Here is a 50,477-nt window from a genome sequence, read left to right as displayed (position 1 = left end):
GGATGTTGTTAATAGAAGAGCAACATGTGTAAGTTGTGTATTTAAATTTCGAAATAATATTAGCTATTGTCAACTGTTGTGCATAAGTTGTATTATAGTGATCGAAGGTTGTCATTAACAAACCCTTGACCTGTTCTGTTATGTAGGATGGAAGACTTGTTCGGAGGTTCAGATACATTGTCCATGTCTCCACCTAATGTGGTTAGTGAAGACCCACTATTGTTGCCATGTGTGGTTCAGAAATGAGCCAACCCCAATTCCGGAAATGAATTCAACAAAGTGGAGGGTTGCTTATCGGAGAAGGACAGATTTTTCCTAATGCAGTGGCTCTTAGGCAAGCACTGTATAGGTACAGTATTGCTATGAAGTTTTCATACAAGTTTGTGAAGAACAATCAACAAAAGATCATTGTGAAGTGTATGGCGAAGGGATGCCCGTGGTATATGGGTGCATACTCAATGGGACAAAGACAAGATTCTGAGTTGTTAATAATTAGAACCTTAAGAAGTGAGCATGTGCATTATGCACAGGACAGCTTGGTTGTATCTCACTCTAGAGGGTCAAACTTAACATCATCAATCATGATAGATTCTTTGAGGTGTAATATAGACAAGAATGCTAATGAACTTAGAAGAGATCTGTATAGAGAATATGGGGTGCGACAGAATTATAGTCAAGCATACAGGGGTAGAGAAAGAGCGTTGAGGGAAATACATGGTCGTGCACAGGATTCATACATGGCGATTCCCTGGATTTGTGAAAGGCTCATTGAAACTGATCCAAACACAAGTGCTCGATGGGAAGGGTTGGATAGTAACAGATTTCAGAGGGTGTTCATTGCTTATGGATGCTCAATTAATGGATTTTTAGAAGGGTGTCGACATATACTTTATATAGACGGCTGTCATCTAAGTGGTCCTTACAGAGGGACATTGATTTCAGCTAATGCATATGATGCAGACAATGAACTATTTCCATTAGCATATGCTATAGTTAGTGGGGAGACATATGATGATTGGGCTTGGTTTCTCCAGAACATCAAAGACATCACAAGATCAGTGGAGACAATGATAGTTTCAGATCGGAATAATGCCATTATAGGTGCTGTGCGAACAATATTTGGTGGCGAGAGACATGCTTTTTGTTATAGGCATGTGAAAGAAAATTTTAGTGCACATTATTTAAAAATTAACCGAGGCAGGGGACGAGTTTCAGGTACTTCAAAGGACGTTGCATTGAAAATACTGGATGGAATCGCCTATGCAAGGATTGAGGATGAATATGTTGCTGCAATGGGGAAACTTAGATCATTCTGTCCACAATTAGCTGATTGGGTTGACACTCAAGGAGATGTAGATCGGTGGGCTTTAAGCAAATTCCCGTTTAAGCGATGAGGATAACATCACCACTAATGTTGCGGAGTCGTTTAATGCCTGGATTTTGAAGGAGAGGAAGCACAATGTGTCAGTTCTCATACATGAGCATATGGAGAAATTAGCCAAGAAGATGGTTGCAAGCAAAATGGCAATGGAAAATTGGACAAATGGCGTTGGGCCAAATATTGAGTCCAAGTTGCAAGAAAAAGTAGTAAGAGCGGAGAATATGCATACTGTATATTATGGAGATAACCGAGTTCAAGTTGATACTACATCTCCTACTGGAATAATTTGTGTCACTGTTGATCTCACAGCTCAGAAATGCACTTGTTTAGCATGGCAAATGAGCGGAGTACCTTGTGTTCATGCCTGTGCAGCGATAAAGCTACTTCATGGTAGTGTTTATGAATTTGTAGATGATTGCTATAAGCTGTCAGCCCAAGAGAAGATATATGCAAGTAGTATGAGGCCAATTGCGACACATGATTGTCCTCGTCCCGAAACTCTCACCGTTACGCAGATGATGACGGGAACATTTTTACAGCCACCAATCACTAAAAGACCCTCAGGGAGGCCAAAGAAAAGAAGGATTGAATCTCAATTTCAAAGTAAAAAACTTTACCACTGTGGAAGATGCCATGAGCCAGGCCACACTGTGAAGACTTGCCAGAACCCCAATCCAAGTTGAGCTTTGCTGGTGGCTTGCTGATATTTCGTTTTGTGAATGCTTGTGACAGCATTTTTTTTGTAAATGTCATAACCAACACCTCAAGTTGTCCGTCATTATCCACACATGCAACACGTATGCTTTTTTGAATAGGTTGTAAATTTGGTGTAGTTATGTTGTACATATATATATCAAGTGGTAAATGACACCTGGTTGTAATCTGATATAACATCATTTCTGTATTTTTGATGTACTGGTAAATAGGTTGTAATGGACTTGTTATCAAACGCCATGCAGGTTGTCATTAGCAGTCTCAATTATGTTACTGATATAAAGTGACAATTTCTCCTACTTCCAGTGTTCAGTGATTTCTTAAGACATTCGAGCTGTGTTAAAGTCATAATATGATATGATTTGGTTAGAATTAGATCTCATGTGGAGGTTGTGGTATCCCCAGCGTCAATTGTCAGGGGCAATGCGAAGGTTGTTAACCAATTCTGTTCGGGTTGTCAACAATCCCTGTTGAGGTTGTAAATAAATTGCTGGAATAAAAATCTGCTGTAATATGATTTGGTTCTTTTAAAGCTGTTAATGACTTTAAAATGCTCTCAATTTTTGCTATTAAGGTCGTTATATGTGCTCATAATATAATTAAGTTAACAGCTGTGTTATACCCCGAGTGAGTTGTTAACCAATTCTGTTCGGGTTGTCAACAATCCCTTTTGAGGTTGTGAACAACCCCTGTTGAGGTTGTAAACAGATGTGGCAGAGAGGACTCTGATATATGCCTATCATGTCACCGTGGTTACCATTTGTTTATCCAGTCTTATTCAGTCTGCATTTGTGGCCATGATGAAAACACATGAATGCCTTTACAAAAACTTGATAACTAGTAAAGGATATCAAAACACATTAACATATCTTAACATCCAGGATTCATACATGCTCAAAGAAAAGAATAAAATGTGAACTTGACGTTCAGATGTCACTATGCTGTCAAATAAATAAATGTAAATACAATATATGCTTGTCATTTATTTCTTCCTCTTGCTTTGGGGGTTTCCTCGCAGCAAAGACAGCACTTCATCGCCATGCAGGTTGTTCCGATGAGTCACGAGCCACCACAAGCATCCAACCTTCAAGTCATGGATTTCTTCAGGGGAGTACTTAGGCATTGTGTAGCCGTCATCACCATACTCAGTGCCGTCCCATGTTTGTAACCAGCTCAACACATGCACCCCACAAGAGTCCCTACAAAGGAAAAACAAGTACTTTAGTGAATGAACATTAGCTCCCAAAGTTGAGACACAAGTACTTGTTGTGCTGAAAAATAACTCACGTGTCAGATTGCACATGAACTTTTACCCATGTGACTTCCTCGTCAATCTTGTCCTCCTCCGCAAACAGTGATGGCTTCAGCACACGAAGCACTTGGCAGAAACAATCTCTCTGCAATAAAGGGACAAACAGAAGAAACAAGTTTGACAGTTGTGAATGACAAGTTATCAGGAAGCATTAACAACCTTCGCTGTAGCCAATGACAAGTAATCAGCAGGCATTAACAATCAGGACAGTTAAGCAGACAAGCAACCATAACGCATTAACAAGTTATAGAATGAATGTAAAGTTGTGCATACAATCCCTCTCGCCATGAATTGCTTAGGATCTATCTGTCCTCTCTTCTTCCCTTGCTTCCTTTGTGGTTTCTTCCCTGTTTTCATTGCTTCTTCTTCCTCTCTTTGTAATCTCAACATCGTCAAATTGTCCACCAACGAGTCAAGGGCATAGAAACGCATGGTTCTTACATCCATCACGTAGCAGAACCAATGGTAATTGAAAAGGGTGGGGCCAAATATGAAGTCACAGTCTCCAATGTTATATCCTATGTGCTCCGGTAAGATTTCATGTTCATGTTTTTCCAGGCTCCACCTAAGAGGATTAGCGGCCATTGTTTGCATTAACTCGGGTGAAAAATGTGCCTACTGACACGACTGTGGTTCTCTTTTTCATCTCCCACCAAGGTTCTCGCCACCATAGACATGAACTATATCACACATACAAACAGTTAGTCATGATCATAATGACATTCGCAGTTCTCTATCTATATAAACAACTGTCTTACCCTGTCGTTCATCCATTTCCTGTCTTGTAGGCAGCAAAGCTCAGCACGTGTCAAGAAGTACCCATACATCTCTACAATGTACCTGCAGCAAAAGGAACAATGAGCACAAGGGTTGTATGTGTAAAATTGTTGTCAATCAGTTGTCCCAATTACAATCAGTCCCAACACTTACTTGGCACCTTCATCTTGATCACATCTTCTCGTGCACATCTGGAATAATTCCTCTTTCTCGTCAGCTTTTCTCTTGCCACGGCCTTTTTTCACCTCCTCTAACCAGGGAGATTTGATTGCACGGCTTCTCACCCGTGTTGATCTTCTTACATCCATTTGCCCTTGTGCTTGCTGGTCCATTTCATCCTTTTCCTCCATTTCATCGCCTACACCCTTATCCTCTTCTGCTGCTGCATCACTAGACTTGTCTTGTGTTTTTTCTTCTCCATCATCCTCTGATCTAGAGTGACTCCCTTCTCCTTTCTCCTCAGGTTGAGATTGACTCTCTTCTTCACGCGAAGCACTTTTGCCCTCTTCTTTATCATCTCCTTCTGGTTCACTCTGTTGTTCCTCTTGTGACAGAATTGAATCTTTTGGGCTTCCTTTACCTTCTTCACCGGTTTCTTCATCTTCAGTTGCCTTCTCTTTGTCATCTTCGCTACTTACTGCTTCCACCACATCTTCCTTGTCAACCTCATCCATCAACCTCAACTGCAGGGAAACCAACTCTTCTCCAATTGTCGACACCAACCCTTCAACCATGGTCATCAACCTTTCATACGTTCTCTTGATTTCCTGCAAAACAACAGTAATGAAAGTTATCATTACTCCAAATTCTACACAGCACCAAAATAAGCTTCACATGATTTACTTACAGGGTGGGTTAGCTTTATTCCTGTGTTGGATGCACTTGTTGAAGCCCCACCGACACTCGGAACGCCATGCAGTATGCCTCTGTCGCTATTCTTTTCTGATTTCACTCTTGCCTTCACTTTTTCCTCATCCCAATAAGTAATGGCATTTTCATTTTTTGCCGCCTTTTCTTTTCCGAGAGGAAAGTGTTGTAGGCAATAAATCTGCATGTGAAGTTAATGATAACTTAGATATACAACAACATCATCCAAACAGGCCACTGACAACATAAACAGCGAAAAATCACAACCTATACACTGCCCAATAACAACATACACAGTGACCAATCACAACCTACACACTGCCCAATAACAACATACACAGTGACCAATCACAACTTACACATAAGCCTGTCACAACATACATTTGCGCCATTCACAACATGTACAGCATCCAGTGACAACCCATACTCAACAGAATGACAACACGAACAGACTGCAATTACAACCTATACATAACCAGGTGACAAACCAACACAGCCCAATGACAACCTGCACACAGGTCAATAACAACCTCCACACCATCCACTCACAACATATACATAACCAGTTCACAGCGTACATTTTCCCAACTCGACGACATAGAGTAGTAAATAACAACATACACACTGTCCAATCACAACCTACACATAAGCCTGTCACAACATACATTTGCGCCATTCACAACATGTACAGCATCCAGTGACAACCCATACTCAACAGAATGACAACACGAACAGACTGCAATTACAACCTATACATAACCAGGTGACAAACCAACACAGCCCAATGACAACCTGAACACAGGAAAATAACAACCTCCACACCAGCCAGTCACAACATATCCATAACCAGTTCACAGCGTACATTTCTCCAACTGACGACATGGAGTAGTAAATAACAACATACACAGTGTCCAATCACAACCTACACATACCCTGTCACAACATACATTTGCGCCATTCACAACATGTACAGCATCCAGTGACAACCCATACTCAACAGAATGACAACACGAACAGACTGCAATTACAACCTATACATAACCAGGTGACAAACCAACACAGCCCAATGACAACCTGCACACAGGAAAATAACAACCTCCACACCATCCACTCACAACATATATAACCAGTTCACAGCGTACATTTCTCCAACTGACGACATAGAGTAGTAAATAACAACATACACAGTGACCAATCACAACCTACACATAACCCTGTCACAACATACATTTGCGCCATTCACAACATGTACAGCATCCAGTGACAACCCATACTCAACAGAATGACAACACGAACAGACTGCAATTACAACCTATACATAACCAGGTGACAAACCAACACAGCCCAATGACAACCTGCACACAGGTCAATAACAACCTCCACACCATCCACTCACAACATATATAACCAGTTCACAGCGTACATTTCCCCAACTGACGACATAGAGTAGTAAATAACAACATACACACTGTCCAATCACAACCTACACATAAGCCTGTCACAACATACATTTGCGCCATTCACAACATGTACAGCATCCAGTGACAACCCATACTCAACAGAATGACAACACGAACAGACTGTAATTACAACCTATACATAACCAGGTGACAAACCAACACAGCCCAATGACAACCTGCACACAGGTCAATAACAACCTCCACACCATCCACTCACAACATATACATAACCAGTTCACAGCGTACATTTCCCCAACTCGACGACATAAGTAGTAAATAACAACATACACACTGTCCAATCACAACCTACACATAAGCCTGTCACAACATACATTTGCGCCATTCACAACATGTACAGCATCCAGTGACAACCCATACTCACAGAATGACAACACAACAGACTGCAATTACAACCTATACATAACCAGGTGACAAACCAACACAGGCCATTGACCTGAGTAGCAGCCACTAACAACCCACGCTAAACCAAATGACAACATGCACACCATACAGTCACAACCTACACATCAGCTAATCACAACCTACATTTGTGTCATTCACAACATGCACAGCAGCCATTGACAACCCACGATAAACCGAATGACAACACGAACAGAAGGCAATTACAACCTATACATAACCAGGTGACAAACCAACACAATCCATTAACAACCTACACACAGTACTATAACAACCTTGACACCAGCAAATCACAACCTATACATAAGCAGTTGACAGCGTACATTTCTCCAATTGACAACAGAGTAGTAAATAACAACATATAGAGCAACCAATCACAACCTACACAGCACATTGACAATAAACTAACATCAAAGTAAATGAATCATACCCACACTTACCATTAGGAAGTACATGCAACCTCCCACATTTTTTGTCCCATCAGCTTTTCCTTTCTTCTTTCCTTTCTTGAACTCTGCAATTGAGTTGCAGAATTCTTTCAAAACTAAGCTGCTCCAATCATAGAGTCCTAAACTATCCTTTGTCACCACCATGACTTTCAACACTTTATTACTCACCCATACACTAGAGCCAGGACACAAGAGGACTCCTAGTGCATACATAACAAAAAGGAATTCAAACTTTTCTTCCTCTTTTCCTTCAATCAACCATGTTCCTATTGTTTTGTATGGCACTTTCCCGTAGTCACTCCTTAATTTCTTGAACGTTTCATCTTCATTCTCCACATTTATTTTAATATCTTCCCCCTTAAATGGTAGACCCATCAATTCATTTACATCTTCGGGCCCCACTAAATGCGTCTTCCCTCGAATTGAAATTTGCCTACTTACAGGGTCAAACACACGGATCAATTCACCACAAAAATCTCTATAGATCTGTGAGCAGCATATGTCAACCAATTTATCAAAACCAATTCTTTTCAGTCTTTCCATCTTATCTTTACTTTTCTTTAATTGCTTGCAGACTTCCATAAATTGTCCCGGAGCACAGTGTGTGTGAAAGGGAACAATATAATTCTTTCCTTTTGGTGGGACTCTCATTTCTTTAGCCCTTTCACCATATTGTTCTTTCTCCTCTTCTGTTAAGTTCCCCCAAGCCTTTTTCACAGAGTTAGTGCCCTCTTCAAAAGACTTAAACTTCTTCTTGTTCTGCTCATAAAACTCTTTAGTGAATAATATGTATCCGGAGAAATTCCTAGCCCTTTGTCCATCTTTACTCTTACTCTTTTTAGTCATTTTGTTCGACTGCAAAAAGGAAAAAAAATACTGTCATCAACATATATTTTAAAATAGTAAGTATCTTCAACACCACCAAATTATTCACTAATCAACAAAATCAAAATATATCCCTTTGGATGACAGAAAGCAATGAACGGCAGTAAATAATATGGATCACAAATCAATCCACCAGAATGAATTTCCCTTCATTGGTTATAGTATAGAGCCAATAGGTGCTATATCCAACAAGCAATTCCCTTTCTGACCTTATGGCCAAATTAACATTCCACCATAGAGCCCACCATAAAAAGCCAAACAAAACCTTTATTATTTTATTGCCGAACAAATCAATTACATAAAGTTCTCCCTTTTAATTCAGCAATATTAACAATAACTGATTGTTGCATTTAAAAAGCTCTACCAAATCAAATTTTTGACAATTTTAACCAGTGTTCTTCAAACTGATCTCTAATATAACTTAGTACCAACCAGCCTCAACTTTTGCCCCTAACTTTGATTCGCATGTCAGATCATTGTAATATCAACATACTTCACATTTCTAATATCACAGTGAAAATACAAGTCACGGTTATCACTGGTTCCATATATAAACACACGAAACAACCGAACATTCCAAACCACTTCAGGTCATCGAGCAGCTTTTACGAACAATCAACAATTCAAATGTTCAAACATTCCAAACCAAACATTTTTCAAAATATGACCAAGAAGCTTGAAATTGTCAAATATTCTAATCGAGAGAGACTAGTTGTCTGGAGATTGAGGCGTTAGTAGAGAGACCACCGGACTGTACCAGAGAGTTCACGGCGTCGGAGCAGACGGCAACCGAGTGCGGACCAGAGAGGGATGGAGTGCTGAGCAGAGTCGGCCGGACCGTGCTGGAGATTGAAACCATTCAATGCGTCGGAGAAGACGGCGACGGCGGGCGAACGAGAGACCGACGGACTGCGGACGAGAGACTGATGGCGTGCAGACCCAAGACCGATGGACCTCGCAGGGGATTGAAGGCGTCGGACCAGAGAGTGACCGAATGCGGAGCTGCGACCGACAATGTACCAACCAGAAACTAACAGACCTCGCCGGAGATTGAACCTGTCGGAGCACACAAGGATAAAGCACCAACGACACGGCGGCGGAGTGTGAGCGGGCGACGGAGTGTGAGCGCGCGGCTGATTTCGCGAAGATGAAAACCGAAACAATTTTGAGTGTGCTTCGGTTACTTTCTCTAATCAAAAGGGCAAGAAAGTAATTGCAAGTTTCAAATTTTTTGCTATAAGGTCCCTTGGGACCTCATATACATTTTCTGATTTCATGGGACCTTCTGGTAGTAAATTGTCTTCTGTGGGACTCTACAGTAATTTTCCCTAAAAATATGTGTGCGCGTATGTACAATATGCTTTATGTTAGACTTAAATTGGTAGGATTGCAGTCATGAATATTAACAAACTAAAGTGCCAAGCTAAATAAGTAAATTTCATGAGAGTTATTGACAAAAAATTTTCCCCTTTTATACAAATTAATAAGTAAATTTCACATAGTTAGCTGTTAATTTCTTATATCTCAATTAATATTATACGACAGTTGCCTTTTTTTGCCAACATTATACGATAGTTGTCTACAGAATTGTTGACTGAATAATAATAATAATAATAATAATAATAATAATAATAATAATAATAATAATAATAATAATAATATATATTCCTATTTCTTTTATGTCAATGACTTGTAAATTTAACACTATTATTATTCAATTTCCCATTCTAAGATTGTTAATTCTTACAGAACAGTTCTAATTGGAGTTATTAAAAAAAATAAGTTCCATTTTTTTCTCAAGCACATGATTAGTAGATTTAATATGATTAGTTTTTAGTTTTCTACAATGAAGTTTTGAATTGCTTACACTAAAAAATTTAGTATTAACATGCGTTAAAACACTTTAGTATTAACAACTTTGATATAAGAATTTAATAACTTTATTATAGGTTGGTTTTTTTAAATAATAATGTTTTAATGAGACAAGTTATTCAGCTATGAACATTCAAGTAAATGTGACAAAAATATTACTTTTTCATGTCCTAAATGTAAAAATTAAATAACTAATTCTGCAGATATTAATAAAATTTGCTAGGTTATTTATTTATGAAAAATGTATGTTATGCTTCTCAAAAATAGTCTCTTTAATCACTTGTATTGAAACTATTCATTGATAAAAATTCTCTTCATTAATACATGCAATCAATAAAACTAATTTGGAAAAGAAAAGTATAAATTTTTAAAATAAAGTGGATTGAAATTTTATATTTGTGACCAAAATAAATTTTTAACTAGCTCTATAATACTACCTCTATAATTTGTTAACTTAGATTAATAAAGATGTTTTAAGAAAAATAACACTTATTTATTATAAATAACTAAATTAACTAATTTTTTAATATTCATAAATTAGTTATTTAACTCTTATTCTAAGGATCAGAGGTAGTATTTATAATCAAAGAGGGTATGATATTTTGTAAATGCCCATTATTGACCTCCCGCATTTGGAATTCAAGGATCTTAATTATAGCATGCATGAGTGAACCTATTACCCAATTAATAAAAAATCCAAGTTACTCCATGCTTTGATTCTAAAGAATGCATGTAATAAAATAGTCTAGATACATTGAACTTGTATGAATACATTGATCTCTTTAAATTACTCCTCTGGTCTTTAATGTAAGATTTAATTAACTAATTTAAATTGATTAAAAATGTTAGTTAAATTAGTTAATATGATATTTTTTTTCTAAAATACCCTAATCATCTTCTTTATTAATCTCCCTCACTTTTCTACTTGATTATTGTTGAAAAAATACTAATATGGTTAATTTGAAAAAAAAAAATTGATAAACATATGAAATAGGTCTTACATACTAGACCAACATCAACTCTCAAAAGTCACGAGGTGCTTTAGGAAAAATAAATTTGATGGCAAAAAGACTAAAGTACTATCTAAAGTTTAATAAATGAAAATGAAAGCCAAAACCCGAAAAAAAAAAAGTTTCACAAAACATAATTTGCATTTAAGAAGAGAAGTTGCCCACGGAGAAGATAAATTATACATTAAAAATGGATTGCATGAAGGGGACTAGCTTGGACAAAGAGAAGATAGATGGTACAAAAGAGAAGATGCAGTTTGCATATAAGAAGGGTGGTTTAATAAAATGGACTAGTTTGGATATAGGAAAGACGGAGAACATATAAGGAAAACATATTGCACATAAAAAAGATAAATTGCACAAAATGTAATTTGCATATAGGAAAGTTATACGTAGAGAAGATGGATTGCACATAGAAAAAGATAAGTCACATAAAAGAAAGATGGATTGTGTAAACGTGATTAATTTACACATAAAGAAAATAGACTAAAGAAGATTGCACAAAAAGTAAAGTGGTCATTTTATATGGTTACTTATTTCTCCTCAAGGTCCTCAGAGCTTCTCCTTTTCCTAGGGATCGTTCCCCAAATGAATTTTCAAATGTGATTCATATCCAATTTTTATTATTTATGATTTTAACAAAACATTTTATGAGATCTTTTATTTTTCGTTTGTCTATTTAAAAGTTAGCATTAAAACACTAAAATTTTTTAAAAAGGCCTAAATCATGTGAACCAAGTCCAAGCAGGGGAGTATCATGCTTCAATTTTAAAGGGGCTTTAAAGTAAGTGGGTTTTTTAAACCTAACCCATTTAGGTTTGAGCCTATCAAGGGCTAGCCCTATATAGTTGGGCCAGCCCGTTTTTTCAGTTATGCGTTTTTCTTCCCCCACTGCCTTACACTATCATCAGGACAATTGAAACCTTTTAATCTTTATCAAGTTTATTTTTAAATCATTTGATAATTTAATACTTTATTTTTATACATATTAAGGACTGGAGGAGTATATAAGTATATAACATTATTTTTTATTTAATTAGTATATCACTAGTTCGAATTTGTAAATTATGACCCGTTGATCTGTTAATTTGATATCTAGTCCAACGTTTAATATATTGATCAAATGGTTATGACAAAGAAAACTTAAAACAACGTTGTAAGGAAAGAAACAGGTAGAGCTTTACACTTTCATTTTAACACTTCCAAAACAACCTTGAACGCAAAAAAATTTTCAGGATAACATTGTTCAGAAGTAAAAACTGTTGGAATAAATTTACACATTGATCCTTTCTTAGCAGACCCTTTAAATAAGTGCAATTAATAAATAGGATGAATAATTTGAAGGACAAATTATAAATTTAGGACAAAATAATTGTTTCACGGTTTCACCAATTTCCACATTCAAAATGAGAGGAGTACTACGTATAGTCCATGTCAATATCGATTATATATGAAGGGACATAAAGGGCTAAGTTGTATTTAAGCTCAACATAAATGACGAAGTCACAAAGTGGACGCCAATTTTATATTATTTATTATATTTTCTGGGGCTAGATATTACTATTTTATATGGAATATCATAGTCTGGCTAACAAGGTACGAAGCAAGTACAATCCTTGGGACTATCACGAGGACACTCGCCCGTTGATCCTGGGAAATTCTTTATGCACAAGTCACTGCATTTCTCCTCACTACAATCTGGCATGTAGTTATGCTTCTTGCAAACTTTTCCTGGTTCTCCCATTGCTTCTTTACTCCCTGCATACACAAATATATATATATTTTTTGAAAAAATTTAATGAGCTAGGAGCATTTATTTGAAGAAGAAAACTAATCCAGGTTAACGTCTAATTTTGCCTCGAAAATCTTTACATAGAAACAATGAATATTTAAAATTTTTTTAAATTAATATTACGCCTGAAAGTGTTAAAAAGCAATATAGCTCCTAACCATTAAAAATGTTTACGGTTAATGTTAATATTTTAACTATCAGGGCGGCTTGCTCCTCGGTTAACATTTCTGGGTCACATTATTGATTCAAAAAAAAATTATCAAATACTCACTGTTCTTGCGCACAAACTTTCGGGACAAAAATAAGTTTTAATCCAAACTAACCCAATCTAGCTAGTTTTGTATGCACATACCTGAAATGAGAACAAGGACAAGTGCTAGAATAATAGCAAATATACTGATCATCTTCATGTTTTTGAATTCTTGATTTCTTCACCTTCGATTTGCCCTGCAAATGTATGACAATTAGGTTGTCTTAGATGAACAAACGTACATAATGCCTTGTGTTAGAACTACCTTTATTTATAGATTTCTAATCATTAAATACTAATTTAAGAAGTTCAATGCATCTATATGAGTTCATTGTATCTGTACTATATTTTGACATATATTGTTCATAATTAAAGCATTGTTTTGACATATTTGACTGTTCTGTAATCAGTAACTCAGGTTCATAAATGGAAGGGAAAAATAAATAGCCAAGACTTTTCAATATTAGGTTGATTCATGGATACCATAATTAGATGTTGGCCTCAGAAAAAAAGAAAAGAAAAGAATACCATAATTAGACTCCTTGAGTTCAAAATGTTGGGAGGTCAATAGCTAATGGAAATTCTTAAAATATAATAATATTTAGATCACTCTTACTTAGATGTTTATAACTAAATATTCTCTTCCATCTTAAATATAAAAACTAGTAGTAACGGAATTTGTACAATATCGATTTATTTTGGTAAAAATGTGAAGTTTTATTTTCTTTTTTTGGTAAAGAAATTTTAATTTATTTTATCTTACAAATTTATCATTTTTTCTAAACTTCCTCTATTAATTATAATATATATATATATAAAGAGGTTATTTCATTAATGAAGTAACATATAATGCAAAGAATTAAAATAGATATGTCAAGAAAATCAATATAGATTTATTAACAAATAACTAATCTAATTAATTTTCTTAATAGTTACAAATTTGTTGCATAGCTCTAACATTTTAGATGGGAGAAAGTAACATTTTATTTTATTCATTCACCTTAATCATTCTCAATCATTTTTCAAATTTATGATCCTTCGGTTTCACTTTTTTTTTAAAAAAATTTTTGTTATGGTCGTCTGTGTACATCATTCTCCTTTTAAAAAAAAAAATATTAGGCTGAGAATAAAAAAACATATATAAAAAAGCATTGCTATTCTTAGTTGTTAATTTTTGTTTAAGCTCTTGTAATATAAATTAGGACTTGTAAATTTTTCATATGGCCACTTGTTATTTTGTTATTGTTTGTTGTTAAAATATGTATGTACACTTATAAATTCAATTTTGAAATATAGACATTTGTTATTATTATTATTAGTTGTTAAAATGCGAATGTGTATTTGTAAATTCACCTATAAACTAATAAATATAAACAACTTGAGTTAAGATTTGTTTTAAACTATTTGATGGTTATTGCGATATAAAAATAAGTTCAGTTTTATCACTTTCTATCCTCCTTGTCTTTCATTTCTATACCACTTGGGTTTTGCGAGTAAGGAATCAAAAGTTCAAAATGATATGGAAATGCTAGAATTCTTATTAAAAGATGTGTCAATATTTAGTACTCGACAGTATTTCAAATGTGATGATCATCACAAGAAAAATACTTGTGATTAGCCCAAAAGAAGAAGAAGAAGAAGATATGATGGAGTTAATTAATAAGTAGGGATTTTAATTAAATTCTATACATTTTTTGTTGTACTGAATTCTTATAATAATATTTTTGTTTTGCACAGGATTTAGATGACTTGTCTATACATATTTTATTTTTTTATTAAATTGTTTGAAAGAACATTTATATAACTATACACGAATATATATATATATATATATATATATATATATAAAAGAGAAACTATATGAATATAAACTCATTTTTTATCATTTAATTCGTGGATAGTATCAATTAAGATTAATTTGATCATGTCAAACATACATATTTTCTTTTTAAGAAATTATCTATAACAAATAATAAATGCAAAAAGCTTATTTTATTAACAAAAATCCTATACCAAGTCATCCCCCTCCCCAAAAGACTATGGCATTGGTCAAGTTTTCAATTTTTTTTTAGCTAAAGTATATTTTTAGTTCTTTAACTTTACACAAAGTTTTATTTTGGTCCTTTAGCTTTAAAAAATAACTTTTAGTCCTCTAACTCTAAAACTGTTAACAAAAAATGATGATATTAAACTCTTGAATGCTAATAAAATATCATGAAATACTAACATATTAAATAAATATTCAAAACAACTATGATTGTTATAAAAAATTATCATTTAAGACTAACAATTTTGGATTAAAGGTTCAAAAGTATACTTTTTAAAGTTAATGGAACAAACTGAAACCTTACATAAAATTAAAGAATTAAATATATACTTTAGTCATTTTTTTCTTAACATTATATAAATATTATACATTTATGACCACAAGATGAGAGTGGTAAATCTCAATTGCTTTTAAGTGCCTAATACCTAATTATCCGTTTAATGCCACCTAGCATGAAAACGAAACTCCTTTCTCATCGGTCTGTAACCACTCAGCCCAATTTGGAATTTGACGTAAACAACCCAAGGAAACAATTGATGAAATTAATTAGATTGGGTTGGATCTTTGGGCTTATTTTTAAAGTCCAATCCATTAAAGAATGGTTTTTTTACTAAAAGAGGAAAAAGTGATATTTTGGTATCTATAATTTTAGCTCAATATAATTCAGTTCTAATAATTTTTGACTTAATTGAAACTCAATCATTGTGCTGTGAAATATATAATTTGATTTTCTAAAATATATGCACTAATATTTTAAATGATGCGATTGTAAGGATTGAGTTGCGTTGAATAATAATTTAGGGATTATATTATAATCCGGTTAAAAATATAAGAGTTAATTTGTACGAAATTAAAGTTGAGAAATTGGATTTCAATCAATTTAAAATTATAAAAACCAAAAATAGAATTTTCTCTTGAAAAAACACTAACAAAAATAAAACCTGAAGCGAAAAAATTAAACCATTGCTGAGAAGTTTATTGATGATGTTGAATCTTAAAATTACCAAGCACTCCTTGTCCTTATTATTATAGGAGATTCTCAACTAATTCTCATGTTAAGGAATGATAGTAAAAGCATTAGATATGTTCTAAATAGATTAATTTTTTTAAGTTTACCCCAACTTAAATGATTCACGAACTTATTAAATGTAAACCTTAATTAGTAACAAGGGTAAAATCAAAAAGTAGCAATTATCAAGTTAGTCGATGACTTAAATTTAGGGCAAAAAATTACTTCTACAAGATGCCTTATAAATGACAAGAGGAAGTATAAGGCTAAATACATTTGTAACTTGAAACCATAAACAGTGAATAGTTTAAAAGGAAAAGAGAACAAAAAGAATAACCTACTTTTAACAAAGAACTTCGTGTTACATAATATTGCCTGTCTGCGTAATTAAAAGGACAAAATATCCTTTTATTCTTTAAAGCGGATAATATATGTTAATGTTATTCCAGGTCCTCGCATATTCTAAAGTAAGAAATTTAGACCTTGTTTGATTCCTTATTTCCAAAACAATTTTTCTTTTTTTAAAAAATGAAAAAAATTGTTTGGTAAATATTTTTCCATCAGGGTTTTATAAACTGAGAAATGAAAATTTATTTTTTAAAAAATGAAAAAAAAATCAAAACAACTTTTATATATTTTTTGTAAGCGTAGCGTTAACGGTTAAGTGAGAAAGTCTGACTTCAGCGCTGACGTGGCACTCAGCCTCATCATCGTCAAAACGCCTCGACCTCCCTCTCGTTATCATCTACGTGCATTCAAGCTGTGGCAAACCAAAGGCCTCAGCCTCGTCGAGCTCTGCAACGCCGTTCAAGAGGGTGGAGATCGGCGATTGAACAGTGAAGCAGCGTGAGGGTAGCGCAAGTTTTCAGCCAATCTTTTCCAATGTCTATAATCCTGCAATCCCTTCCGCCATTGATGGCGCCCCTTCCCACTCCGATCGATTTCCCTTTCTCTCTCTCTCGATCTCTGAATCAGTCATGGGAGCTGAATGATCTTGGCCCAACATTTGCTGTTGTGATGATTGAGGTATTTTACTATAAGAATCATGCATCCGTGGGGGAAAAAAAATGATTTAGGAGTTTGTTTTCATCTTCGTTCGAGCTGGTCTTTATGTTGTGGGTGCGTGCCTGAGACAGCATCACTTTCTCTGTTCTGTTGGTTTGTTTGTGATTATTACTGAACTCTTCACGTCACTGCTTCGTTCATAAACCCAATCCCTTCACTGCTCCTAAAGAGCTTCAGCAGAAGCACGAGGGTGCTGTTAGAAACTATAGAGTTTACATGATTTGGTTCAGTGGCTTATCACGAGGGTGCAATCGGAAACTCCATTGAGTTTTCTTGATCTTGTTTTTAAATTTCCCTTCTTTTTTTTTCCTTTCTTATCAATCTTGCTCCAAGTTTCGTGTTATTGTTGTGGCAGGGTTCATCACCTTCTTTTCTTCTTAATCATGTTTTTATTTTATTTTTCTTATGACGTGGCATGAGATGCAGAATGACACACGGCATTATAAAACCTATATGGCAAAATCACGTCAACAAAATTGGTCAACTCAGTCAACCGTCTAAGATAGGTCAACATTGCTATATTTTCATCATTTGCTTCCACAGGCAGGCATCCACAACTCGCAAAAACTTTGGATGCAAAAATGCCGCTTAACCCACAAATTTTATTCTATAAAATCGGGCTAAAAGCAAAGAATGATCCTATCTTTGTTTAGCCGCTAAACTGCTCAAGCTCAAGCTCTCACTTCTTGAATTCAAACTTATTGCAGCTTGATATGATTGTTTTATAACAATCATTCAAACAATGTTTTTTCCTTCCTAAATCTTGTTTTGGAAAAAAAAATTATAAAACTATTCCGATAACATAACTAAAAACAGAGTAAAAAGAGCCTTAAGTTCCACGTACTCCTAAAAGCTAAATCCCACCGGAAGGAAGAAAACTAAGATCCTTTCTATACATTCATGCATTCACAGCAAGACGCCTACATAAAATTCATATTCTATTTCTATGGTAATCATTTATTTTGCATCTCTTTTTCAACATACTACACTTTTTACTGGGCGTAAAACATCCACATAGATTTCATCCTGGTTCTCTCATGCAGCCTCCTGGAAGAAGAAACTTGAACTTGTGTGCATTCTCTATCAAATAAGCAGGAAGATGAACTGCAGAAGCAGATCGCGGGATGGATCCCATCTTTCTAATCAGATCCTGGAAGGAGTATTCTTCAGGGAGCATATCATAAAGATCATCTCCCTTACATATAAGCTCCTGAATTCTCTTATGACCAAGAAAATCCCTCTGTTTTGCCCGGTCTGCGTGACTATAAGCTGTCATTTTAAACACAAACTCAGAAATATACCGAAAGCAGAAGCTGCAGTGCCATCCTGCATCCGAGAAGATCACATTAGTTAATCGAGAGTGTCGGTAACGAGTCAGGGGACCATACAAATTTGCTGTGGCCCGCCAGCTGCTGTAGTCGACAGGGAATTCAAATGAGTACATGTAGTGCTTCAGTTCAAGATGCAAAACAGCAGGAATTTCATCACACCATTGAAGCAGTTTCAACGTGTGAGGGCTAGGAATCTCATCTGTATCTGCCATAAGAAGAATGTCACCATTCATAATCCCTGCGTGGTGTAACAATTTATTCATTGCTGCACGTTGCTCTGACTCAAGAACAAAAGGGTCCTGACGTGATCCAGGGGTTGCAACTCGTCCAGGGAACATGCCATGAACAACCTTGTCTGCAGCAAAGGCGAATCTAGCTCGGTTTGAGGCGAAGAATAGAGGTTTTGGGATGCCTGTGAATGTAGTATTGGACTCAAGGATCACAAATTTTGAAACGTAAGGATAAAGTTCTCTCCATCTAATCTCTAGTATGTCTAACTCATTGCTAAAGATGATTGCATCAAAAATGTGACGAGGTTCAGAGCGCAGTGACCAGTCATGGAGGCGGCAGAGATGATCCATGGAGACATTTTCTGCATAATAGTGAGGTAAACGAGTGAAGGGAGCTGGGGGTTTGTCCCAAACAGGTCGGAAGAAGTAAGAAATCTTTTGGCCATGGATGAACAATTCAGCCGCAAAAACTATTGCCAACAAAATAAGAAAGACATAGCGCAATTTGGGAGATTTCTGTCTAGCGGTAGGGCGAGTTCGATAAGCCATGCCTTGAAGAGAAAATGTTTGTCAATTGAAGCGATTAACATGTTTGCCCCAATTCAATGAATTGGATATATCATGTCCATCTGCAAGCTGCATAAGTTTCATCAAAATGGATCAGAATATAGAAACTTGAATACAAAGTGAACATATTTATGCCATTCAATGTGAATTTTCAAAACCAAACAGTCAAGTACACTTTGCAACAGTTAACTAATATCACCAAGCTGTTCCTCCTCACAGTGAGAAAACATAATGGATTCTCAACATAATTTGGCAAATCAAACATAGGAATGATGTCTTGGATTATATTAAATTACCTATAACTAATGCTCACAACCATATATATGAATTAGCCATTGACGTTTAGGTTTCAAAGCCTTAAGCAAGCTTATAAGGCTGTCCAAGACACTAAAACCCATAACAACATTCTTCTTCATTGTCACAAAAATCTGAATTTAACCTCTGCTCTTGATTAACTGACTGCTTTTCCAATAACAAATATCACCACTGATACCATTGTCCCAGGTAAAAAGGATTCATCAACAAAAAATTTGCCATCCAATTAACAGAGTCATCTCAATTAGAACTCATCCACTTAATATTCTCAAATTATCCAATCAAATTTGTTAACACCTTTAAGAGTCTAATTGAACCATATCATTGTGATGAAAAATAACATGAAGCCTCCACATTCATGCATCTGGAGAAAAGACGATACAAATGGGGTCAGAATCCCATTATCATAAAACAGAAACAGATGCCTAAAGAGTTGGATGACACCTTAAAAATCTGGAAATTTGTAGGAATCATGAGAGGAAGCCCCCTTGAGCTTCGAGCCAAACAAGAAAACAAAGATGAATCCCATCCCCTTCAATGTACAACAAATAGATCCCCATTCAACTGAAAGAAACCGTTTCAACACAGAACAAAATGACGACCGACAGAATCACATCTCAATCAAGAACTCAAATCATTCGAATTTATTGATACCTCTTGCCTTTATTCTCAGAATAAACCCCCCAAAAGTCATTCTACCAGAAACTTCAAGGTTCACGAATTAGCTTCCTAACCTTCCATAAAACGCAGAAACGCAAGGAAACCAGTTAGAGAGAGGAAAGTACAAAGAAGGCCAAGAAAGGAAACGCAATTACAACACGCGTACCTTAACATTAATGAAGATGAAGAAGAACAGCGAAAGCTAATAGGGTTAAAGTGAAGGCAGGGAAGATTGATTGTGATATGGAAAAGGTCGTGAGAGAGAGAGAGAGAGACTAGAGAGAGAAAGGGAGATAGGGGTGTTTTTCTGAAATAAAAGAAGAGTGATAGTGGTCATTGTGTGAGATTGACTTGACGCCATTGCGGCATTACCAGCTGAAGTATGTGGTGTTTCGCAAATCTCGAAAATGGAGAAATGGATTTGGACAATTTATTGTGTGATCATTCGCCACTGGACAATCACTTATCACACACGCAATAATTCACTATAAATAGCTTCCACATTAAATACTTATTCTTACTCATTCCTATTTTAATTATTTTAATTATCCTAGTTGATATTTGGCCTTGGCCGGTGAGGTGGTGGCACTATGTGACTTCATCGGTCTTTTTTTTTTTTTTAAATATATGAAACAATTTCTCTCGTGTTAATGTGTTTAAATATAAGAAATGAATTTTTTTGTCCAGATTTTTAAATTGTTCTTTACATTTTTAACCTCATTTCATATATGTCACTTATTATCTCTATAAAATTTTTTTATTTATTATCATTCACGTATTCTCCTTACAAATAAGAGTATAACTAAAAATATATATATATACTCTTTTAGTCTTATTTATAAAGTAGAGAGAATGTATTTTTTTTTCTATTTATAAGACATTAAAAGAAATTTTTTGTATGAATGTACAATTTTACTTTTCATTTATTATTGTGTTGACTTTATTTATATGAGGTATTATATATATTAAATAGGGATAAAGTCAGAAAGTTGTTGAATTTTAAATGAGAGTTAATAAAATTTAAAGTTTTTCTTGGTCTGTGTGAAACATGTTAGAAGTAACTTATAAATAGAATTAGAGGTATATATATCTTTCATATTCATTAGTTTTGATTAAACCTAAATAGTATATTGAGTCACGTGATTTTGATAGAACAAACAAGAACAAACAACAAGTCTTATCCCACTAGGTGGGGTCGGCTACATGAATCACATGACGCCATCGTGCTCTGTCAACAACCCAATCCTTAGATATGTTGTTGATTAGGAGGTCTCGTTCAATGACCTCATTCAGCGTTCTTCTCAGTCTTCCCCTGCCTCTTTTTATGGGACTCTATCTTGTTTGATCCACCCTCCTCACCGGGGCCTTCAAAGGCCTTCTCTGCACATGTCCAAACCATCTTAAGCGATTTTCAACCATTTTCTCTTGGGTAGGTGCCACACCGACTCTTGTCCTGATCTTTTCATTTCGAATCCTATCTTTTCTTGTATGACCACACATCCATCTCAACATCCTCATTTCTGCTACTCCGACTTTGTGCTCTTGTTTTCCCTTTATTGCCCAACATTCACTACCATACATCATAGCTGGTCTTATAGCAGTCCGATAAAATTTTCCTTTAAGTTTCTCAAGTACCTTCTTATCGCAAATAACTCCGGTAGCTTTCCTCCACTTTAACCAGCCAGCTTGTATTCTATGAGAAATGTCTCCATCAATTTCCCCATCCTCCTGTATAATGGATCCTAGGTATTTAAACTTTGATACTTGAGGAATAACTTGCTCTCCCATCCTTACCTCCAAATCCCTATTACCTTGCCTCCCTCCAAAATCACAATGCATATATTCTGTTTTGTTCCTACTCAAACGGAAACCTTTCGACTCCAAAGTCCTTCTCCATAACTCCAAACTAGTGTTAATTTCTTCTTTTGATTCCGCCATAAGAACTATATCATCCGCGAAGAGCATGGACTTAGGGATTCTTTCTTGAACAGGTTTAGTTAGAACATCCAGAACAATGTTGAACAAGTACGGACTCAAAGAGGATCCCTGATGTAGGCCAATCTTAATAGGGAAGTCCTTTGTCTCCCCCCCAGGCGTCCTTACACTGGTAGTTACCGCCTTATACATATCTTGTATGACTTTGATATACGCAACCCGTACACCTTTCTTTTCCAAAGCCTTCCACAATACTTCTCTTGGCACACGATCATAAGCCTTTTCCAGGTCAATAAAAATCATATGTAAATCTCTTCTCTTACTTCTATATCTCTCTATTAACCCCCTTAGTAAATAGATTGCTTCCGATGTGGATCTCCCTGGCATAAATCCAAATTGGTTTTCCGAAATAGAAGTCTCCAACCTCAATCTATATTCCATCACTTTTTCCCACAACTTCATTGTATGACTCATAAGTTTTATCCCCCTGTAGCTTGCACAGTTTTGAATGTCTCCTTTATTCTTGTAAATAGGAACTAAAATGCTTTTCCTCCACTCATCCGGCATATTTTTAGAGCGTAAAATTTCATTAAAAAGCTTGGTTAGCCACGCCTCCCCCTCATCGCCCAAACATTTCCAAACTTCAATAGGGATACCATCAGGCCCAACGGCTTTTCCATTGTCCATTTTCTTGAGAGCCGCCTTAACCTCTCCGATATGTATCCTGCGGTAGAAAGCCAAATTCCGATCATTTTCGTTAATTAGCAAGTCCTGCAAGTCCTGAGTCGCATAATTGCTTCCCTCATTAAACAACTTGTAAAAGTAAGCCTCCCATCTGTCCTTAATATCACCATCAGTAACTAACACTTTACCATCTTCATCCTTTATACACTTTACTTGGTCCAGATCTCTCTTTTTCCTCTCCCTTTACTTTGCGATCTTGTAAATATTTCTTTCTCCCGTCTTTGTTCCTAACTCCTGATAAAACCCTTCATAAGCTTTAGTACGTGCTTCGCTCACTGCTCTCTTTGTCTCTTTTTTAGCCAACTGATACTTTTCCTGGTTCTCTACACTATTGCACAAGTGTATGGCCTTAAAACAATCTTTTTTCTGTTTGACTTTCTCTTGCACACTCTTATTCCACCACCAAGTCTCCTTATCTCTTTGACCAGGACCTTTGGATTCTCCCAAAATTGCTTTAGCTACCAAACGAACCCTTGAAGCTATCTCTTCCCACATCATGTTTGCATTTCCCTGCAACTCCAAATTCCCTTCCTTCAAAAGAGTCCTTTTGAATAACTCCTGCTTCTCTCCTTTTAACTGCCACCACTTAATCCTGGGTTTTGCCACTTGATGGTACTTTTGCCTGGTACTCTTAAAACATACATCAAGGATAAGTACTCTATGTTGGGTACTCACCCCGTCTCCTGGAATCACTTTGCAATTAGTACACAATCTTCTGTCCGGATTCTTAACCAAAAAGAAATCAATCTGTGATTTTGAGACACCACTTTTGTACGTGATTAAATGCTCCTCTCGCTTCTTAAAACAAGTGTTGACAATCTTAAGATCGTATGCAAGAGAAAAATCGAGAATAGATTGTCCTCCACTATTAAGCTCCCCAAAACCAAAACCACCATGGGCCCCACTGAATTGTCCTGCTTCTTTACCAACATGTCCATTAAGGTCCCCATCGATAAAATTTTTTTCTTCGAGTGGTATGCTTTGAACCAAGCCCTCCATATCTTCCCAAAACTTATCTTTAAGGTGTGTCTCTGCCCCAACCTGAGGTGCATAGGCACTAATGATATTGATAGTATCCTTTCCAACAATTACTCTTAACGATATTATTCTGTCCTCAAACCTTTTAACCTCTACCACGTTTTTTTTCCATGTCCCATCAGCGATGATACCAACCCCATTCCTTGTGCTCACCTTTCCTGTGTACCAAAGTTTATACTCTCCAAGTTCCTTGGCAGCTTCTCCAGTCCATTTGGTTTCTTGGAGGCATAAGATATTAATCCTTCTGTCCCTCATAACTCCTGCTACTTCCATAGATTTCTCATTTAACGTCCCAATATTCCAAGTGCCAAATCTAATCTCAGTCTCATGAACTAACTTCTTTAGCCGCCTCCGTCCAAGAGAGTGCGGTAGCCCTTGCTCATTTAACACTACATCCGGGCGACAATGCAGCGGCTCTAGCTCATTTCTCACTGTACTCGAGCTATACAGCGCGTCACATCTGGGCAACGACCTAGCATTAGCATAATTACTTCGTTGATCCATGTTCATGAGATTCGACGGGTTTTTACGTTGGCTGTCGAGGGCCTAACACAACCCTCCTCCTTTATCCGGGCTTGGGACCGGCTATACAACATAGGCGGAGTTAGTCACGTGATTTTGATAATTGTTCTTTAAATTAAAGGCAGAGGGAGTTGTTCTTATAGTTTTATTTGACTTTAATTAGGCCTTTGTAGGTTTTTTATTGGATCCTTACAATTTTCTCAACTATAGATCTTAGTTCTTTTAATGCATTGAAAAAAGCTCATGTGAATGCTAATTAAGCTTAAGATGCTGTAAAATATACTGGCACAAAAAACTATAAAACATAGAATAATAAGAAAAAACACTTTTAGATATAAAGTGATGAAATTTATTGAGTTAAAACTTAAAAGTCATCTTTTTAGAAGTATTTATGAAAAACAAGTTGGAGGTTGAATTTAGTCCCAAACATAAAAGCTTAATTTACTTTGTTTTTTAAATTTATTTATTTTTAAATACTCCTATTAATTGCAAAGGTTTTCATCAAAAAGTAATGTTAATGCATATAATTAAATATGGTAATTTAGGAAAGGTAATACATATTTGTTATAGATAACCAACTTAAATAATTTTTTTATCCCCTTCCAATTAGTTACCTAAATTCTAGCTTTTATATTAAGAATTGGAGATAGTATTATCCTAACTATTAAAAAAATATTAATTTTGACCATTAACAAGTGCACTCCTTTAATCCTTAAGTTTTCAGGTAAAGATAGTTTCTATTTGATGATGCTCCCTCTAGTATTTATTATAAACTTTTATTCTTTTTATAATATCCTATGATAGTTTCAAGGACTATTGAATTTTTTTTTTATATTTGTCCATATTTAATATCAGTAGTAAGAGGGTAAAAATTAATATGACGTTTCAGCACCAAAAATATTAATATAATATTAAAATTTAGTTTAGGCAATAAGGATAATATTAAAAATAACTTAAATTTTATAGGAAATTTAAATTTAATTCAATTTATAACATTTGCGTATTTATTATTAATTTATTAATATTAATAGTTCTTTTTTTTACCAGCATTAATATTAATAGTTCTACTCATTAATGAAGAGAAAGTAAAATGAAAAGTCCACGCGCAAACTACAAAGGAAAATCCCCAGCCGACCTTATTAAACGCATACCAATCTAGTTAAATTCACCAAATTTATCATAAAACTTAAGTGATTTCTGATATTATTTTTATTAATTATAGTAAATTTCAATGCTATATTAATTTCTACTCTCTCATTATTTTTATTAGATACTTCTTCACTCCTTAAGACGAATTGAATAGTTAATGTTAGTCCTATATGTAAGATTTATTTCATATGTCTATCAATTTTTTTCAAATTAACTCTATTAATTTTTTTTTGACAATATCAAGTAGGAGAGGGAGAAGGAACTAAGGAAGATACTTAAAGGATTTAAAAAATATATCATATTGATGAATTTAACTAACATTTTTAATTAATATAACTTAGTTAATTAGGTTTTATACTCAGGATTAGAGAAATTCGTACATATGTAAAAAAAATTTAATACTCATTAAAACTAACATATAGATGTTATGAGAAGGATAAAAAAAATGTTTTCTAGAAAGGATCTAAATACTAGGGGGTCAATTAAATATCTTGCGTTGGATTGGTACTAAAGAAGACTACTAGTGCTCTTTGCAAGGTTGGGCGGCTTGACTTGGCTTTCCACAGATATGGTAGATGACTGGATGGGAAATGGATTTTAATAATCCGTCAAATCGTATTTTTATTTCTTTTGATTTTATACTTATAACAAAGTTTTATTTTAATCCCTGGTGGTGTCTTTCTTATAGTCTTTGTGCACTGTTAACCTTTTAATTTCTTTTTTTTTTTTGCCAACAACTTTTTAATTTCATACAATATGTGATTTTCATTCTTTCATTTTATAAAGTATTTTTTTAGTGTTTTAATTTTGACACCATTAATTTTATTAACAAAAAAATGCCAACATTAAAATATTAAATGTTAAAAAAAATTTACAAATGCTTGCACATAAATTTTAATTTATTAAAATAAGGATGGTTAGCAAAAAAAAAAAATCATTTGATACTAATAATATTAGTATTAAAGAATTGAAAAGATAATCTGTAATTTATAAAATTATGAAGTGATGAAATTCAAACTTCATATGAAACTAAAAAAACCAAAGCTGTGCTCATACCTTAATTAATTATAAGAATTAAAAATTCTGCCTCCAAATCCTCTCCTTTTCCTTTTTTTCGTTCTTCTCATGATATTATGTCCACCTTTAGATAAAAACAATAAGCAAGGCAGACTCAATATTTTATAAACTTATCATTATAAAATAGATAAATTAATTAAAAATATTAAAATTTAATCTACGCAATTTATAACTGCACTATATTGAAAATAGAAAATAGTTAATTTAAAAAACATTATAATAATTTTGTAATATATGAAATCTGAACTTTTTTCCCTAAAAATTAAACTCATACTTTTCTGGTCCTATTTGTAGGGCAAAGAGAAGATATTTTTTAACTCTATTTATAGGAGACTGTGAAAATTTTTTTGTATGGATGTACAATTTTATCTTTCATTGATTATTGTGTTGATTTTGTTTATATGAGGTATAATGTTTATTTAATAGGGATAAAGTTAAAAAATTATTGAATTTTAAATAAGAATTAATAAAGTTTTAAATTTTTTTTTGATCTGTATAAAACATATTAGAAGTAATTTATAAATAAAATCAGAAGAGTAACTCACAATGCTCTAGATTCGAATCCTGCGAATTTGTAATTTTTGTTGTTGCCAGAAACGGGGGCAAACGCCATGATGAATATACATCTCCCATACCCAAAAGTGAAATATACATGATTCTAAGTGCTCAAGGACGCGGACCTACCAAGTCTAACAAAAAGGATTACATCTTCGTAACATAACAAACTAAAATTCGAATTCTCATGAGCAAATGTGCCCACATTTAATGCTTTAAATATGATTACCTACCTATATCTAGAAAAAAAGTCACAGGAGCTCATGAGATAAAATAATAAACAAACAACTAACAAGCTGTTAATTAAAATGATAAGCGGTCTTATTTCTGTAAAAAGGAGAATACGAGTTCAAGTTTTCAAAAGCGCATTTGTTAAAAGAACTTTAATGTTAATGCTCTCAACTTGGTAGGGATTAATCTCAAGCTTAAAGTGATTTGAAAGTACTATGAGTTTTACCAAAAAAAAAAAAATAAACAAACCTCCTTTCGTAATTTGTAATCAGGTCCACCATAAAATATCCTCTCTCTTAAAGCCTTTAAAACTGTGACTCCTCGTTGGGAATCCAAAGAATTTTATGTCGGGAGGAGGAACATGCGTGATTCCTGATGAAACAATTTGATGGATAGGTCAAGGGCTTATAAACAATTAGTGGGCTGAGTCCATATTACCTTTAACCAGAGCCTATGACTGTAAATAATACATGGAACCTGGCAATTTCCAGTTTCAGAATTTTCTCCAGCAGATCGATGAGAAGCCAGCAGAATTAGTCTCTGCGCCACTTCATTATAAGGTCTTTAAACAAGCGAAAGGCTTTTAGATAACAAAATATCAGTTCCTACTACAACTAAGAGGGATGGTGTTGGAGTGTCTGTCTTAAATTTATTTCAGGGTCATATGTACATGTTTATATTTTTTTGGGTCAAAGGGCCATATGTATATTTAGGCGTGCTTGTTAATCCGTTTTTCGGAGAAGGCTTTATTATCCAATCCGTATGGTCATGAAAATCAGAGCAGGAACAACCCATCAAACCTTAAATAGTTTACGAAAAAAGAATAAAAAGAGAACTTATCTATAAAAAGAATCACAACTGTTATTTATGATAAACATATACAAATTGCAAGCAAGGTGTTGGTTAACCTTGCTCTGACTTTTTTAAGTAACATATCATATATTCAGTAACAAAAAATCTATACAAATTTTCACAACAAGAATTGTTGATGCCCTACGGTCTGAGGAGCTAAAATTGGAATTGAATGTATTGTACATAATGTAATACAAGAAAAATCTCAAATACAAACATCTTGTAATGGTCTTCTTCAAATTCTAAGGTTAAAAACAAGCAAATGAAACTGGGAATCATGATGAAGACGTGGTTTTAGGCTCTGAATCTGGCAACCATTTCCAGACAGTGAGCAAACCAGGGCCGTCTCCAGTGAAAAAGAGTCTGCCAGGGCCTTCTTCTATTACTCTCATCTCTTGCTTTGAGAATAATCTTCCTCTTGCAGCAAACCTGACCAAAAAAGAAATACTCCTCCAATCTTAAATATAAGACTCTTATATATACTAATATAAGGGTTTTATATTTAGGACCGGAGAAGTACAAGATCAAGTCCTGATTACTCACAATATTGGAAACATGAAGTCTACTCACGATGGCATTTCATATAGCCCAACTGAATGGTTGTTGCACGAACAAAACCATACGGGTTTCCCTTTTGCATCAATCATCCCGTTGATTCTAACCACACCCTAAAACATCACAAAACATATATATTAGAGGGATTTCTGACAACATAACATACATGTGAATTCCTCCACAAAATTGATGCGCTCATAATTTCCTTTTCATTTCTAAGTATGTTTGATAACTAATCCCAAAGATTCGAGAAGATATAATTTCATCCAATCGGATTTGACAAAATTAAACCTTCTATAGAACATCTTCACTGTTAAGATATTATGTCAGCAGCATTTTAGCCTTTTGTGCATGTTAATAAACGAATTCCTTCCTCAGTGCAAAATAAAAATTTAAATACCTTTTACCAAAAAATTCAGTACCAACACTGAGCCACAACCAAATTAATAGTATATCTTTTCCATTGGACATAAAATTACAAAACAGAACACAATCTAAAATCTAAAACGCAATTCTAGATTCACAATATACACCATTTATCTAAATAAACTCACACTTTGTTTATGGTGCGTGTGTACTACTTCCAAAGTTTCTCTTTGAGTGGCAGCCCAAAGTTTTACTGTGCCGTCCAATGAACTTGAGAATAAGCATTGGTCCCAGAAAATAAGGGATGTCACTATGTCCGTGTGCCCTTTCAACGTCATAGCACATTGTAATGTGTTGAGATCCCAAACCTGAGAAATATAAAAATCAATAAATCATCTCAAACAAATCTCAACAACGGCGTATAACATTAACGAAGACAAATAATGAAATCAGGCCTGCTTCACCAAGTGAGATGGTTTTCTTATTAAACATATAATCGGGCAAATAATGCAAGATCTAATTTCATATAATATATATGATCTCAAAATATAATGTATTCTCAGTTTCATTTTAAATGAGTTTTCACCCTACACCATTCAACTATTAAGCAATTGATTTTAAAAAATTGATGACACAAGAGATGTAAAAATAAGAGCAGTGACTCAAAACCTACATGAAGACGACCAGAATATCAAATTTGTCCAAAGTAATCATCTAGCCCAAAGATATACATATCCACAACAAACCACTACATGGGTTAACAAGTACTAAGCCTAAAAGAAGGAACTTGTCATTAATTTGCAGGCATACCTTGATGCTATGATCCACAGAACCTGAGTACAGCTTGCCCCTAGGTCCACCAGTCAAGCAAACAACAGCTCTGGTGTGGCCGTTCAACGTTGCCAATAATTTAAATGGAAAATTTGCTTCAGGACTGGGTCTCCATGCATAAATAACACCATCCTACAATATGAAGACAAAGTGAGATCATATTAATATCAGACGCGTGTCATAGAGAAGAGAAAATATCATATAAAATATAAAAGATATAATTACCATTGCTCCAGCAAAAAGTGTATCGTTGCAAACAGCCACGGAAAGTACAGGACCCTTAGATCCATCAAGAGTGATCTCAGCGGCCGTCTGAATGTTCCATGCCTTCATAATAACCACAATCACACAACCAATTTCCAGTTAACTCAGTCACAGAAAAGATGAATGGCACAAAATAAGCAATCACATGGAGGGGTTCAAGTGCTTACCTTAATAGCATTCCGCATACCAGCAAAAACCCACGAACCCATACTGATCAAACACCTTGCTTCATCACCCAGATTTATGACATTTACACATTGACCAGTACGACAGTCCCACACCCAAAGCGTCCCATCAGTGCTACAAGAAAAAAGTTTGTCAGATTCAACTGGAAGTGTAATCCCAGTGACAATCTGTAGTCATAGTTTAAAGTTTAGTACTCGAGCAAAACGCTGGTATATAAAAGGATACGACAAATAGCCAGCGCATAATCCAATGAAGAAATTATAGAAAGGATTGGTAAGTAAATGGAAGTTAAGTATGTACCGTCTTGTGTTGGTGAAGCTTAGTGAGCACAGAAAGGCCATCTCCTTGAAACCAGGAATGCAAGTTCCAACAACGATCGCAATGTACGCAGTTTCCATTGATCCAGTACTTACAAATTTGAGGTGAATTGCCTTTGGCAATAGAGGATCTTATGCCATCTGATTTAGGCTTGTTAAGCAATTCATTGCTACGAGACTTGTTAACCGAGTAAGGGGACTTCCTCCTGCATTGATAAGCAGTATTACGTGGGGTGGACGGTAGTGAAGTCTCATTGCGCACAAACCTGCAGGGCTTATTGGTGTGACGCCCTGCAAACCAATGTCCCAATTATTGCAAGCGTCCTTCTCATAAGGAACTTCACTTCTCCTTGCGACCCTTGTATTCATTCTGTAATAAGAAATTGGATTCAGAACATCTCAAGCCAACTAGTCATTCACTTTTCATAATTCATATTCATAATGCAACACCTTACGTTCGCATCCTTATATTATGTTAAGTTAAGATGTTCGGAAGCACGTTTACAGGTTACTGGGTTGAAAAATTTGAGTTTGAAAATTTCTTCTCCCGCATTACTGTTCACTGTAACCTTGAACTTGGCATAACTTTGAAAAATCACAACTAATTCTAGAAAAATTGAAACAAAATCATTCCAAGTCTCACTTGAAGCTCTTAACATCATCTATTAAGGAAACATGACCTCAGGTTCCAATTTAATCAGGAACGCATCCAATTTTAATTTCAAAAAGTACTGTTGATTTGGTCATTTTTCTGTTTTCCAGGATTTTTGCCTAACTTCGGAAAGGCATAACTTCCTGCACAGAGCTCCGATTGTGACGCTTTACCACTCATTTTAAAGGAAAAAATAAGATCTATTTGCATGCCAAAGTTCAAGGAAAAAGTCAACCATTTGACCAAGGTCTTAATTGGTCAAAGTTTGGTCAAATTTAGACCATTTTTGTCTCCCATTTTCACTAATTCTAGCACCATTTTATTTTTCACCATAAGCAGACCATACTCGCATATAAAGCTACTCTACCATTAATATACATCCAAAAAGGTTATCATGTCATGTGTTCATGCTCAGAATATGCTTACATGGCTTGGAAAAGAAAGGTTTAAATCCATATAATACAATACATAGATCATAATTTCCTCAAGCCATGATTACTCCTTTTCTCTTCTCCTTGGAGGTAGTGGCACCTAGGATATCATGTTATAGGAGGAATGAGATTTCATAGAAATCCCAGTAGCATTGAACATACAACCATCAAGTTAACATGCATAAGATGTCATGCTACATGCAGTAAAATAACATTGCTAGCCATTATGCCATGCCATAACCATTCCGTATCCATGTCATCATCATGGAGCATATAATCATTCCAATCAAAACTCAATCATGCAAGAGCCAAGACATATATTGCAAGGAGTTCACATCATCAGTGCATAAACATTCTCATGGCACATAAACACACATAACAGAAACACCAAATGCAAGTCAACAAAATAATTGTAAGTTCACGCTACGTCGGTTCCACGCTCAATGTTTACTCCTTGTTTTCCTTGCTTGAGGTCCTCATAAGTTTTTAGAAAATTGCCTATCAACCATACAGTAAGGGTATGGTAAATTCCATATCTAGTATACAATTCTTTCTCAATATAATACTATCCTTGTGCCTTTCAATTTATAACTTCTGTATACCTTTTCTAATCCTTTGACTTTGGTTTGACCAAGCCTTAATCCTCAATTAAGGTCCTGGAATTCTTCCTTAATCCATGATTAATCATGCTTTCTTGGTTAATCACTAACCCTTAATCCTTAATCCAATATTTAATTAAGGTCCTCAAGTCACATAGTCATTAATACAACATAATCCTCTAAGATTAAGTCACTAATCCCTTATGGATTAACTATTAATCATTCTCTAATCAATATGATTAACCCTTAATCATTCCTTAATCAACATGATTAATCATAATTAATCATCCTTCAATTAACATAACTAATCACTAGTCATTAATTAATCAAGGTAACTAACCTTAATTACTTACTAATCTATAATCAAATAACATGATTAATCTTAGCTATCACTAAACCATAATTAATCAAGGTAATTAATCCTAATCTTTCTCAAATAAATTATTAACTAAAAATAATTAATACTTAGGGAGGTAAACATACCTTAATTAGCTCTTAATCGGCGATTAGAGGCGTTTAACCTTTCTTTCTCCCTTTCTCTCTCTTCTTTCTTTCTCTCTCTCTCTTAGAACTTAAGAGCAAAACATTCCTCTCTAGGAAACCATCTTGGCCGAAATTATGAAGGGTGAGGGTAGGCTTGAATTTTTCAAAATACCAAGAATGCCCTTGGAGAAAAAGATGTGATCTCGGCTGTCCATTTTTTTCACTTTACACGTGGACAAATCTTAGAGCACAAGCCTTGAGATCATGACACATGGAAGGACACTTATTCACCATGTGATTTTTATGTGGTAGAAAAATATTATTTTAATGTTTTGTCTCTTATTTCCCTTTATGCCCTTGAACAATTTGGAAAATTCCAACCTTGTCCTTCCTCCATTATTTTGGCTGAATTATTACTCTAAAAATTGGAAGAAAAATGACTCATCCAATATTCAGTGCAATCCACTGATTATTTGTGTATTTTCGGTCTAATTTTCCAACAATCCTGTCCAATTTACTATCACAAAATTTTGATTTCAACACCTCCTTAAATTCCTCTCATTCCAAGGATATTCCATGATTTTTCTCAAATTTTACCTCGCTCTATAATTTTCTAAATTTTATTCTGTCAAAAATCAATATTCTATCGATAATAATTTGGTAATAAATATTCTTTAAGCTAACCTCTGTACTTTCAAAGGTGGGAAGTAATTTTATAAATTAGGATAATATGTCACATAATTTATCCATATTGTTTCTTGAATTTTTGAGGTCTCCATATATTTTAAATAATGGAAATTGGCTAATTTTCCTTAATTAACCAAAAATTCCAATAATCACAAATAATTCCCTGATAAATTATTTTTTATCCTGTATTCACCTTCTAAACCCCAAACATTATTTTGTACCCTCCTTTCTATTTTTCATGATTTTCTGGGAATTTTCAGGAATTTCGGACATTATTTCTAATACTGCTCTTTCTTGACCAATCTTTTCAAAAATGACTGTTATGTCCCTATCCTGATTTTTCCTCATAGCCTGGATCCTCTACCAGTCTACTATACTACTTGACCTTAGTCAGTCTCAAATCATTCATCAATTAAGATAAAATTATCAGGGTGACACATAACACCAGCAATGCCAACAGTAATTTAACCACGTCTTTACTTGAAACACAAGTTACCGTCACCAAGTAGCACGTTATCCATAATAATAATTAGACTTATCCAGAAACGAACGTTCGAAAGACTTCTTAACTTTTTCTCTAAGGTCTGGAAAATCTAGTTAAAATAAACAACAATATAACTTCAAAAAAGTCCGGTGAACATGTGTGGCTGACATTTTATGCGTTTGGCCGTTACATGGCCGGCCGGTAGTCAGAGATGGCTTGGTTGGCTGGTATTAACTTGTAATTGCTAAATAATCTCAAAGAGCATCAAACAACCAAAATAATCCTAATAGATTAACCTAGCAAGTGATCGTGGACGTATTCTCCTTTTACATAAATCTGAGCAGTATTAATTGCGTCTTTGAACGTTTAATTGATAAGAACAGCAACGTGCCTTCGCGATCGATTCTGCCTCTTCGTTTTTCCGTCAATTTTTGACCTATCGTTCTCAGTCTCCCGATCACTTTTCGACTCCTTCACTCACTCTCTCTTTCTCTCTCTCTCTGTTTCTATCTCCCCCTCTCCCTCTCTGTGTTTCTTGTGAAACACTCCTGAGAGAGCTGGCTTTCTGACGCAGTCTCCATATGTGGGCAGTATTTATGGAGCCATGTAATAGTTTTTTTTTATTTGATTTAAATTTTAATAAGTGCTTTGAAAAATCCAGGTTTTTTAAAGGAAAAATCATTTTTTTAAGTCAGTATTGATTACTGTACTTCTAAAGAAAATAAACATACTCGCAAGTGATAACACATTTTTGTAGTAATTCTTAATTTAAAATTTTGAAATCCAACAATCATTTTTCTACGATTTTCCCTTTTCTAAATCTTCAATTTTTTTATTTTCATTGTTCGATCACGGAATAGCTAATATATATTTACCTAATTTTTAGTTAAGTTTTTTTTTAAATTTTTTATTTTATCAGCTCACTATAGTTTGACTTTATTAGAATGAAACCCTTATAGTAGAAGTTTTTATCTTTGTTTTTAATCTTTGGTTAAAAAATCTTTATTTTTAATCAGCTACTTGAAATTGAAAGGACTTGGTTAAAAATTGTGTAAATCTATAAGAACTTAATAAAAATGAAAAATGATACAAGGGCCTATAAAAAGGAAAAAAAATTACAGAGACGTGGTAAAAAAAATATAGGGGCTTATTAAAAAAATAGTTAAAACTATAACTTATAAATTAATTATTCCATAAAAGTTTTTAAAATAATGCGAAGATAAGTTTCAAAGAATTGGATTATATTGGTTCCGAAAATATGTTTGATCTCTATAAAGTGGTTTGATGAAATTTATCCAACCCGTGACGTGTTAAATCCTATATTTTTATATTTTATATTTTATATTTTATATTATTTAGTATAATTTCTAACAATTTTTTTTATTTTTACCTATTTTAAATTCGCCCAAAGAATGAGATGAAGGCTAAAAATACCCACCCAAAGTAAATTAAGAAAACAAAACATATTTTTATTCTCTTTTCCCCTTGTATGCTGCAATTTTATTATTACTTTCATCAGTAGCACATCTATTTATATACTCCTCCGGTCCTTAATATAAGACCCATTTAACTAATTTGATCAGATTAAGGAAGTTAGGTAAGTTAGTTAATTATAAGAAATGTGACACGTTTTTCCTAAAATACCATAATCATCTTTCTTAATACCTCCTCTTTCACTTCTACTTGATTAAGGTTGAGGGAGTATCTATAGGGGTAATTTAGAGAAAATTTATAAATATGAGAAATGGGTCTTATATTTAGGACCAAAATCAACTCAACAATTGGGTCTTATATTAAGGACCGGAGGAGTATCTAATTATCCATGTCTCCACATAAAAACAGATTCAGGAAGTTAAATGATAAAAAATCTAGTCTTCTCAGAGCCGGGAAAATTTAATCTTAAATTTATTATAATTTTTAGGTGAAATGATCTGCCAGCGTATCTCATAATCAAAGTTGAAAACTAAATGTCATATAAACATTTTCTGATATGATATAAAATATTTGAACTATTTTATATTTTAAAGATATTTATGTTTCCAAAATATAATTTTACAATGTTTAATGATCAATTGAATTTGAATGTCTTTGATTATAAAAATTATCAATTTCAACCAATACAAAAACCGCATTGTAAAATTATTAACATTTGGCATTAAAATAAAATAAAATAGATCTTTTAGATCTTTTCCTTAAGTCTTTCTAAATAAATTTCAAAAAAATTATCATTATATAGTTATCCATGTATTCAGACCTTAACTCCTTAAGTCCTTAAACCAATCAGCAATTTCAAGTTCATTATGAATATTTAAGATTTTACACAAGTAAAATTATACTATTTAATAAATAATTAAATCCAAACGTATTATGTGTACATCTATTTTAATCACTAATGGTAAAATTAATTGTAATGCAAGCAAAAATATAAATAACATATTAGAAAATAAATAGATTGATAAATTTTTGTTCAATTGCGAATAAAATGCTTTAATTTTAACGAGGAGCATGCTTGATAAGTTTTGCTGTAAGATATTTAAGATAAATTTATTCGTTTTTTCGTATTTTTTGGCAGAATTCTATCATTAATTAATTATCAATTAATCTTTTTTACTTTGGAATCTTCATATTATCCGAAGGTTACTAAGATTAATGATCATAGGGTCCGTACATTATCCAATCCATATAGCCGTGAAAATTAGAGTAGGACTAACCCATTGAACTTTAAATATTTTGAAAAACTGAATACGATTTATTAGCATAATACTATGTTGTCGTCATTATAAAAACTAATTAAAGATTTAATTTAATTCTCAATAAAAAATCTCAATCCACTTTATTTTTAATATTTATTTATTTTGTTCTCAAATAATTTCTACAGTATTTATCTATATTAAAAAGTTTTTAGCAGCGAATGCCAATGACAGATAAACTCTTTTTATAAGCTAAAGATCGTGGGTTCGATCCCACTTGTAACTTGAAACCATTTAGTGCCTACTTTTTTGATTTAAAAAAAAAGGTTTCTATCAAGAGCTAACTCAAATTTACATAATTAATAAAAGTATTTTAGATGACAACATTATTTTACTTAGTAATTTTTTAATATTCACAAATTAATTAACCAACGCTTGTATTAATTACAAAGTTTGCTTTCATTGGAATTTGTGTTAAATTTATATGCTTTGACTTAATCAGAAAACTCTAGAGAAATGAGAGTGCGGCGCATCAAAAGGAGAACTTACCTGTAAAAAGAATCACAACTACTAATTATGATAAATCTGTACAAACTGCAAGCAAGGCGTTGGTTAGCCTAGCTCTTGACATTTTGAAGCAACATATCGTATATTTTCAATACAAGGGGAAAAAAGACTACAATTTTTCACAAAAGAATTGTTGATGCCGTACAGTCATTGCTTAATGAGGACCTAAAAATGGAAATGAATGTATTGTATATAATGTAATACAAGCAAAATCTTAAATACAAACGTTTTCTCATGATGTTCTCCGAACTCTAAGGTTAAAAGCAAGCAAATAAGATTGGGAATCATGAAGATGTTTTGTTAGGCTCCGACTCTGACAGCCATTTCCAGACAGTGAGCAAACCAGTTCCGTCTCCAGTAAAAAAGAGTCCACCGGGGCCTTCTTCTATTACTCTAGTCTCTTGTTTTGAGAACAACCTTCCTCTCGCAGCAAACCTGACCAAAAAAGAAACACAAGATCAAGGCCTCATAACTTATATTAAATCAAAATGACAATGGAAGCATGAAGTATGCTCACGATGGTATTTCATATAGGCCAACTGAATGGCTGTTGCACGAGCAAAACAATATGGGTTTTCTTTTTCCATCAATCATCCCGGTGATTCTAACCACACCCTATCACATCACAAAAGATATATATTAGAGGGATTTCTGACAACAAAGCATGCGTTTGAATTCCTCCAACAAAAGTTAAAACACAAAAATTGATGTGCACATAATTTCCTCTTTATTTCTAAATATGTTTGACAACTAATCCCAAAGATTCGGGAAGATCTAATTTAATCCTATCAGATTTGAGAAAATTAAACCCTCTACAGAACATCATCACCGTTAAGATATTATGTCAGCAGCATTTTAGCCTTTTGTCCATGCTAATAAACGAATTCCTTCCTTAGTGCAAAATAAAAATTTAATACCTTCTGCCAAAAAATTCGATACCAACATCAAGCCACAACCAAATTGATAGTAAATATTTTCCATTCGATCTAAAATTACAAAACAGAACATGCAGACTAGCAATAGTCCGCCAGGATAGACAACAAAGTACACAGAATTAGCACACTTTAGCACCTGTAGTTATTTAAGATACAACTAAAATCTAAAACACAATTCTAGATTCATAGTATACACTATTTATCTAAATAAACTCACACTTTGTTCATGGTGCGTGTACACTACGTCCAAAGTTTCTTTTTGAGTGGCAGCCCAAAGCTTCACTGTGCCGTCTAACGAACTTGAGAATAAGTATTGGTCCCAGAAAATAAGGGATGTCACTATGTCCGTGTGCCCTTTCAATGTCATCGCACATTGTAATGTGTTGAGGTCCCAAACCTGAGAAAATAAGAAATCAATAAATCATCTCAAACAAATTTCAACAACAGCATATATAGAAAGCATAAAAAGAAATCATGCATGCTTAACTAATGCAGGTGGTTTTCTTATTAAACATATAATTAGGCAAATAATGCAAGATCTATTTCATATAATACATATAATCCCAAAATATAATGTATTCTCAGTTTAATTTTAAATGAGTTTTCACCCTACATCATTCAGCTATTAGCAATTCATTTTAAAAAAACTGATGACACAAAAAGACGTAAAATCACAACCCAATAAGAGCAGTGACTCAAAACCTACATGAAGATCACCTGAAAATCAAATTTGTCCAACCTAATCATATAGCCCAAAGATATTACACATCCATAACAGACCTCTGCATGGGTTAACAACTATTAAGCCTAAAAGAGGGAACTTGTCATTAATTTGCAGCCATACCTTGATGCTATGATCCACAGAACCCGAGTACAACCTGTCCCCAGGTCCACCAGTTAAGCAAACAACAGCTCTTGTGTGGCCCTTCAACGTTGCCCATGGTTTAAATGGGAAATCTGCTTCAGAACTGAGTCTCCATACATAAATAACACCATCCTATAATATGAAGACGGTGAGATCATAATAAGACCAGATGCATATCATAAAGAAGAGAACATATCAGATCAAATATAAAACATATAATATTAACTAGTAAAAGAACATAGTAAAACAATTAGCAAACAATTACCATGGCTCCAGCAAAAAGTGTATCGTTGCAAACAGCCATGGAAAGCACAGGACCCTTAGGTCCATCAAGCATGATCTCCGCAGCCGACTGAATGTTCCATGCCTTCATAACAACCACAACCACGCAATCAATTTCCAGTTAACTCAATCACATAAAAGATGAAAGGCACACAAAACGCAATCATCTCATGGACAGGTTCAAGTGCTTACCTTAATAGCATTCCGCATACCAGCAAAAACCCACGAACCCATACTGATCAAACACCTTGCTTGATCACCAAGATTTATTACATTGACACAGTGACCAGTATGACAGTCCCAGACCCGAAGCGTGCCATCAGTGCTACAAGAAAAAAGTTTGTCGGATCCAACTGGAAGTGTAATTCCGGTGACAATCTGTAGTCATAATTTCAAGTTTAGTACTCAAGCAAAAGGCTGGTTTATAAAAGGAAAGGACAAATACCCAGAACATAATCCGATGAAGAAATTAATAGAAAGGGAAAAAATAAACAAGATCAAGCATATTGCTATCGGTAATTAAATAGATTTTAAGTATGTACCGTCTTGTGTTGGTGAAGCTTAGTGAGCACAGAAAGGCCATCGCCTTGAAACCAGGAATGCAAGTTCCAACAACCATCGCCATGTACGCAGTTTCCATTGATCCAGTACTTACAAATTTGAGGTGAATTGCCTTTGGCAATAGAGGATCTTATGCCATCTGATTTAGGCTTGTTAAGCAATTCATTGCTACGAGACTTGTTAACCGAGTAAGGGGACTTCCTCCTGCATTGATAAGCAGTATTACGTGGGGTGGACGGTAGTGAAGTCTCACTGCCCACAAACCTGCAGGGCTTATTGGTGTGACGCCCTGCAACCCAATTATTGCAAGTGTCCCTCTTATAAGGAACCTCACTTCTCCTTGCTACCCTTGTATTCATACTATAGAAAGAAATTGGAATCAGAACATATCAAGCCAACTAGTCATCGATCTTTCATAATTCAATAGTAATTCATATTCATAACAACCAACAATGCCAACGGTATTTTAAACACGTCCTTACTTGAAACACAAGTTAACGTCACCAAGAAATAAGTTTGCATCCATAATAACAATTTGACGTATGTACAAACAACCGTTCGAAAAACTTCTTCACTTTTTTCTTTCTAAACTCCGGAAAATCTAGTTAAAATAAACACGAATATAACTTTAAAAAACTAAAAAAGTCCGATGAACATGTGTGGCTGCCGTTTTATGCGTTTGCCCGTTGCCTGGCCGGCCAGTAGCCACAGAGAGCTCGGGTGGCTGGGATTAACCTGTAATTGCTAAGTAATCTCAAAAGCCATCAAACGACCAAAATAATCCTAATAGATTAACCTAGCAAGTGATCACGGACGTATTCTCGTTTTACATAACTTGGGGCAGTGTTAATTGCGAGTTCAAACGTTTAATTGATAAGAAAACCGACGTACCTTCGCGATCGATTCTGCCTCTTCGTATTTCCGTCAAATGTTAGACCTATCGTTCTCAATCTCCCGATTACTTTTCGACTCTCTCTCACTCTCTCTCTCTCTCTCTCTCTCACTGTTTCTCTCTGTGTTTCTTGTCGAGCACTCCAGCGGGCTGGCTTTTCCCCGCGGCCTCTATTTATAGGCGGTATCTGTAGAGCCACGGAATCATTTTTTTCAAGTGTTTTTTTTTTTGGCCACCTTTTGAGTGATCTCCTAAATAATAAATCTGTATTTACCTAATTTTTAATCAAGTATTTGAATTTTTTTATTTTATCAACTCACTATCGTTTTACCTCATTTTAATTATCTCCTTGTAATACTTTTATTAGACTCTCATAGTTTGACACACTTTTTAATGAATTTCTTGTAGTAGCTCCTGTCTTTACTTTTAATCAGCTACTTAAAATTGAAGAGAGTTGAATAAAAATCGTGTCAATCTATAAGAACTTGATGAAAAAAAAATGATGTGAAGACCTAATAAAAAATTAAAAAAAAGGATTAAAAAATACAGAGATACGATTAAAAGTCAGTTAAGACTTAAAACTATAAAATCTAATGAATTAATTATTGCAACAAAGTTTTTAAAATATGGCGAAGATAAGTTTCAAAGAATTAGATTATATATATATTGGTTCTCAAATTATATTTTATCTCTATAAAGTGGTTTGATGAAATTTTTTTTTTGGATAAAAAGTATGATGAAATTTATCCATCTTCATAGATGTCGTGTTAAATCCTATATTTTTACTTTTTTTTTTTTTAAGTTTTTCGTTATAATTTTCAATAAAAAAACTATTTTTATTTTTACTTATTTTACATTTAGATTCTAATTTTAGATTGACTCAAACGACCAGATGCAGACTAGAAAAACCCGCACAAATTAAATTATACTCCTCCGGTCCTAATTATAAGACCCAATTGACTTATTTGAGGAGATTAAGGAAGTAAGTTAAGTTATTTATAATAAATAAGTGTTGTTATTCCTAAAATATCCTTGCTAATTAAGTATATTGGCTAAAACTATCATTATTAGAAGGATTATCTTGGAAAAAAATGCATAAATATAAGAGAGAAAATGGATTGGGTCTTATAATTAGGACCAAATAAAAAGTCAAATTGGGTCTTATAATAAGGACCGGAGGAGTAATTACTTAAATAATTAACCAAACAAACCACTTTTATTTTCCTTTTCCCCTTGTATACTTCGATTTTATTATTACCCTCATTAGCAATACATCTATTTATATATTCAATTATCTATGAGTCCAGATAAAAAGAGATTTATTGGAAATTAAATGACTGCAAAGAATTAGATTTTATATGTATACATACATATATATATATATAGGTCAAAAGACTATATATATTGGTTCTGAAAATTTATTTGATCTCTGTAAAGTAGTCTGATGAAATTTATCCAACCTATGACGTGTTATATTCTATATTTTTTTTTTCAATTTTTATTATTTAATATAATTTTTAAAAATATTTTTTTATTTTAACTTTTTTAAAATTTAAATACTAATTTGAAATTCTCTCAAACAACCAAATGAAGACTAAAAAATCCGCAGAAATTAAATTATGAAAGCAAAACACATTTTTATTTTCCTTTTCCCCGAATCTTATATTTTTATTTTCATTAGCAGTACATTTATTTATATATCTAATTATCTATATCTCCAGATAAAAACAGCTCCACGTGAAGCTAAATGATCAAAAATCTATTCTTCTTCGGTTAAATGATCTACCAGCGTATCTCAATGTATACAATTTTTTGATATCATATAAAATATATGAACTATTTTATATTTTAAAGATATTTATCCATGTATTCAGACCTTAACTCATTAAGTCAATCAGCAATTTCAAGTTCATTATGAATATTTAAGATTTTTTAAAAGTAAAATTATACTGTTTAATAAATAATTAAATTCGAGTGTATTATGTGTATATATATTTTAATCACCAATGGTGAAATTCATTATAATTCACATTAAAATATAAACACCATATTAGAAAATAAATGGATTGATACTTTTTTTCAATTGTGATTAGCATGCTGACTTTTGTTATTAAGATATCTAAGATAAATTTATTCGTTTGTTTACAATTGTTGGCAGAATTCCATCGTTTATCAAATGATCTTTTAACTTTGTAACCGTCATATTAAGAGTAGTGATTGATAAATGATCATGCAAGTCTTGCTTATTTTTTAAAATTAAAAGAGTTTCATAAACAGCATATTAAAGAAGTTATTTTCACTAAGGAAAAGAAAAGTCAGTTTTGAAAACTTCGAAATCCGGATTTCAATCTAACCAGCTTTATTTTTTTTGGCAAGCCATGTCCACATATTAAAAATAATTATATTCGAGACACTATGTGATTACTTTTTTTTTTTTAATTTTTTCCTCTCCTTGGGCCAACGGTTACCTATTTTTACTCAAAACACATTTCTTCACCTCGAACTAATAACTTTGCAACCCAAAGAGGCCAGGTCGGGCCCAATGAACGGTATGCCCAACAAGCTCTGATCACCCAAGTATTTAAACTAGAATTTTTCATCCCTTGTGCAGCGAAAAAAGTGGTTTCCTGGTTCTGTCTGTTGAAAAGAACATTCCACCTAGCTCCCAGATTAACAATAACATGGGTCAAGGAAATCAGCCATCAAGTACATATGAAAGGAATCATTAAAAAATGCACTATAACATGTCAAAATCATCTCAACTACAGAATCAATAATTACACATAGAAGCAAGCACGACATTGATGGTCATCACCGAGATAATTCTGTATAAAGTGATTTATTCACTCACAATACTTCATCATCTTGCTGAGAGTATAACGAGCCATCATCAATTGGCAGTGAGGGAGGTGTTCCGGGCGGTATACAGGCCGCGCCGTTCTCGCCAGCACATATGCAGAGAGCCTCGGCATCTCTGAGAGTTGCATCAAGGTCAATTTGACCACTTAGCTCATTTATGAACTTCAACAGTGTGTCGAAGTCCATCTCCTCTCCTATTATTTTATTACGGTAACGTTTCAAGATTGCTACGCACATATACAGATGCAGATGCTCTGATAGATGATGTGTCCACAAGACTTCCCATAATCGCATAGTCTTTTCGTACTCAAACTCCCTGTAATGTGAAACCAAACTTCAATTTTACTATTGTTTGATAACAAATCAGTATTGCAAATACATATTTCTGAGACAAGCCAATGCAAGATCCTTGGTTAATCAACTAACGGCAGTCTTTCACTGATGGTTTTGCTAAATTTGGTTCCATTTTCTAATCAGCGACCAAACTGATAAATGATGTAACCTTCCGAAAGTAAAAGGGTCTGCAAGACGTCAAGCACTTCAGGGGTCAAATAATGAAAGAATCAAACGCCCCTCGGATAAAAAACCAAATAATAATAATTTGTCTACAGTTGGGGTGTGTATGGGAAACTTATCAAGTAGCGAAGTGTGCGTAAGGATCTTCTAGAATCCTTTGAATCTCAGTTTGGTGAAAGAGATACAAAGAGCGGAAGTGTAGATGAGGCCCACTTCCTCTTTTTTCTTTTTTTCGTAGTCCATCCTATCTCACTTCTCTCAGAACTTCACAAAAACTTCATCACTAAAAATTTATTTAAAAAAAAAAAAAAAAAAAGCTCTAGAGGATTCAAACTGCATAATGGTACATCCTTCAAGGAAAGGAAGATAATATTTAAAGCATAAACATATTAAAAAAATTTAGCATGACAGATGACTTGGACCACAATCAGCTAATCACAAATCCAATATTGACTCTTCAGCAATTAATTCAAACAGAACCGCCAAGCAAGAAATGGAAGAGAAAGTCATCGCGAAGAAAATATTTCAGGAAGGAGCTCCCAAGTAAGCACTCCCTAAAAACAGATCTGAAAAGGAAACCAGCTGAGATTGCAGAAAACTTGAAGCTACGCCCGATAAATGACAGTCAAACTAGTCTTTTTGCGCTGCTATGGTAAAATAATTTTGAAATCATACGTTGGGGGGGGGGTGGGGGCAGACCACAATAAACGCCAGATATTCCCTGGAAAAACAACAATGTAGAAATTAATATAAACCTGACCTTTTAAATTGAATTAAAATCCAGCGGAAACAAAAGAAGTAATTCAGACAGTCGTGCTGCTTGAAATAGTTATGTAAAGAACCATCTAGCAACTCCACCAACTGCAATATAGAAATACAATATTGGTAAGGCATGATGACTATATGTAAAAAAAAAAAAAAAAAAAAACGATTTTTTCTTAGACAACTTGGGAATCTTGGTAAACTAGCTGAACAGCGAATCATGCCAGAGCCAGGAGCACAACCTATTAATACATAATAGGTACAAAATTTTACTATATCTAAAACAATTTTCGCAGCATACATTGCACTCTGTGTGAGTGAGAGTGAGTGAGAGAGAGAGAGAGAGAGAGAGACCTTAGATAATGCAAAAGTTGAGAATGCATGCCATTTTGGTCACGATTAAAGTTGGGTCCAAGACGTTCCATTAAAGCAACGAACACCCAAATGCCTCTGACTCATCATCCATTACATATAAGATAGGGGACAGAAGATCACTCATACCCTGTAAAACATCATTTAAATTGTGGCTGTCACGTGTTGAACCAGAGGGAAGAAACAGATGAATGAACAATGCTTTTGTATCAAACTATCAATTCATATATTCAAGATTACGGCTAATAATGATGGCTAAGAAATAGACATTTAATCCCCTACGATTCAACCCATATATTCTGCATGCCATCAGAAAATAGCCCTTAAAAGATATCCTCTAATACTACCTTTGGCAATTTATGATAGAAACATTATTATAATTTCTACATATGCGTGTGTTACTCTTAGAATATAAGAACTTTTTCTGGTGAAGAAGTGGGAAGAGGAAGAGTAGTACAGGATGATAAATAAGGAGGAGCCTCGTCTATTGATTCCAGGTATCAGAATTTACTTTGATTTGGAAACATCGTATCTACACGACATTTCCACCATGGCTGCAATTAATCTATTATTATAAGCTCTGTTTTTAGCAGGAAGACCAAACACACATATCAGAAGTTATCATTTCACAGTTTCTGAAAAACATTTTGGAAGATATCAAACAGGATTTCTGATTTTAAATCATTTAAAAAATAATAAAAAAATTTTCCTATCTGATGACCATTGAAAAGGATTAAGAGAAAAATAGTGCTTAGAACAACTAAAACGAAGCAAGTTCAAGGCCAGAGTCCAGTATCAACAACCATTTACCTGACAATAACCAAGATCAAAGTTGTAGAATGAATATGTCAATAGTATGTCTCGTAGAACATTCACATTTGGATTGTCATCCCCATCATAGAAACCAATTGATCTGTCCGTCCTTACCTTTATAATAAAGGGGGAAAACGATGGTTATACATTACAACTAGAAAAAGCATCACTCAGCTTTTCTTTCTCATAACTTCCAATAATTCAGAAACATTTGCACTAGTTTCCAGCTTACCACATCTTTCTCTATAAGGCCCTTCCTTTCCCTGAATTTTGTGAATCTTCTAGCTTGTGCTGACGAAATGCTCTACAAAGAGAAATACATAAACAAGTTTACTTTGACGTAAATATTTAGTTGAGGACACTGAATAACAAGACTTTTCTAGATCCAAACGCCTGCAATGTACATTGATGAAAATTACGAGAAAGAAAGGACAGCAAACATCAAAAGGACTTGGGATACCTGAAGGACTAGGTACCAACGATGTAGACCGGTTCATCAAATCAAGATAACATGCTATAACTGACGAGATAAAAAGAACAATAGACTGACCCCCATACAATCACATAACTTCCTTTTTTAAAATTTAGAAAGATGCGCTTAATTGAATAGTAAGAATGAAGAAAAGGAAGTGAATGAACGAAAAAGCACACAGGATAAAAGGAAAACCTTCCACTGGTTTTTAACTGTCTCGTACTCTGACTTCTTGAGAGACTTCAGATATTCCCTCTCAGCATATGTTGAATCATGTGAATGGTAACCCAACAGCAAACCCCAAACCTATTAATATAAAGAGAGGACAACATATTTAATTGGAAACAAAATTCTTAGGGAAGCAATTAGCAATTCCTGCTCGTTCACATCACGCATATCTTTATGACTAATTAGCTTTAGATTTCAGGTCTGAACTCGACCTCAACGTTGAACACGGGAACTCATTACATAAAAATAATAAACAAACCTCCTTTCGTAATTTGTGATCAAGTCCACCATAAAATATCCTCTTTCTCAAAGCCTTTAAGTCTGTAACTCGTCCTTCAGAGTCCAAAAAAGTAATCCACTGCAAAAGTATGATCTATAAGCATTAAGGCAAATGACATTCGCAAACTTCCAGGATAACTCTTGCAGCATTGCTTAATGGAATAGCACGAATGACTTCCTCATCATTAATGATAATCAGACAAAAATAGTTGTAGCTTTATCTCTGGCTTGTAAGGTGATGAAGCAATGAAAGTCACCAGTCAGTTTCCAGGTAACAAGCAGCAACTGGCATACAGTAGCTTGAAATAAATATGTACCAGAGTTGCATCATCAGCAATAAACCTTTACATAAGTTTCATACTATGTTTCAATTCAAATTTAAGGCTCAGTAAGTTTTCGTTTAGGGAGGAAAACCATCATAGTTGTCATATATTACTGTTACTTAACGCCTCCACATTTATAAAATAATGGAAACAGAATATAAATAAGACCAATATTTAGAACACACTTAGGAATCATATATTGATTAAAATTTCATCCAGAGAATATTTTGATGCTATCCTATGTCAAGACGAAGAAAAGACATGTATGATTCCTGATGAAATAATTAGATGGCTAGGTTAAGGGTGAGTATAAACAGTTATGGGCTGAGTCCATATTAGCTGCACTACATTTGACCAAGTTTTATGACTGTAAATAGACATACATGGAGCCTGGCAATGTTCAGTTGGTGAACACGAAAATATTCCTATCTCTTTATTATTCACTAGCTAATTTACACACATAACATCAAATACACACAATAGATATCTCAGCTACTTACTGCTATGTTTCCAAGTTTTGAGACTATAATAAGGGAGGTCCACAGATTATTATAGAAATGACTACGAACAATATAAAATTAACTCGTATTATTTCCTTAAAATACCTCATTTGAGAATATAAGGGGAATAGTACTTTTTTCAAAGGGAAGTTTACAATTGGCTGAGGGTGAGTATATACAATTAGGCTAGTCCACATTAGCTGTCCTACCTTTCACCAAATTATGACTATATATAGACAGGGAACCTGACCATGTTCAGCTGGTGAACCCAACAATATTCCTATCTTATTTATCCTTTGCTAGCTAATTTATATGCATACAATCAAATATACACACAATAAATATCTCAGCCACTTTAATGCTAAGTTTTCATGTTTTGAGATTAAAATAAGGGAGGTCAACAGACTAACATAGAAATCACGAAACGACTGTTCTTATTTCCTTCATATGCCTCATATAAGAATATAGGGGGACGTAATTTTTTTTCAGAGTTTAGTTTATACCTGGTTAAATCATTTGAACATTAAATAAACATAAGATGATGAAAAGAACATCTTTAACGTAAATCATGTCAACCAAGAAGACATAATGAGGCTTCTGGTGAACTTGGCGTAAAAATTGAGACTTTGATGCCGTACATCCACCATTTGATCCCCAACTTGTTGAAACAGTAGCATATAGCCATTTGCACACCCATCATCATGATAAGAAAGATATGCATTTCCGAAAAGAAAAAACTGAAGGAGTTGTATGATTGAAGAACATCTTACAGAACAACAGCTCATACCTCTTCAAACCCTAGAGGGGGTTGGCGTGGTTTTCCCCAAATAAGTGATAATTCATCAAACTGCCAGAAGAGGAACAAAACAGAATACCATTGACATTATATACTTTAAAAGGGAAAGATATGTTGTCAAACTATTTTGGAAAGAATCAAATAATGAGCATACTAGCATACATGGCATGTACACAACTCTTATTACGAAAATAATGTCCAGACTAAGTAATTCAATTACCACTATTTCTAACCCCTTGTGACAGCTCTACATGAATACCTAAAAGCCAACACATTAGTTACAATAAGGGAAAGCAATTCACATATAATTAATCAAACATTTGGCTAAGTTTATGTTAGGTGCATTGAGTAAGTAATAGGAAGTGCTTTTGTATGTTACAGTAAGTTGTTGAAAGAAGGGAGCTAGTTAGTAAGAGAATAGTCCTACTCAACGCATTAAGTATGCATAGAGAGAGTCTGTATGACCATAAAATTACGCAAATACCCATTCCTTCAATTATCAGTAAGGTAGTGATTTTTTACAAGCTCAGAATCATACTTCTGAGGGAGGGAAAAACCCACACCAATGCAAACCCAGAGACTAGATTTTCCTGTACCTCCTTACAACTGATAATCTCAAAAGTTCCCACACTGGTGGCCTTCTTCACCATATTTGTGTTTTAAACAAGAAACATTCTGTTTTAGAAAATGAAGTTCTGCATCAGATGGTCCAAGAACAGCACTTCAAACTCCTCAACTAAGATAACACAAGCACGGAATTGCACTAAGAGGAAACTTTGGATTAAGTGATTTCATAATGAGTAGATTTTTCATTTAGGCTCCCATCTTTGATTACAAAATCCCACAGGTCGTTCCCGGCACAACATAGATCATCTTAAGCACTAAATAATTTAAACTAAGCCTGATGGAATATAAATTTCTCAACAATGCCAAAAGCATTGCCCCACTCTAAGTAAATAGGATAACAAACTAATTACTTTTACACACTCAACAGAGTAAGAAATCCCAACATAAACATTCATAGGAAAAAGGATAACAAATGCGCACAATAACAACACTATTTTCTAAAACAAGAGACAGCATTAACAAAGAACTTAATATAATGACATAAACATATTGTGCTAAAGTATAATAAATAAAAATATATAGTAAAGTATAATATCATTCTATTAATATTATCTGAAACTAAACACAGTTTGGAAAAGGGAGGCTCAAACATACTGCATTGATTTTACCACAGAGCTCCATTCATCATCTTAACTATTTATTTGATATTGAGGTTTAAAGATGACAACATAATGAGCAGTAGAGGGCTAATCAGAAAATTCCAAACCAAATTCACGATAAATGTTTACCTCTGAATTCAACAAAGCTGGACTTTCATGAGGAACTTT

At 34.1% G+C, this 50,477-nt stretch overlaps 6 protein-coding genes across 14 annotated transcripts; 1 reads left to right on the top strand and 5 right to left on the bottom strand.

Moving 5' to 3' along the window:
• Positions 1 to 419: 419 nt before the first annotated feature.
• LOC114749814 (uncharacterized) lies at positions 420 to 1,394 on the top strand. Its single transcript, XM_028938353.1, has one exon. It carries the CDS (start codon positions 420 to 422, stop codon positions 1,392 to 1,394), a length of 975 nt encoding a protein of 324 aa, XP_028794186.1.
• Positions 1,395 to 4,000: 2,606 nt separating this feature from the next.
• Positions 4,001 to 8,226, bottom strand: LOC114749813 (uncharacterized). The gene is made up of 5 exons (XM_028938352.1): positions 7,372 to 8,226; positions 5,032 to 5,232; positions 4,338 to 4,951; positions 4,166 to 4,247; positions 4,001 to 4,087 (listed from the first exon to the last, which is right to left on the bottom strand). The coding sequence occupies exons 1-5, from the start codon at positions 8,224 to 8,226 to the stop codon at positions 4,001 to 4,003; spliced, it is 1,839 nt and encodes a 612-aa protein (XP_028794185.1).
• Positions 8,227 to 18,186: 9,960 nt separating this feature from the next.
• LOC114749808 (beta-1,4-mannosyl-glycoprotein 4-beta-N-acetylglucosaminyltransferase) lies at positions 18,187 to 27,826 on the bottom strand. 9 transcript variants are annotated; one of them, XM_028938341.1, is made up of 5 exons: positions 27,816 to 27,826; positions 20,408 to 20,482; positions 20,198 to 20,317; positions 20,051 to 20,117; positions 18,187 to 19,507 (listed from the first exon to the last, which is right to left on the bottom strand). In XM_028938341.1, exon 5 carries the CDS (start codon positions 19,418 to 19,420, stop codon positions 18,332 to 18,334), a length of 1,089 nt encoding a protein of 362 aa, XP_028794174.1. In that variant the 5' UTR covers positions 19,421 to 19,507; positions 20,051 to 20,117; positions 20,198 to 20,317; positions 20,408 to 20,482; positions 27,816 to 27,826; the 3' UTR covers positions 18,187 to 18,331. The 9 variants fall into 9 exon arrangements, with proteins under 9 accessions (XP_028794174.1, XP_028794172.1, XP_028794175.1 ...); XM_028938339.1 differs by lacking the exon at positions 27,816 to 27,826 and adding an exon at positions 20,580 to 20,682 and having other exon boundaries at positions 20,408 to 20,487; XM_028938342.1 differs by lacking the exon at positions 27,816 to 27,826 and adding an exon at positions 20,580 to 20,682 and having other exon boundaries at positions 20,198 to 20,285; positions 20,408 to 20,487.
• A 965-nt stretch (positions 27,827 to 28,791) lies between these two features.
• Positions 28,792 to 33,415, bottom strand: LOC114749812 (zinc finger CCCH domain-containing protein 48-like). The gene is made up of 8 exons (XM_028938351.1): positions 33,373 to 33,415; positions 31,019 to 31,326; positions 30,700 to 30,885; positions 30,494 to 30,595; positions 30,248 to 30,400; positions 29,626 to 29,805; positions 29,087 to 29,184; positions 28,792 to 28,945 (listed from the first exon to the last, which is right to left on the bottom strand). Exons 1-8 carry the CDS (start codon positions 33,413 to 33,415, stop codon positions 28,792 to 28,794), a joined length of 1,224 nt encoding a protein of 407 aa, XP_028794184.1.
• A 4,497-nt stretch (positions 33,416 to 37,912) lies between these two features.
• LOC114749811 (zinc finger CCCH domain-containing protein 48) lies at positions 37,913 to 41,289 on the bottom strand. The gene is made up of 8 exons (XM_028938349.1): positions 41,163 to 41,289; positions 40,253 to 40,631; positions 39,903 to 40,088; positions 39,694 to 39,795; positions 39,408 to 39,560; positions 38,781 to 38,960; positions 38,146 to 38,243; positions 37,913 to 38,063 (listed from the first exon to the last, which is right to left on the bottom strand). The coding sequence occupies exons 2-8, from the start codon at positions 40,628 to 40,630 to the stop codon at positions 37,913 to 37,915; spliced, it is 1,248 nt and encodes a 415-aa protein (XP_028794182.1). The 5' UTR covers position 40,631; positions 41,163 to 41,289.
• Positions 41,290 to 43,803: 2,514 nt separating this feature from the next.
• On the bottom strand, positions 43,804 to 50,474 carry LOC114749810 (TBC1 domain family member 15-like; the record flags this gene model as incomplete). Its single annotated transcript, XM_028938348.1, is given in 10 exon segments — positions 43,804 to 44,338; positions 45,299 to 45,413; positions 45,668 to 45,745; positions 45,748 to 45,802; positions 46,483 to 46,599; positions 46,718 to 46,789; positions 47,153 to 47,263; positions 47,445 to 47,543; positions 49,075 to 49,134; positions 50,439 to 50,474. Coding segments are annotated over 10 exon segments (1,071 nt in total), but the record flags the coding sequence as incomplete, so codon positions are not given.
• Between the last annotated feature and the right edge of the window lie 3 nt (positions 50,475 to 50,477).

Source organism: Neltuma alba, unplaced genomic scaffold (assembly GCF_004799145.2).
Source record: "Neltuma alba isolate B1F8T4 unplaced genomic scaffold, ASM479914v2 tig00006184_pilon, whole genome shotgun sequence".
NCBI classification, from domain to species: Eukaryota; Viridiplantae; Streptophyta; class Magnoliopsida; order Fabales; family Fabaceae; genus Neltuma; species Neltuma alba.
Note: the sequence above shows the minus strand (reverse complement) of the source record. Positions and strands in the feature narration are given on the sequence as shown.

Excerpts from the sequence above, each read along its gene's own strand:
- LOC114749814 (XM_028938353.1), top strand. The coding sequence starts at position 420 with ATGGCGAAGGGATGCCCGTGGTATATGGGTGCATACTCAATGGGACAA.
- LOC114749813 (XM_028938352.1), bottom strand. The coding sequence starts at position 8,226 with ATGACTAAAAAGAGTAAGAGTAAAGATGGACAAAGGGCTAGGAATTTC. Across the intron at positions 4,952-5,031 it reads GAATAAAGCTAACCCACCCT|GAAATCAAGAGAACGTATGA; the intron begins GTAAGTAAATCA and ends GTTGTTTTGCAG. Across the intron at positions 4,088-4,165 it reads GGAAATGGATGAACGACAGG|TTCATGTCTATGGTGGCGAG; the intron begins GTAAGACAGTTG and ends TGTGTGATATAG.
- LOC114749808 (XM_028938341.1), bottom strand. The coding sequence starts at position 19,420 with ATGGCTTATCGAACTCGCCCTACCGCTAGACAGAAATCTCCCAAATTG.
- LOC114749812 (XM_028938351.1), bottom strand. The coding sequence starts at position 33,415 with ATGGACAGCCGAGATCACATCTTTTTCTCCAAGGGCATTCTTG. Across the intron at positions 31,327-33,372 it reads TTTCTCCAAGGGCATTCTTG|GGCGTCACACCAATAAGCCC; the intron begins GTATTTTGAAAA and ends ATTGGTTTGCAG. Across the intron at positions 29,185-29,625 it reads ACACGCACCATAAACAAAGT|GGTGTGGTTAGAATCAACGG; the intron begins GTGAGTTTATTT and ends GTGATGTTTTAG.
- LOC114749811 (XM_028938349.1), bottom strand. The coding sequence starts at position 40,630 with ATGAATACAAGGGTAGCAAGGAGAAGTGAGGTTCCTTATAAGAGGGAC. Across the intron at positions 39,796-39,902 it reads GTATGCGGAATGCTATTAAG|GCATGGAACATTCAGTCGGC; the intron begins GTAAGCACTTGA and ends GTTGTTATGAAG. Across the intron at positions 38,064-38,145 it reads GGCCTATATGAAATACCATC|GTTTGCTGCGAGAGGAAGGT; the intron begins GTGAGCATACTT and ends TTTTTTGGTCAG.